This window comes from Papaver somniferum, chromosome 9 (assembly GCF_003573695.1).
Source record: "Papaver somniferum cultivar HN1 chromosome 9, ASM357369v1, whole genome shotgun sequence".
Lineage (NCBI taxonomy): Eukaryota > Viridiplantae > Streptophyta > Magnoliopsida > Ranunculales > Papaveraceae > Papaver > Papaver somniferum.
The window spans coordinates 869,475-921,096 of record NC_039366.1 but is presented as its reverse complement, the minus strand read 5'-3'; the positions used below and the strand labels follow the sequence as shown (position 1 = coordinate 921,096).

The 51,622-nt window shown below is 37.8% G+C and overlaps 3 protein-coding genes and 1 long non-coding RNA gene across 4 annotated transcripts in view; 1 reads left to right on the top strand and 3 right to left on the bottom strand.

Moving 5' to 3' along the window:
* Positions 1–19,279: 19,279 nt before the first annotated feature.
* Positions 19,280–21,407, bottom strand: LOC113309908 (putative wall-associated receptor kinase-like 16). The gene is made up of 3 exons (XM_026558427.1): positions 20,807–21,407; positions 20,519–20,725; positions 19,280–20,385 (listed from the first exon to the last, which is right to left on the bottom strand). The coding sequence occupies exons 1-3, from the start codon at positions 21,405–21,407 to the stop codon at positions 19,280–19,282; spliced, it is 1,914 nt and encodes a 637-aa protein (XP_026414212.1).
* A 6,547-nt stretch (positions 21,408–27,954) lies between these two features.
* Positions 27,955–30,615, bottom strand: LOC113308080. Its single transcript, XR_003339499.1, has 3 exons — positions 30,532–30,615; positions 28,905–28,967; positions 27,955–28,222 (listed from the first exon to the last, which is right to left on the bottom strand). It is a non-coding gene; the product is annotated as an uncharacterized LOC113308080 (long non-coding RNA).
* An 11,601-nt stretch (positions 30,616–42,216) lies between these two features.
* Positions 42,217–44,387, top strand: LOC113309579. The gene is made up of 2 exons (XM_026558018.1): positions 42,217–43,422; positions 43,596–44,387. The coding sequence occupies exons 1-2, from the start codon at positions 43,051–43,053 to the stop codon at positions 43,611–43,613; spliced, it is 390 nt and encodes a 129-aa protein (XP_026413803.1). The 5' UTR covers positions 42,217–43,050; the 3' UTR covers positions 43,614–44,387.
* A 6,688-nt stretch (positions 44,388–51,075) lies between these two features.
* LOC113309906 (O-acyltransferase WSD1-like) overlaps positions 51,076–51,622 on the bottom strand; it is a 1,914-nt gene continuing 1,367 nt past the window's right edge. The window contains exons 3-4 of the mRNA XM_026558425.1: positions 51,472–51,609; positions 51,076–51,261 (exon numbers count right to left, since the gene is read on the bottom strand). Coding sequence (XP_026414210.1) covers positions 51,076–51,261; positions 51,472–51,609 — 324 coding nt within the window. The remainder of the gene's footprint in view (positions 51,262–51,471; positions 51,610–51,622) is intronic.

Sequence of the window (51,622 nt, the reverse complement as noted above, 5' to 3'; positions counted from 1 at the left end):
TCTCCGCGGAAATGTGAAACTTGTTTGTGTACTACACAGACATGGATGACCGTCTGCGGGTTTCTTATCAAACTCCACCGCCGAGTCCGCGTAAATCTCCCCCACGTAGAGATCTTGATGTTTCTCCGCCTGGTGGAGGTTCGTCTAAGTCTTCGCAAGGTGATGCCAAGGTTCATAGGGTTTCGTCCTCTTCTGGTCAGAGGTATTGAGCTTCTAAGAAGGGTGAGTCGCAGAGAGGGAATACGCAGAAATGGGACCGGCCAAAAGAGGATCCTGGTTCCCGGTATGCTATTTCTCGTCCCTTTGTTAATCCGCGTGATGATCCCAAGAGAACGCGGGATGTCCTGCCTCTTCGGTCAGTGGCGCCTCCTTCCGCGTCTCAGCAACATCCTCTACCTCCCCCTCCAGTGTCTCAACCCAAGGAGAGGTCTTCGAAAGAAGTAGTTTCGAAGACTGATGCATCTAAGGTTCATTCGAAGAGAAAAGATTCCGATAGGAACCCTTCGAAGGATTCTGCGCCTGATCACGTGGAAGAGGAAGATAATTCTCAGGAAAAATTCGCAGCGTCGTTGTTGGGGAGAAGAAAATGACCTTCAAACATATTGATCTGGAGGTTTTTAAGGAAAAGCATGGTCTTCAGCTATTCGATGTTCGTTTTTTCGCTGCTGCTGATGATATTACTTATGAGATAATATCGACGTATAAGTTTGATGAATTTCATTTGCTGACCACGGTGGGGGCCTTTGAAGCGGGTCTTATGTTGCCTTTGTACAAGTCTGGGGATTCTTTTTATTATGATGTGCTGGCTGGTCGAGAGGACTCGTCGAAGAACACTCATTGTCTCTCTATTTCCCAACTTCATGGGAATTATCTTGGTGCACTGAGGGAGTGTTATCTTCGGAGCAAAGGAGAGACAATGATGACCCTTTATGTTCCCAATCCTTAGGAAAGGGAGTGGTATACGCCTGAGAATTTTAACAAGTCTTTTGGTGACTATGTTAATAGTAGGAATCGTAAACCATGGAATGTGAGTCTTCGTAATATTGCCGCTCCTCATGGTGAGATCCGCCTTCTGAGTGAAGTAAGTGGTGCTAAGGTGAAGTACGTCCCGGGTACAGAGAATTCTACTAACAAAATGGTGTTTCATACTCGTGAGGATCAAGTGTGATCATGACTATGAATGGCACGAGACTGTTATTGAGGTTGTTGGTCCCTGGGCTTGGGGGTGGGTTCCAGGTACGCAAGGATAGCGTCCTACCGCAGATAGCCAGATACGTGAGGCTCCTCTGCTCTTTATGGGAATTTCCGTCCTTGGCATTTGAATTTTGAGGGCATGAATTTCCAATACGCCCTCGATGTTGTTGATGGAGATGACGAAGAGAGTTCTGATGTGATCTTCAGACGAAGAATGCTGCGGTTTTCAAAGTAAGATTTCCATATGCCTTGTCCTTCTTTAGTTGAGGAAGTTTTATTTTTTTTCAAAGCCAGGGATTTTTATTCTTATATGCCTTGTCTTTTTACTCGACGAAGAAGAGGAGGATAAATCCAAGCAGTCCACCACCGCAACAATCGAGGAGACGAAGGTTCATGAAGAAGTTAACAGTCCTGTGACTGATCTTGGAGAGGATGAAGATATGTCTGATAGGAAAGAGCGCATTGATACATCCCCTCCAGGTCATGATGAAGAATTCGTTGAAGGGAATACTACCGCTGGTGGCAGCGATATTGGTGGTGAAATTAATCCCGCAAGTTGCCATGATGCTGGTGCCGAAGCTAATCCCGCGGATTGCAGTGATGCCGATGATGATAACATTGCCCCTTGTGATCAGGGTGTTGGTGGTGAAATTCCCGCTACGTCTCAGGAGTTTTCCTTTGGCCGGATATATTCTGCGGGGAATAGTTTTGATATAAACGCTTCCCTGGGCCTGGCTTCTGAGTTCAACCTGTTTTCCCCAAACGATGATTGGGATGTTCTTGGTAACTCTAGCGAGTCGTGAATGCTAGTGATATTCTAGAGGGGAGCGGTTCTAGAGATCTTCCAGATTTGGATGTTCTAATTTCTGATTCGCAGATGATGAGGAGTGAGCATTGCAACCACATGTTGTACCCGTTTTTTAAGGCCAAATCCCGCAAGTTGGAAGCTAAGCTTCATCTTCGGGAAGAGGAGCTTACCGCGGCTGAGACTGTTATCTCTGATAGGGATAGGGAGATAGGTGAGTTGAGGAGTCTCCTCAAGGCTAAGGAGCAGCAAGGCAAGGAGGAGGAAAAGCTTCGCTTGGAACTTGCTATGGCTCGTAGTGAGTTGGAAGAGGCCAAGAAGAATTCTTCGGTTGTTACTGGTTTGATTATTTGTTCTCTTCCTTGCTGTTATTGTTTACTGTAATTAGTGTTCTGTCTCAGTCTCCCTCCCCCACCCTATCTTCAGTGGGTGGAGTTCCTGAGTTAGTATGGCTTCGGAAAGAGCGTCAACGTCAGAAATCTCGCATCGCAGAGTTGGTAGAGAAGATAAAGAGCGAGGTTGATAGGTGGAATGCTCGTGCCGTTGAACATAATGCTCTGGCAGAGGAGTGGCGGGGCATACGAGTCCAAATGATTGATATGTAGAACAAATATAACAATGATCGTGGTTTGTTAATGGAACGTTGTTGTGGACGCGTGATAATATTCGTGAATCCCGAGAACAAGTCTCATCTTTAGAAGCTAGAATCAATATCTTGGAAGAAGAATTGCGCCAAGCTCGTTCTTCTCAGTCTTTTGATGTTAGAGATTACATTCATCGTCTTGCTAGGGAGAGAGATGACGCTAGGGCTGAGGCTGGTGCTCTTAGCAAAGCTTTAGCTGCGTCTAGGGCTGATGTGGCACGCCAAGCTGAGTCTGAGAGAAATCTTGAAGTAAATATGTATCAGCTCAATAAGGGTATGGAGGAATTAAACAACGAGGTCAATCATCTTTGTCATTTGGATTCAATGAAACAGGTAGAATTATATGCGAGTCAATACGCTCTTTCAACCCTTCAAGCGGATTATAAGAAGTTGTCAGATGAGTATGACTTTCTTGATGAAGCCTGTGATGCTGTTGTTAACGAATATGAAATAGCTTCGGCGAGAGTCGAAGGTACATGCTTATATTATCGAGTGTGATTCTATAATTTCCCGGACCTAACCATCTGCGTTTTTCTTTTCCTTGCAGAGCTCCACGGACAGCTTCGCTCTGCAAATGAAGAGCTTGCGAAGGCTCAATCTAAATTAGTGCATCAAGAAGGCCATATTAATTATCACAAAGGTTTAGCTACAACAAGGGACGAGGCTTCCCAAGCCGCGTCGAAGGAAGTGGGTCGCCTTTCCTCGTTGTTGTCAAAGGCTGAGATGATGAATACTGTTATCACGTACAAGGCTCGATGTCAACTAGTGGAAGAGACTAACAAGATTTTGGATAACATCGAGTATGATCTTAAGACCGAGAATGGCCTTATCAAGGGCTATCCGCGCCGTGAGAAACCCCCGCCTCCTACATCTGGTTCTTTAGGGCCTTCCTCGGGTGAGAGCGTACCTTCATCGCAGAAGGGGAAGATTTCTAAACCTGCTGGTGGGGTTGAACTATCCAAGTAGATTATTGTAGAAAGTTGATCTTTGTTGATTATAAGGCTTCGTGAGATTCCTTTTGTATTTTCTTGTTCCCGCGTATCATTGCCAAGCCTGTAATCAACTTTTAATGAATTGATTATTGTTTTAATTTTTATCTGTGTTGTCCGATTTCCTTTTAAGTAATGTTACGATTAATTTGGAATATAACTGAATTTAGTTGAGGATAGCCAAGTGTTTGAGTGCGAACCCGAAGATATGTATATCTTCGTGAACGTCTAGAGACCTGTCACCCCGCTGGCTAATCCTGGGCCAGAGGATTCCCAATCGGTGGGGCTCGGGGAAACGTTCTAGGATATGAATTGTTTGGAATGTACATTCATTCCGCCAACCCGCTGTCAGAAGATTGGTTGGGTATCTCTTTCTGCTGGATGCCTTCCCCATGGTCCTACACTTATAAACGCTGATAGGGGAGTCCCGAGAGATTGTAGGTAGAGCTGCACATGGGCCGGTTCGGACCGGGTTTTTGTGGGAACCGGTACCTGTACACGGAGTTGACCGGTTCTTCAATTTGAGGACCTGTACCTGTACCTGGACCTGGACTTGTACCTGTCCCGGTAAGACCGGTCCGGTTCCACTCCGGTACCGGTTTTTTACCTGAATTTTAACACACACAGTAAAGTAACAACCTAAGACTAAGAGTCTAAGACTAAGTTCAACATTACAAAGTTCAAAATAACAAAGGTTTAAAACATCACAGAATAATAAGTGTATCACACTTTAAGTTCAAAGTTCAACATTAAAACATAGTACTAAAAACAACATTTCCATAAGTCTGCGACAAGAAATGAAAAGAAATCCTTGCAAAGGATGGGGGACTTCTCGAACAATTGGCACTGGCTGCACTGAGTCACTGACACGGAGTTTACATCAAGCTTCTTTTAGCAGAGAATCCCATATGGCTGCAACATGGAACAAAAAAGTAAAACAAGAAAGTAAGCAAGCAATACAAGAAAACATGAAAAGTAAGTTCTATTAAATAGAAGAAAACCTAATATATTACCTGCCTCATCTTCAACAGCATCATCAGGTATATAGTCACATAGAAGATCAAGAGCAATGGGCTTTTGAAGAAAGCTTTGTGTACAGAGCAATGCTTCGACTGTCCTTGTAGACATAGAAGCTCTCCATGGAGTCAGCACGCGCTTCCCGGTGCTAAAAGCTGATTCAGAGGCCACTGAAGACACAGGCATGGCTAATATATCTCTTGCCATGTATGAAAGTATCTTATACCTGCTTGCATTAGCCTGCCACCAAGCCAATATGTCAAAATGGTCAGGTTGACCTATTTCACGCATTCCACCTTCAATCACATCTGTCAAATACCTGTCGAGCTCAGTTGTTCTTGCCTCTTCAACACAACTTGGGGTGTCCCAATGTTGTTTCCTCCTTGATTGAATTCTAGCAAACAGACCAACAGATTGCACACTAACTGGATAAGCAACAGTATGAGCATCACTACTTGACCCCTCCTCATGAACTGAATACAAGGACTTATAATCTTCAAAGAGTTCCTCAAATTCTAATTTCACCTTTCTCATAACTCTTTGAACCTCCCATGTATTATTCTCATACAAACAATTAAGAGTAAATTCCAAACCCTTTTGTTTCTCTCTTGGATCTAACAGATGAGCAATAAACATTACAGAATTCATTGATTCATACACACCCCAATACTTATGGTACTTAGCACACATTAGACGAGACATACGAGCAATAAAAGGATCTGATGCTACATTGTTTCTAAATTCTACTAATTGTTCATTTATGAGTAACAATTGCCATAAGAACATATGAGTAGTGACTTGTATAGATGCAGAAAAGTTGACAGTAGCATCGAAGAATACCTTTAGACACTTCACAAGACCTCTAGCATATTTCCAATCTTCTTGATAAGGAGCATGTTGACGAGGAATCTTTTTCTTCTTATTCTGCTTTGCCTTGATCTTGCTTGTTGGATCCAACTCCTCAACCTCATCTTCCATAACCTCAACCTCTTCCTCTTCTTCCATATCCTCAAACACGTCTTCTATGAAAACATTACTAGCTATAGCTTCTTCAATATCAGCATCAGTAGGTAAAACAGATTCTTTTTCTTGCTCAAAGATAAACCTCTGTTGAAAGTCCTTATCAATCTGTGCTAACATTGCAAAAACTTTTTCATATTTTTCAGCAGCATCTAACATCAAGTAAGTGCTATTCCATCTAGTATACACATCTAAAATCAGAGATTTCTTACAATCTACCTTTGCTAGAGAAGCACATTGTTTAAATTTTTCGTGCCTAGAAGGAGAACTAAGAACGTATTTTACAACTGACCTTATTCTTCTAACTGATACATTAAAGAGCCTTACTGCATCTTTTATGACAAGAGCAAGAACATGGGCTGCACACCTCACCTAGAGAAAGAACAAAACAAAAAGTATACTGTCAAATTCAATGCTTAAAAATGCAGCAAAAAAATAAATATTTGACAAGAGCAAGAACATGGACTTACATGTAAATATTTGGCTCTAATTGGTGATCTTGTCCAGTCAATGACAACATTCTTCAAATGATCAATAGCTACTTTGTTGGCGCTGACATTGTCTAGAGTGACACCAAATACATCTTGTAGACCCCAATCCTTCAAACAATCCACCAGCTTCTCACCAATTGCATTACCAGTATGACCTTCAACTTGACAAAACATGAGTATTCTCTTTTGTAGTTTCCAGTTCTGATCAACATAGTGAACGGTTACACAAATATAATTATAATTATTTGGTGATGTCCATGTGTCTGTTGTCAAAGATACCCTCTGCTTAGATGTCAAGAAATAAGTTTTTAGGTTATTCTTCTCTTCTATATAGAGCTTCAAAACATCCCTATAAATTGTCATACGCCCTGGAACCTTGAACCTAGGCTCTGCCACCTGCATCATTGCCACAAAGCCTGACCCTTCTACTGCTCTAAAAGCTATTTCATCCTTAATTATCCACTCAACAAGAGCCCTTCTTAACCTATCATAACTGTAAGTACATGACACAAGTTTACCATCTTCACCTGGCTTTGGGGGTGGCATCAACAGAGTTTGTTGTCCTTTTTCTACCTTCTTGTTAGGATTCTTTGCACATCTATTCAAATGCTTCCGTAATCCAGAAGTGCCATGTACATCATTGTCAGCAGCATATAATCCCTTGCAATGATGACATTGAGCTTGAGTGTCACTTACCCTTGTCATCTCCAACCAAACTCCAGATCTCACTTTGCCATACTTCTTTTTGCTTGCACTAACTTCAGTTGTACTTGTTGGTGTAGTTTCAGCTTCATTTGTGTGAGATGAAGCTTGAGAGGATGATCCAACTTCTGCTCCAATAGTTGTACTTGTATTTGGAGTAGTCATCTAACAAACATTAAACAGTAATAGCAGACATTGGTCAGGTGTTCTAAGTGCATTAAACATTAAACTGTCAATGATTCAATGTCATCTAACAAATATTAAACAATAATAAAACATTAAAAATAAGCAGTAATAAAATAGGCATTGGTCATAAATATTAAGCAATAATAACATTTCTGCAATGACTCAGGGAGCAGACATTGGTCAACAATAATTGTAAGCAATTCAGTTAAGAAACACTGGGATTAGGAAGCATTATGACCCTTAGTTCTCTTGTGTGAGAAATTCTAATGCTCAATGTTTCATTGTGCCGTATGATACTGCATTCACGCATAGCACAGTGGACCCAAAAAGAATAATCTTTGACATTTCTGCAATGATAATAATGTAGCAAAGTGGACCCTAAAAGAATATGGATATTGTACAGTACACCCATGCACATGTGTTTTTGGTATTTTAATACATCACATTACTGTTTACATCAAAAATACGACATGATTTCACCAACTCATCTACAAATTAATGCCACCAGTTGATGTTCTCGACAAAAGTGAAAGAAAAAAAAAAAAAAAAAGTTTATTATGGTCTTACACTAACAGGAGCAATGCCATCAGCATCATTGGAATCATCTGGTGCTTTGCGCTTCCCCATTTAGCACCTCAAAGGCCTACAAGGCTGCAACATATCAGTGATTCAGTGCAGGTAATTAACAAGACAACAAGATAGAGAAACGAGAAAGGTTTTCAATCAAAGCATCTTACAAGAAACTATATGAGAAACATTACAACATTAAGTCTACTGTCAGTGATCAAACGCCAAACAAACATTAGGTTCTACACACTGATTTCTCATGATTCTATATTTTGATTTTGAATGGTAATATTTGCTAATATGTTCAATCCAAACCTAAGTTCTATCCAAACCTAATTACAAAGACTAATTCATACAAACCCCTTCAACTGAATCCAAATCATTCACCACCCAAATCCATATCAACAGAACAACTTTATCAATTGTATTTACCAATACTAGATCTATTTCTACATAAGAACACCAACAGCAACACCCAATTCATCTTCCTCCCAAAACAATCCAATTAATTCTTAAATACAACCTAAAACCCTAGTTTCTAATTCTCCTATGCAGAACCTTAAACTATCAACCCAAATTCAATCCTAACCAATTCATCTTCTTCATCTGTGGATTCCAAAACAGTCACCCTTATTCATACGAACCCTAATTTTTGGGTTTTTGGGAAAAACAGGGGAAAACCCTAACTTTCTACAAACTCAAAAATTAAACCTCATGCAAAACTCTAACTAAAAATTTACAGAAGACTCATCTTTAATCTATCAGCACAAATCAACTTCAAGGAAAGAAATCAATCAATTCAGAAACCTAAATAATCTTACCCTTTTCTACTTCTTTCAGAACTCAAACAACAGCATCAGCGTCACTGCGTCAGTGCGTCACCTTATTCGTTAAGCTTATTAAGAATCTTTGTTTACTTTGTAGAAGAATCAGTAAACAAGAACCCAAGAAGATTCAGAAGAAAAACAAGGAAAGCAAATTTCTAAATTGAGAAAAAAAAAGAGAAAAAAAATTGAGATTCAAGCCAGGAGTCCAGGACTAACCTTGAATCTGTGGGGGGTGAAAATTGATACGTATGAACAAAGAAATTTCACGATCTATGGTGCATGTTGTTCACTTGTTCTTGTTCTCTTCTTCAGACTCTTCAGTGAAGGAGGAGTTCAGATCGGGAAAAACGAAAAAAAATAAAATGATATACCCTATGTTTGAAGATGAGACTAAACCTACAAGGGATGGCTAGGATGTAATATCCTAAAAAATATCAATGGCTCTAATTTACCGGGTATTTCGGTCCGGTACAGATCGGGAATAGGCCAGAACCAATACCTGTACCGGTCTGTTCCGGGTATCAACATTCAGAACCGGTACCTGTACTGGCTACTCCGGGTCTGGGTCGGTACAGGTCCGGGAATTATGGGTTTGGAGCGGGTCACCGGGTCTGGACCGGGTCTTGTGCAGCTCTAATTGTAGGTGACTACTTTCCCCAATAAAACAACAATTAACACAAATGTTTACGTGGTTCGACAGCAGAGTGTCTACGTCCACGGGTGAAAGAGGGTTAAAGTGTCTATTCAGTTTATTGAGTTACATTTAGAAGAATTCTATTGATGGAACCTCTGAGGTAGTAAATAGCAAAAAATGGGAGAATGAAGTATTGACGCGGAGGTCATTTCTCTGTATTTACAGGTGTAGGGTTCTCGTGAGGTGTTGTATTTACACGCGGTCGCCTTGTTATTATGTTGCTCCATGTATTTTGACTATTTTTTGCCAAAAGTTTGCTTGATTGATAGGTTGAGGTTTGCTATTCCTCTCTCAGAGATAGAAACATGTCGATCGCAAGCGTCATTTTCTTCTTCTGGTGCTCTTCACGCAGATGCAGGTCTGCGTTGCTTTCTACGGGTAGTATAGCTTGAGATATTTTACATTCCGTGGGTGTATGAGGATCTCCCCTTTTAGGTTTCGCAGATAGTAAGATCCATTTCCTGCAACATCATGTATGACGAAGGGTCCCCCCCATGTTGGTGCTAATTTTCCTCACTTCTTTTCTCGTTGGTATTGGGGAATGGTCCTCAACACATACTTCCCTTCTACGAAATTTCTAAGCTTAACCCTCTTATTATACTCCCTTGCTATTTTCCTTTGATAGTTTTCCATTTTTTGTAGTGTTGGATCCCTCCTCTCTTCCAGATCATCCAACTTTTCCAACAATATGTCGGCTGTGAGGTTCTTCTCCCATGCTTCTGTTTTCGTAGTTGGCATGATTATTTCTGTTGGAATAATAGCTTCGGCTCCATAGGTGAGTAAGAATGGGGATTCTCCCGTGGCTGATCTTCGAGTTGTCCTATAATCCCACAAAACATTGTGTAGTTGCTCGCACCAACGCTTCTTGTGTTCGTCTAACTGCTTTTTGAGGATGAGTGCCAGGGTTTTGTTTGTGGCTTCTGCCTGACCATTTCTTTGAGGGTAAATTGGTGTTGACTTGTTCTTTCGAATTTTGAAAGTATCGAAGAGTAAGTCGATGTTTTTTCCCTGGAATTGCTTGCCATTGTCATATACAATCTCAGCTGGTATGCCAAAGCTGCAAATGATGTTTTGAAAGATGAATGTGAAGACACCTGCGTCTCGGATCCTTGCCAGGGCTTTAGCCTCTACCCATTTGCTGAAATAGTCCGTGGCCACTATCAAAAATCTTCTCTTTCCTGATCCTTCGATTAGGGGACCCACGATGTTTATGCCCCATTTTGAGAATGGACAAGGGCTGTCTACTGGGTTTAACATTGTTGCGGGTGCGTGGATTTTTTTTGGCGAAACGCTGGCATTCTTCGCATCTTCGTGGCATTCTTGCAGCATCTCGTATCATTGTTGGCCAGTAATATCCTTGAGTTTTTGCCTTATCTGCTAGGGATCTCATTCCGATGTGATTGCCTGCGTCGCCGTGGTGTATGTCTTTCAAAATCAAATAGCCTTCGGATATGGATAGGAAGCGTAATAACGGTCCGAGAAAAGATTTTTTGTAGAAAATCTCTTTTCTCAGATCATATCTTCCTGCCTTTGACTGTATTTTTCTGGCTTGCTTTAGATCCGAGGGTAGTATTCCTTCTTTTAGGAAAAGATGAATCTCAGATCTCCAATCTTCTTCTTTGCTGAAGTCTTCATCTTGATCTGCCTTAGCATGATGTCGTCTTCTTGGAAATCATCCGCGATGAATTCTCCCACGTCATCATCTGCAATATCTTCTTCTGCGTGTTCCTCTGTGTGCAGCGCAGTTCTTGAATATCAATTGAAGGCTCGTAAATCCTGGTTACTTTGATTGCTTTGACGTCCTCGTTTCTGAGCATCGATGATATGTAGGCCAGGGCATCCGCGTGCCTGAGTTCCTTCCTTGCCAGGTGTCGGAATTTGATGTTTGGATTTGTGATGCCAGTGTTTGCACCAATTCCATGTATGCTGACAATGTTCTGTCATAAACATTATATTGCAACCCTATTTGTCGGATGACCAGCTGTGAATCGCTTGTCAGACGCACGTCAGTTATGCCCATTTCTATTATCAACTGAAGGGCATGCACCACTGCTTCATATTCAACTATGTTGTTGGTATGCCCCTTGAATTCTAACCTGAAAGCATGTATGATCCTGTCTCCTGTTGGGTGGTGATTACGATGCCTATCCCCGCCCCTTCTTTATTTTTCGACCCATCTACGAAGACTTCCCATTGCCTAGGATTTTTTGGTTCCAAGATGTCTATAGGGTCTTTACCTTCGTCCATTTCTGGTAGTCCTGCTGCCTTTCGTCCTTCGATGATGACTTCTTCGCAGTTATCCAATAAGTCTGCTAGGAAATCTGCTAATACTTGTGACTTCTGAGAGTGTTGTAGCTCATGGATGATATTGAATTGATCTAGGTGAGTATTCCATTTTGCAATTCTGCCTACTTTCCTGCGTTTTTAAGGACTGCTTCTAGCGGAGCTTTGCATGGGACGCGGATAGTGAGTCAAAAAGTAAGTTTGAGTTTCAGGGTTGCCCATACTAATGCCAAGATGAGCTGCTCGATCTTCGTGTAGTTCCTCTGCTGGTTCAGAGTCTTGCTGATGTAATAGATGGGCTGCTCTATCTTCGTGTTGGTTTTAACCAATACTGCGCTGACTGCATCTTCTGTTGCTGCTATGTATAGTGCCAACACTTCATCGGGTCTGGTTTTTGTAGTATAGGGATCTCAGCTAGGTATTCTTTGATATTTTGAAAATCTTCCTCGCACTCTGCCGTCCATTCGAATTTGCTTCCTTTTTTGAGAATGTTAAAGTGTTACATCTATCCGAGGACCTGGATATGAACCTCCCCAGCGCAGCCAGTGAACCATTGAGTTTCTGAACCTCTTTTAATTCTTTGGGGATGGCATTCTTACGATGGCTTCAATTTTAGCGGGATCGACTCAATGCCCCTCTCGTCACCAAATATCCGAGGAACTTTCCGGAAGTTACACCAAAAGTGCACTTCTCTGGGTTTACCTTCATGTTGTGCTCTCTCATTGCTTGGAAAATATCTTTTAGGTCTTGGTGATGATCTTTGCGTAGCTTGCTTTTGACGAGCATATCATCCACATATACTTCCAGTGTACTTCCAATCCATGGTTTGAAAATTGCATCCACCATTCTTTGGTAGGTTGCCCCTGCGTTTCGAAGTCCAAAGGGCATTCTTACGTAGAATAGAGGTCGTGCGGTGTATAGAATGTTGTATGTTGCTGATCTTCTTCTGCTAGGAATAATTGGTTGTATCCAGAGTATCCATCCATGAATGACATTTCTTCGTATCCTTCACTGCCTCGACAAGTTGGTCAATGCTTGGCAGTGGATAGCTATCTTTTGGGCAAGCCTTATTAGGTTGGTGAAGTCGATGCATATCCTTACTCCGCCATTTTTCTTCGGTACGATGACCATGTTAGAGATCCATGTTGGGTACTTAACTTCTTTGATGAATCCTGCGTCCAGTAGTTTGCGGAGTTCCACTTCAACTGCTCGATGGTATTCTGGAGCTACTTTGCGCACCTTCTGCCTAAAAGGGGGGGGTACCTGGTTTTATTCGAAGTTCGTGATGAACTAATTTGGGTCAATTCCCGGCATGTCCCCCAATTTCCAAGCAAAGATGTCCGCGTATTCCTTTAGAAGTTTGATTAGCGCGGTTCTCTTTCTTCATCCATCAAGGTGCCTATTTGATATCTTCGGGTTTCCCTCAGTCCTATATTGACTTCTTTAGCTGCTTCGACGGTGTAAACGTGGGTTTTGGTTCCCCCAAGAGAGGAACATTCTTTGATTGCTATTTGGTGGTCTCCGTCTTCTTTTGTCGCGGAGGTGCTTGCTTCTGCGCTGCCAGTGGTGCTTACGTTCAGAAGGCTTTTTCCGGAGATTTCTTCCAGATATGTATCTATGGTTATCTTATTTTTTTTGGCTCTTCGGGACTGGTGCTTCTTCCCGCTCATTATTGATCTGATTCTGTAAGGTCTGACATTCCCGCGCAGTTACTTGGTCTCCTTTAATTTCCATGACTCCCAGGGTGTTGGGAATCTGAGATATTGATGGTAGGTTGCAGCTACTCCCTTGAGCTTGTGAACCCATCTTCTTCCGATGATGGCATTGTAGGGAAGGTGCATCTACGACGCTGAATCGAGTGTCCACTTTCATGGGCCCTGCGTCTACTTGTAAGACAATGTCCCCTAGGGGCTTTGTAGCTGCGCCGTTGAATCCGTAGATGGTGTAGTAAGATGACAGCAGTTGCTCGTTGTGTTCCATACGTTTGAACGTGTCATAGAACAGGACGTTGACTGAGCTTCCTCCATCGATGAGAATTTTCTTGACATTGCACCCTGCTATTGGGAGTGTGAGGACTAGAGGATCATTATGGTCTTCCATGTCTTCTTCCACATCGTCTGCATCGAAAGTCATGGGCGCGTCCATCCATTGTTCGTGCTCGTTTACCTCTTTCCCATCGATCTTATAAAGCTCACAATAATCTTCGAATTGTTTTCTCAATCTCTTCCCAATCTGGGCGGTTAGGGATGGTCCTTGAATCTCTGAACATGAAATCGTGTTGAGGGTGCGGTTGCCTTCTGGTAATTGAACCTGCTTGCCTCTCTTGGTTCTATCTTCGTTATCAATCTTCTGTATATATTGCTTCAGGTCTCCTGCGTCGATTAGTTTTTGAATCATTATCTTGAGATTTTTGCACTTTTCTGTTTGATGACCGTTGAAACAGTGGTATTCACAGTATTCCTTGGATTTTTCTGATCTAGGAGGCTGCTTTCCCTTGGACCATGGCCAATCGAAGTTCTCCCTCCCTTTGATCTCTCTCAGGATGCGCGAATAACTGGTATTCAGCTTGGTATAGACTTGATCTTCAAATTTTCGATCTCTTCGTCTATCATCCCTTCGTTCTTTCCTTTCTTCGTTGGGACGCTCTTCTGTGATTCCTCTTTTGGACCCGCTGGCTTGATCCACGGAATTTGTGCGTGTGGGACGTTGAGTATGAGCTCTGGGATTTTCACGCTGAATTTCTTCTAACCTTGCATGCTTTTCTATGATTATCCGGAGATCTCCTTCGGTGGTAGGGATGGTTCCGTGGATCTCGACAAACAAAGGACTCATCCTGTCCATCCCCCATTTGTAGCAGTTGATACTAACCACGGGATCTACGTTGCCAATAGCTTGGCAAATCTTGTGCCATCTATCAGTATATTCTCTGATGGTCTCTTTGTATTTCATCTCCAGCGAGAATAGCTTGTCCATGCCGGTATTGACAACCTTGTTGTACATGTATGTTGCTAGAAATTTTTCTGTGAGTTGGTCGTAGGAGTCGATGGAGTTTGATGGAAGTTATCAAACCATGACAACGCGGACCCTTTTAAACTTGATGGGAAGTATCTGCACAGTATGGAGTCTTCGTTATCCCAACGGGCCATCATTCGATTATAATATCGAAGATGAGCCGCAGGATCAGTTGATCCGTCATAGCAATCGAAGCAGGAACCGAACACTTCTGCGGTATGGAAGCCCTGGCCAAGTGTGGCGTCAGCGGGGTAGTGTTTGCTTCCTTCATCACTTGCTTAGTCTTCCGCCTCCCTGCCTAGTCTTTAGCTCCTTGATTTCTGCCAGCATCTCAGCACGCAGATTTTCCATTGCGATCTGGTGCTCTTCATGAATGGTAGATTTTGCTCGAGGAGGGTGGTACCGTCGTAGTAGTCCGAGTTCTCGGATTGTAATCAGGGTCTGATCTTTGGCTGCTCCTTGCTCCTCTTCGATTCAATGGAAGTGGGTTGTTTGCGATCACCATTCTTCTATCTTGATTAGGTGCTAGCCTTGGAGTTAGCTTCGTCGCGTTGGTTTTCTACCTCTGCGCTATGAATGATTCTTTCCTTGAGTGTTTGGTTCTCTTGTGCTAATATCGCCACAGCATCTGCGTATGCCTTCTGGTTCTTCCTTAATTCTGTCAGCTCGGCCATCATCTGAGCGGAATGATTTGACCCTTGATTTGGTGTTCCTGCCCGCAATTTTCTCATCAGCGGCTATGGTTTGTTCCTCATCCACGATCTGTATTACTGGTTCTGGTGGGTCTAACCGTGCACCTTGGGACCCCGACGGTTGTTGTGAGGGTTGACCTGCTATTAGAAGCGGTTGCTTGGCTGGAAAAGGTATGTTCTGTTCGTTGGTTAAGGGCATCCCATAGAGGGGTTGTTGTATTCCTGACTCTGCTACGACTTCCTGATGTTCCTGTAGTTGAGCATTGGTTACTCTGGGAGCTCCAACTTTGGATCCGCCAGCTCTTGAAGCTCCTGCTTTGGCTGCCGCGGCATTTACTGCGTTTGCTGCGATGATGTTGGCATTGATGGGGGCCGTGCTTTCTGCATTATCCTGCGCCCTATCCGCTGCCTTTAGCTTTTCACCTCTCTGCTTACTCCTAGTTACCACTGGGGTTGTCCTTGGCATCTCTTTTGACGAAGCTTTTGCCTTCCCGACATCTTTGCTTTTCTCCATCTTTTAATATTTTCCTGAAAGAGAGAGAAAAAATCACGAAGACAATGGGCCCCACGTGATATCTATTAGCGTTTTGAGTTCTCAAAGGTGTAAAATCTTGAAATACTAAGGCGCCCATCTATGTAGATGACCGCAGATCTGTTCGAAGTTTTGATTTTCAAAGACGTGAAAACTTAGAAAATGCATGAGAATCAGATCTACTTAGATAAACGCGGATCTGTTCATAATTTTTTCAAAGACGTGAAAACTTAGAAAATGCATGAAGAATCAGATCTACTTAGATAAACGCGGATCTGTTCATAATTTTGGTTTTCAAAGATGAAAACTTAGAAAATGCATGAAGAATCAGATCTACTTAGATAAACGCGGATCTGTTCATAATTTTGGTTTTTGAAAATGACGGAAAAAACCGTAGTGTTCCATGCATCGTTATTTTCAGAAACGAAGCCTGAAACAAGTCACAGGAGAAGATAAATCTTTTACCGGGATGAAGATCCCTGTTTCTAGCGCCAGATTGTGAACACAAAGATCATTATCATCTGAGTGTTCACAAATAATGCGCGCAGACTCATGACAATATAGTAAATAAGCTGCGCCTGAGAGGGATGAATTGGTTATGTCGAATCCTAATACTCTTCCTCGTCTCATCAACTACAATCATTACTCTTAGCTCACATGTCCTCCACGTGTGTCTTTGTGGACACGTGGCGGAAGATGAAATGTGTACCTACAGTCTTATAGAAAATTTCCCTTTATATTACTTTTTTTGCGGAAGGGGTGATAAAAAGTACGCTACAAGAATAATTTTGATTAAGAGTGTTCATACTCACTCATGGAATCACTTTTTACATGGCCGAGATTGGACTCTGATGTTGGGGATCAAGGTTTGATTACTAGTGTGGCTGGTGATAGGGTACTATTTACTTCCTCCGTCTAGGCAGGTTCGTGTGTAATACGGAGGGAATAGTAGTGTGCCGTATGAAAAAGAAAAATGCCTCCTCCACACCAAAGGTGGGACCTTCGTTGGGTTAAACAGAGGACTCTATTTCCACGAAAATGGTGAAGGTATTTTACATATTTGAGGCTATTAGCTCACCTCATATTATAATCACAAAATTGGTTAAAAAGACCAAAATCAACAATTTTTGGGTGAAATGGACAGTTAGATTTTGATACTGTTTAAATGGACAAAAATGTAAAAATAGGCAGGATGTAACCAGTTTCATCGTGTCCATTTTCAAATATTTGTTCTTATTTTTAATTTACATACCTAGTTTTATCCTTGCTATTTTTTAAATTTAAGAAAGGATGAAACCAGTTTCATCCTTACTATTTTTTTTTTTGGCCATTTCACCCAAACTATTTTTTACTCGTCCATTTGAACCGTGATTTAAAAATATTTGGACAAATGACCTATTTTCGGTATTATAATCCATAAGCTAATAATTTCCAAGATTAGGTGGGTTGGTAGCACAGAATAAAATTTCATGAAAAAAGAAATTAAAGCAAAGCAAGCAAGATAAGGGGGCCTACTAGAAACAACAAAGCAATTCAAACTTAGCAAATAAGGATTTCCACGGGAAAAGAAGAATATTCTAAGTGGTAAAGCTTTTGCCCAGGGTATGATTGCAGCTTAGTGCTCGCTTGAGTTGGACATATTGATATTTTCACGAAAATGTTGTTGGAATCTTGCAACAATAAACATTAGATGTATCAAACTAATGTGTAAAGGACTAATCCGAAACAACTCTACCGAATTAACTTGACGAGTGCAGAATCACAAGTTCAAAATTTTTTTCTTAACACATTAGTTCGCGGGTACGCTCGAGATGAGCGAAGACGTGTTCAGGATAAGACTGCCCGATATAGCTCGTGTTAGCACAACACAAACTATCGAAACTTGAACTTAGCAACAGGGATGGAGGTAAAACGTATCGAGAAACCCTAGAGCGAAAGAAGAATTTTCGGTGTATCTTGAAAACAAATTTTCGAGTTATATTTAAAGGAGAAAATACTTGCACATCAAGTTAGGTATTTGTTTTCTTCAAAAACAAGTTAAATACGTAAGAAGAATTTTTTCATAAATAAAACTCTTATAAAAATAATTTTTTAGAATTAATTCCTTAGAGAAAAAACTTGCAAAAATAAATTCTATTAAATACATGATTGGTGCATGATTTACGCGCACATGTATGAATCGAAAAATGTATATTTCTCCCCACCCGGTCCACCCACGGTTTACAATACATACATAAAAATTTGATTATATAGTGGATCTCCTCTTTAGTTTTCCTCATGTAAGATTTTATTTTCCTCCTAAAAGCAAAAGTCCGTACTCACCTTGGTGGTCTGTATAAACGGGTGGAATTGTATCTTGAAAATGAAATCCATCTTGAGAACAAAAGAAGTTCTTTTTCTTTTTTCTTTCTTAGTTTTTTTTTTTTTTTTTTTTTTTTTTTTTTTTGAGCTCAAGTATGGCCATGCTGTGTAGAATCATCAAGAAAACTCCATCTTCATTAATCCCGCTTGCAAATACAACGCAGAGAAACTACAGCTCTGCAATCTCCGCTGCACCCTCAAAGAGCAGTATCATCAGTACAAGTAGTAGTTGTTGTGGTAATCACTTCACCAGAGAAGTAGTATTCCCAAGGGTTTCAATGGAAACTCTCCATAATTTGTCTTCCACTGAGACGATGGCAATGCCGATGACAAGTAACTTCATATCTAGGAGGTTCTCTAGCAGTCGCAGAAACACTGATGATGGGGAAGTAAAAACTTGCAAAAATAAATTCTATTAAATACGCGACTTGGTGTATGGTTTATGAGCACATGTATGGGTCGAAAAATATATAATTGGCCCCACCGCTCCACCCACGTTTTACAATACATACATAAGAGTATGATTATATAGTGGAGCTCCTAGCCATTTGGGATTAGCCCAGTTGTTTAGGAGTCTGTCTCTCAGGTAGGAGGTCAGCAGTTCGAGTCTCCGCTCAAACATTGGAGATCTCGTGTAATTATTACTTACTAAGGAAAAGGGGCCGAGTTTGCTCAGGGGGAGTAAGCTGGTGACTACGCTGCCAGGGGCAGGACGGGCCTATGCCTAGTTTCAAAAAAAAATAAAAATAAATAAATAAATAAAATAGCGTGGTCTTTTTAGTTTTCCGCGATGTGGGACTAAAGGTTCCATTTCATTCACCCAAAAAATGAGTAAGTATCCTAAGACCCTTAGGTCATTAGATCAAACCACACCAACACCATAAATACTTTTTCTTAGAACTCATTTTCTCCAAATTTGAAAGGGTGGAATTTTTGTTCGAAACTTTCGGCCGGCTTATGATTGCAGGCAGCTTATGCGGGCGGTTCTGTATATATATTAATAAATGTGATCAGGTAAAATATGAAGGATCAAAAAAAGAAAAGAAAAATGACCTATTACCATGGTAAAGGAATTGGCTCCTCGCTCTTCTGCCAAAAAAAGTTATCAACTTATTCTGAATTGCCGCTCAATCCAATATCACTTACTCTCTTATCACAAAATATAGTATTTGATATCTAGTTACAAAGGAATTCACATACTACAATGCTACACAGACCAATCAATGAAAACAGACACAATAGAAAGTCACATACTATAATGCTGTCATTCATGATTATCCTTTGTATTGGTAACTCTGTGCAACGATTCCGTGGAAAGTTTTTCATGCAACCCACTCAAACAATGTGATACTTCCTTCATGGTTGGCCTTTTCTTTCCATTCAGTTTCAAACATCTTTTAGCGAGTTCAGCCACAACCAAAACATCATCTTCGTCAGCTTCGTCGAGGACTCTAGAATCTAATATCTCAAACAAACGATTTCCTTTCATTGATTTCACGAGATACAGCGCTAAACTCTTCTCCTCTTGGTGTCTGAGTATAGATATTGCCTTCTCGCCTGTTAAGAGCTCCACAAGAACTATGCCAAAGCTATAAACATCACTCTTATCTGTAAAAATGCTTGACTGAAAATACTCCGGATCTAAGTAACCGAAGGTTCCTTGCACTATTGTGGTTAAGTGTGTTTTATCTACGGGTATTGATCTTGAAAGTCCAAAGTCAGCAACCTTAGCCCTGTACTTCTCGTCCAAAAGAATGTTGGTTGATTTAATATCTCTGTGAAAGATTGGCATGTAGGCGTCGGAATGTAGATACGCAAGTGCGCCTGCAATCTCAGATGCGATTCTTAAACGAACCTTCCATGATAGCAATGATTCTCCATCTTCTTGCGCTACATGGAGATGGTATGAGAGGGTTCCGATAGAGACAAACTCATAAACCAGCAAAGGAACCTCAGTTTCTAAACAACATCCTAACAGCTTCACAATGTTCCTGTGATTAATTTGCGAAAGAATAACGACTTCGTTGATGAACTGATCAACTTGGGTTTCATCAACCATTGTAGATTTCTTTATGGCAACTATTTCACCACCCGGTAGCATGCCTTTATAAACAGTACCATGGCCGCCATAGCCGATGATTCTATTTGGGTTGAAGTTATCTGTCATGTTCCTCAGTTCTTCAATTACAAATATTTTAGCAGCCTTTTCAACTCTACCATCATTTGAAGTGATCTTTTGCTTTAACAACAACCCACCATTTCTCTCGAAGTGCTTCTGCTTCAGTTTCATTTGCTTTCTCCTCTTAAATCTTCTGTATAACAAATAGCCAACCGCAAGCATAAGTATTACGATTATGCTTCCTGCAATACCTGTAGAACATGTACAGGGATGGGTTAAACGTATATATACCTCTCATCATGTTCAATTTCATTAAGCTTGCGTTTTGTTAGAATGTAATATTTAAACAAAAAATCATCAGCGCATATGCACGTACACTATTACCTGATGATGCAATGACAACGATATTATGAAGTCTTCGTTTGTTTTTCTGACCAGCTAACAGTCTTTGTTCATCAGGTGTACAATAATTTCCAAGCTCGAAGATTTCTAATTTCATATCTGGCGGACAACTACATCTATAGCTTCCCGGCGTGTTGACGCAAATAACATCTTTTCGGCACTTCTGTGGTTCGTTACATTCGTCAATATCTGCAAAAAAGGAACACTCAATATAATCAAAATGGAAAGCTACTACTCATCTGATGTAAAAAACAACAACACAAATTGTACCTTGACATCCATCGATAAGGTAAGGATTTCCTGCATAGCCTTTTGAACATTTGCAGTGATAGCCAGGTCCACTCTGAGATTCCAGGCAGTAAGAATTTCTGCTACAGGCGTACGAGCTACGATATGTTTGAGCTTCTTTGCATGTCATGACGTCGTTTATCGCCCAATCCAAGATCACAGGTATAAAAGAATCACTCTTAGACAATAGTAACCTCTCAACCTTAGAAAACTCATGGTCGATCACGAACGCACGGACACATGGATAACTCGTGGAATCATGAGTATCAACCGCGAGACTACTAGTTTGTACGGTGTAAGATGTTAGTCCGTTCGGAATTCTTGTCTTACAACAACCATAACCAGAACAGTGAGATGGAGGAACAGCTGTGTGCTTGTCACAACGGGATGGACACCCCTTAAAACGGTCTCCAAGTCCGGCAGCTGATAGATCAACTTGATCAGCTTGCAAGGAGACAGTCACAGAACCGTAAATGTTGCAACCAAGCACTGTTAACTTATTGGAAGTGTTGGAAACGGGGAATGGTATGTCGCTAACAATATACGAGGTATTGGTAATATTACTACCATAGCCACAATGCATGGGTGCTAATATATTTATACGAACATACTCTAGCGTAATTTGCAAAGCTTCATACCTATCACCGTTTAAGAGAGCAACTGGACCATTATTAGAGTAATTGCAGGAAATCTTAAATCTAACATCGCGGTAACAATCACTACACCAAATCAAGGATTTCCTTACTGAAAAAAAGCATTACAAAAGAATAGAAGCTAATTTTCCTTACTAAAATAAATGGTTATCGATAGGGAGTAATATAATGTGTGAGAATTTTGCATCACTCTTTTAATCCATTAGGAAAATTAAATAGACTAACACTTTAAGTTCATTACAATATTTATCCTAACTATTTATATTTTACTCTTCATATTTACTTTGTAATGCAAATATTATGTTACAACCGTTGCTAACTCTTTCTATTACTATTAAAATGACCAATAGAAAAATGACATGTGTTTTTTGGTTCTAGACGTTTGTAACATTATTTCTGTTAGAAAATTTGTTAGGTCTGATACCTAACAAATGGCACTTTTCCGGCCTGACAGTTTCCGGTCGCCGGAACTGACGACGGCTTCCGGTAGTCGGGACTGACAATATTCAGTACCCATAAAATTACTTTTTAAGCTTCAATTTAAAGAATTGAACACTGGATATATAAAATATATATATTAAGAACCATAATGATTATATACAAGGAGCAGTAGTTACCCAATTACATTACAAATTACAGACTGAAAATTAGATAGGTACTAAAGAAGTTTTCACTTCACAAAAAGTGTGCTCCTCCAAGCAGGATATGTTTTCACTGCACAAAAAGTAGTTATTGAAGCTTTCATTCATAGGAAGACTCCATAAACTGTTTCCACTTCACAAAAAGTAGTTACTCAAGAAGTTTTCATTCATGGGTAGAATCCACAAACTCGATACGAGACACGGGCCAAATTACTGATTCATTTGCAACATACTCTTTCAAATAAAAGCGATCACCTTGAGGACTTTCAGGTACAGCACAGTTACCATCCTCGATGGTTTCAAGACATACCTTTCTCTCTTCTGGTTGCACTAAGAGTCCCTCACAATGTTCTCCATCTATGCCATACACAACATAACCTGTGGCAACAATTTCCCTTTTTCTGTTGTAAAGGCGCACAAATTGATTTCCATTAGGATCTTCAACACCACCAACAGCTGGGTTTGTGCTGGCAGAATGTTGGTTTTGTTGTTGTTTTGCCATAACTTGCAGCACAACCTATAACAACAGAGAAAACAGTTAATTGATTGGATAATGACAGCTACAGATATGCAATCATAACTCAAAAAGAACACAGTTTTTTACAAGGCAGTGAATCCCCTAAATAAGAAAGCACCCCCCCTCTCCTTTAATACTTAAGTACGTGCAAGAGTATAAGAGGAAACTTGCATACAGATTTTTTATTAAGTGTTTCAAAAATAAGCCTAATTTTTGTGCCCTGGCTCTATTGCTCTAGTGAATGCCAAACAAAAACAGAACTTGTAAATGCTCACATTAGTAATTAGTTCAGTATGCTTTGGCAGTAGAGCCTCAACCATATGATCAGTCCTTGGCGCAGTAATTGTGGGGTTTGTGTTTGCATTCATAACCGCGGTCGCAACACTTGCGTATAAGGCTTGCTTCTTCGAGACAAGTGGAGAATAACCCAACAAACCATCTCTGCATTTGTCAGGTCCAAAGACTTCAGCAATCTCATCATTCTCAAAGTCTAAAGCGGATACCAATCCTGCATCAATTAGCTCCTTCCTCCTAGCTCTAGCAGCCTTTACTTGCTCCTATTAACATACATTGAACAACGTGTGTTAATTTCAGAGTAAATAGGTAAACTACGAGCTTCATTCAACATGACCAACTATACTCACATATTTCTCAACAGCCGAAGGATTTACTTTTCCATCTTTCCCAACATGGCCATCCATCCAAGCAAGCCCTCGTGCAGCCTCAGCTACCAAACCTTCCTTTACAGCATGTACATACATTATATGGATAAGTATAAACAATTAACATTAAACTAGTGTCAAAGTGCAATATGATGTACTTACGAGCTTGTGGATTTTATTTGCATATGACTCTCGACCACAGGTGGATGTATGGTCCTCTTCTTTTGATTTTCTGAATATTTGGCATGTTTTTTCCTTAATACCAGGTATGCTCTCATTCTCGACAAAAATTTTCCAACAATCCGAGTCAAAATCAACAGGACGTGCATCTAACTTCTCTTGCATAGTGACCTTGCCTAGGAGAGGACCAGTTCTTAGATCATGTTTATATGTCCTGAACTTTTGTGGAAGAGACCCCATAACAATCATCTTGGCTAAATGATTTGGCACATTGAACTCGAATTCTTGCTGAAATAAACAAGTTTCAAGTCAAAAATCAACAAGATTCATCAAGCCATTCATCATAAAACCATGATAGAAGAAAAAAAACTATAAATTACATACAACAACTTAAACCACACATCTTCTTTGAAGTTATCCGGAACCTGCCTCCAATCCAGATATTTGACTGGACAGTAGGCACGGACAAGTTTGCCAGCCCGAGTAGCTAATTTGTCTGCATTGTCACCTACAGGTCTCCCATAAAAATTAACCGTTACCATCAACTTTGACTTAGAAACAACATTAGTTTCAGTCGCTGAAGAAGAATAAGCAGGATCACTAGTTTGTGGTGAAGAAACAGTTGAATGCACACTATTAGAGGCTTCAATAGTATCCATCTGCATTCAACACAGAGAAAAACTATAAGAACATTAAATCGTAGACTTTATCAGTACTAGAAAATATAAGTAAATGAAGGAGAATAAACAGAACATTGAAACCTAAACACAAGCATATCCGTAACAAAACCCAAAATAAACAGAATCACAAAACCAAATTTCCTCAAACACTACCACTAAACATAATAGACCCATAGGTTCACAAAATTAACTCAATTCATGTAAAGAAGAAACAGAAAAACCAACCAATGTTGCATAAGAAAAGGAAAAAAAACTTCAAATATCACTAAAAACTGTAATAGAAATAGAAATAGAAATAGAGAAAAAACTGTAATAGAAATAGAGAAAAAAAAGTAAAAATGTGGGTATTGACAGAAATCCAAAAACAGTAAATCCAAAGATTCAATATGGAATGTGGGTATTGACTGAGATGTCCTCAGTTGTGAGCTTTGAGTAGCGATATTAGTTGATAAATGATAATTCCCCTAAAATATGTAAAGGATTCTCCAAATCTGTTCAGACCGTCACCATACAAACCAATAACTTCTACTCATGCATCAAGAAAGTCAGCAAGTGTTTGGATACTCACAATCTGCTCAACATTTATAGCTTCCAAGAGCTCAAATAGAGAAAGCAACTAATATTCAACATTCATTTATAAACAAGAAAGCATTGTGTACCGTAGTATAAGCAATTAGAGTGTGAAGATGGAAAAAGCAAGAAAGGGTTGTGTATGGTGAAGTAACTCACCGAAAACTCAGCCTCCCTCCCTAATGAATCTCCAAAAAACTGTAATAGAAATAGAGAAAAAAACAGTAAAAATGTGGGTATTGACAGAAAACAAACATAAATCCTAAAATCTTAGTAACAGAACCCAAATCCATTCAAATAAACTGAAACCCTAACATCTTAATAACAAAACCCAAAACCCAAAACTCAAACAAACTGAAACTGAAATTGAAATTAATATAAAACTGAAATTGAAATTGAGAATATGAAAAATCTTATTATCATGAAATTGATAAAACTAAACTGAAACCCTAATATCAAATCTTCATAGCAGAAATTGATGATGTGAAACATAAACAAAAAGAAGGTTTTCATGATATTACCTTAGAGAGCAGCGATTGTGAGAATTGATTTGAAAAATATACAGGCTTAGGAACCCTAAGTTTCTTGGAAAAAATTGGATCAAGTCTAGAGACCGGATTATATAGAAAAGAGAAAAGAGAAGGGGGGAACTAAAACTAAGATTTGAAATCATTCTAAAATTTCAGAGTGATTTGGCGGAAAATCTTGGTGGGAAACGAAATTTTGGGGATTTTTGGAGCGGGAGAAGAGAGAATGGGGGAAATTTTGGGATTTCTGTGTTTCTCGAACTTTCGGTTTTGGCTAATGAAAAGAGATGTGGTAAAACAAAGAGCCACGTTATCTATTTGATTACCATTAATTTTACTTCCTTTAATCAATGGTCAATAATCCTCTATCTTCCCTCATACGGATCTAATATGGAATGGAGAGATTACCATTCATTTTACTTCCCTTAATCAATGGTCAATAATCCTCTAACTTCCCTCATACGGATCCAATATGGAATGGAGGGCTAAAGATCATTTTACTTCCCTTAATCAATGGTCATTAATCAGTTAGAAACTTCCGATATTTCGTTGGATAATAACATTAAGTGCACAAAATCGGAAGATCTCGAGTCATTAATCAGTTTCTGAGACACGGATCCAGTTTTTGTTAGAAACTTCTGATATTTCGTTGGATAATAACACTAAGTGCACAAAATCAGAAGATCTCGAGTCATTAATCAGTTTCTGAGACAGGAATCCGATTTCTTTAGAAACTTCGTATATTTCGTTGGATAATAACACTAAGTGCACAAAATCAGAAGATCTCGAGTCATTAATCAGTTTCTGAGACAGGAATCCGATTTTCTTAGAATTGAAGATCTCGAGTCATTAGTCTTATTTCTATTCAGGAATCCATTTGTAAAACAAGATGTGAGGAAATTGAAGTAATTGTACAAAATCGGAAGATTTCGAGTCATTATTCAGTTTCTGAGCCAGAATCTGATTATTCAGTTCACCCGAATGAGAATTCCATCTCCAAATCGAGTACTCGTTGAACCTGAGTTTCTGAGACAGATCCGTTTTTGTTGAAGGCGGCAAAGTTGCCACATTTCTTACTTTACCATATTATAAACATGATAAAATCATAAAGTCCTAACTTTTCAAAATTTCATCAAAATATAATAAATTAATTCCATTAATCAAATATTGGGTTACCTTTCCACAAAATTTATTTACTGAACTCTGTTTGAAGCTCGTTAAACAAAAAATCTGTCCTCAAAATGATTTTACAGAACTCTTTTTGGTTACAGTTGGTCAATCCAAAGGTTACCTGTTCGATGCAATTACACAGTGGCTATTCTCGTCTTCTTGGCACCATTCTTGGCCTCTTGGCACCATAAACATTAAGCTGCCGGGACTAGGCTTCTCAAGATCGTCTACCTTTATCGTTAACCCCATTGGTGAAGGAATAACAACCCACTGATCAGAGCTTTTCAAATCTTTGGAGTAAAAAACCTGGCTTGCCTCTTCCACTAGAATTGCTGGTTCGTCATATATTTTACTGGAACTTCTCATACTGTTCAACTTTACCAAAACCAAATTAGACTCTGGACAAATTTTGATTCCACTGCCTACCTTCACCCAGTCACAGTAGAACACAGTCTCATGAAAAGTGGTATAGTCCAATTCTAGGATTTGTTTAATCAGTCCATACCACTTTGATAGGTGAGTTTCAGGAGATGCATCACCTTTGTTCCTCCTAAACGTGGTGTATGCCTCTACGCAGACACCACTATCTTGGGTCTCATGGTCTTCTTCATAAGACCTAGGAGAAAACACAAAATCATTTACACGATATTTTATATACTCTGTCGCTCCTCCAACAGGACCTTGTGCCAATCTCCACAAAACCGAATCTGTTTTTTTCTCTTGCACTAGCTATACAAAATGAAAATAACAAAAGTCAACCAAGGCTTAGATTGAAACTAAGGCTTCCATTGGAGAGAAACTAAGGTGTCCACATCTGTATAATCTAAACAAGATACATAGAAGCCATACCTTTTCAACCAACCATGGAATGAACTTTGTTTGTGTTTCTACCTCATCGACAGTGACCTCCTTACCAGTAGAATCTAAGATGGGTAAGAGGGTGTCACAAAACTCCCTACAAGTAACATAAACCATATCAATATTCAAGCAACATTTTGTTTACTTCTCGTTAGTGAATTTGAAAAAAAAATATATAGTGCAACAAAAACATACCTATAATAGGCGTCAAGACCTGGAGGGTTTAATCGAAAGAGTACCCACCTACGTATTTGTACAAATTGTACGTTGGTTAGGGTCACTTCCTTATCTTTAACTTTAAGCATAAGACCTACGTCACTGAACTCCGAATCTGGTCTTAAAAAGGCTTCCCAAGTAGCTTGTAAGGACTGAACTACATCACTGTTTCTTTAAATTCTGCAGCTCCACGATCTCCGATAGTGTACTAACATTGCCTTCACAAGTAGGATACAATTTCTGTTCAGCCAATTCTTTGTACTTTTCGTGTCTCTTTTGCGCATCTGGTTCAAACTCGAATGGTTCCTCATTATCATCCTGTGTCCCATTCGCATCATGGATAAAAACACCACCACCATTACTTCGATGAACTTCAAATGCAGCATCAATAAAAGGAGTCAAATCTGGAAATACATCTTCTCTAACTTGCTCATTAGACACACTCTCTACTGGACGACTCATTACATTATTAACCGGCTGCTTCTCACCATGAAAGACCCAAGTGATATACGACTTGTCGATACCATACTCGTACAAATGTTGTTGCACTTCCTTAATATCGAGACGACCCCCATTTAGACATCTAGAACATGGGCAAGGACAAAGGGTTTTCCAAGGACCATATGTAGATGCATATTTAATGAAATTTTTTACCCCATCTCTGTATACTTGACCAAACCTATCATTCTCAAACATCCAAGACTTATCCAATTCTCTCCGCATTCTGAAAATCAAGATTAACGACGTTAGCCAGGTCCCCAAATCTTATTTTACTGCACCAAATTCATCTAATAACGAAAAAGGAACGAATAAGAAACACAAAAGAATTTTACAGAACATGACAAAGAACATTAAGAGCAGTAAGTAACTCTATAAAAATTCATGAATTATCGCTAGATGATAGTAAGTTATCCACTGCGATACACGAATACCAATGGCAGCAGTAAGTGACAAAATGTATTTACTGAACTCTGTTTGAATGCATAAACTGGTTACATTTTTTGTTACATTTGGTTCAATTAACAAAACTCAAAACTAGCTAGTAGAAGGTGCAGTTGGCATGGACTTGCAATCATCATTACCAGCAGCTTTATCTTTCCTATAACTTCCTACAAATAAAAAATAACATCTCTGGGATTGAGAACATTCAAAAATTTGTATGAACTTCAGTAACTAGGAAAGTAGAACAACCGATAATTAGTACGAAGTCTAGTAACTAGGGACCCAAAGAATACTTCCAGTAACAATACCAAAGAGAAAAGAAAAACTAAGTTAAAAGGATTCCGGCATTACACAACTACTGTTGTACATATGCTAATGCCTGCCTACCCAAGTGATAAAAATAAATGACGGACATCACATCAAACCTTGTGAGTTTTCTAGCAAGTGAAATCTCAACTGCTCACCTTCCCTTGGGGTTTTAACCCTTAGCGGAACCAATGAAGAATCGTATCTTATGCAAGCACGTCCTGGTCACAGAGGTTTCAAACAATTTCAGGGAATAACTTCATCAGCCTGGCACACATAAATTTGTTTCAAAATTTATCATTCATTTTACAAAACCATGCATCATTCATTCCAAGTACGAACATCATTCATAAATATTCTGGAATCTAGAACATTCAAAAATTAGTACGAAGTTCGGTAACTATGAACTCGAAGATAACTGCCAGTAACAACACCAGAGAGAAATGAAAAAAGAGTTGATGCTTTCCTGCACAAAAGGATTCCACCATTACACATGTATTGTTGTACATATGTTAATGCTTTCATGCACAAGTGATAAATATAAGTGAACAAAAAATGTGATGAACAATCCTTACCATCCAAACGAATATTAAGAAGTGTTTTTATTTTAGGCAAATGTCAAGTCCAAGAGTTAAAAATTGTCGCAAGGTGAACAGAAGTGGATTGGTATAAATAAATTTACTAGTTTAAATGCAGAAAATGAAATACGGGCTGGTATTATATAGCCTTTTCTTATGCTCTGTCTCCAAATATCAGTAACCACTTCGACTTGTATCGACATCGCCTTTGTGGCCAGCGTCAGAACAGCAGAAGTTAGAAAACTAGGATAATCTCCTAACCGGCTGAAACTATTTTTCTACAGGCATATTCAACTAAAATATATGCACACTTATTAGCTAGTCTATCCGTTAACAGACAACTCCAATTATCAGAAAACTTATTAGCTAGTCGATTCATATGATGCTAAGAGAGAACTTTTCCAAGAATCTTCTAACATTTATGGCACATTGTATTGGGTAAATTATAATTACAAGTAATGGTTTAATGGGACACTAACAACATTCTTTGTGTATACCCTAGTCATCTAAATTATCCACCTGAAACGGTTGTGCTTCAATATTTTTTTCGTTCTAGTTAAAACTAGCTTTTACCCCTCAGTAACCATTGCAAGATCAACTCAAATCTTCCAAATAGCTTAAGAATCACGATTTCAGCAACTTTCTCTAACATAAATCCTGATGTATTACTAAACTAAAAATTCATCATTTGCCTGAGCATCTCAATTTGAGTGAAGCCGTCAAAAAGAGAAGATTTCTGTAAGGAATCACATCCAGGGACAGCATAAGGACAACATAAGAAACACTTAGCTCACTTGTTGAGGAATTAGAAGGATCATAACTCCTATCCATCTCAAGTTCCAATTTGCAGGGAAAATTTAAAATAAGAATTCGGTAATAATTCATTCAATAGTTTCAAAAGAGACAGAAAATTAACATGATAGCAATCTAAACAGATTAAAGGTTAATAAAAAGATCTGTTATGATAACCATTAACACTAACAAAAGTTAAGAGAGTGAGATAGTTTGTTTTCAAACATTAATCTATCCAAGCAATCACAGTTTTGAGCGGATCCTAAGAAAAACTACCATAGAACAATAGATGGAATCAAGCCCACATTATAAAAGGACCTAATTTACTCATATTTCAACATGCACTAAACCAATTTCAAAGTAATCAAAAACCCCATATCTCAAACGAAAGCAGAAAATAAATTGAGATACATACCGCAATTTAGGTTAGAGAGTTTTAGTATGTCACCAGAGCTACGATCGAAAGAAGAAGGAGAAGAAATCGAACCTTTCAATTTCCCCTGGTCGTAGAGATAACACAAAATCAATGGTAAAACGGATTAGATCAATAAGGGAATCGAAACCACAGGGAAAAATTGATCGATATTGAGTCTGTTTCTTTCAATTGATTTCAAAAGGAAGCTTAGAGAGTATTTTTTTTCTTTTTTGAGCACAGGTTTGATTCAACTGATTTCCAATCAAAGTTCTCATTAGGTTTTCTTCGACCATTTGTTCTTTCTTGTACAGGCACCACAGGTATGGCTTTGGTTCTATCGAGTATGGAACCATTGGCTCGTTGGACTAAAATTTTGGTTAAAAAATGGAACTAAACTTTGGTTCCCACACCCATTGGTTCTTGGGACTTAAGTTATTCTAGGGTTCTAGAATTATCAATCGGTTCCGGGGAAGATATTTAAGAAACTTAGAAATTCATTTTATTTTTCTAGTTATTCAAAATAAATCAATGTGTTAGATATGTGAAAGTGTGTTATAAATAAAAATGGTAAACAGTTACAAACATGGGGTTGATTTTAGGATACATGTAGTTGTGGGTAGAAATATTGATATTAGTTATTTAGTAGAAATGTGTTAGTTTTGTATAACTAATGAACTCACACTTTGAAATAGTTATTTACTTTTTATAAGTTAATTCCTAATTATAGTAACTATTTGTTAATTTGCTAACTCTTTACAAGGGTTACTAGAATTATAATGGATCATTAGTGTTACCATAAAAAAATTAGTTAGAAAGCACGTTGTTAGTAAAACCTAGATTTGGTGTAGTGAATTACTATGACCCATCCCAAACCCATCCCAAACGGGTACGGAATCATTACGTTACCACATCTATCTTCGCAACCTTCTCTAGCTATCTTATTACTACTGGTACCATTAACAATACTTACCGATGTTGTTGCTTCTGTTCCTACTTGTATATCTCTTGTTGCTGCTAATTCTTCTGCTTCTAATGCATAGATCACCATCAGTAGCCGAAATAAAAGGTTCCCTAGACGTCGAATGACAGATAATGATGAAGGCATTTGATGAGCTAATAATTAATGACTTTCTAATCTACACTGTGAGTATACAATGCTACATTTAGTGATCGGTAAGACACTTTAATCTCAATCTATATATCATCAGATTTCGATTTCGTTCAGAATACTATGCAAGGAAGAAATGAAGCATATAGATTCACCGACGACCACATAAGGAAAAAGGACACTGGTAATTCAATGCAAAGACCTGTGGTTAATTTACTTTAATCAAACGTACACTTTACTTTGATCCAAATGGTAAAAGGTATTTCAGATGAGAGGCTCTTGGTTCAGCTCTTTTCTTTGGGCAAGAAAATGCAGGTGGAGAGTAACTCATTAGTTTTTTGTTGAGTGGTCCATGAAAATAATATTTCTTGCCGTGTCTTATCAAAAGCCTCTTTTACCATGACTTTGTGGTACACAATGATGTACCGCACTTGCTTCAACTAGTAGGAATTTGCAAGTCTCGCAAAGCCTAACAAAAGAGGTTGAAAAAGAAGAAAAAAAATCAAACTTCCATAGAACCACTTTTGGGATTGTTTTCCTGGACACTAGAAAGTAATTTTTGACCGGAAGTTGTAAAAAAAGGAAAAAGTTTTTGATAAAGTAAAACTAAATTAATCTTTTTCACTTGACCTCCGGCTAAGAGTTAAAACGTTCTTAATTTTTGTTAATTCTTGTTTTTTTTTTCTTAATCATGAACGAATGCGATTAAAGCAACAAATTTATTAAAGCAACAGTTGACTGTATTAGGATCCATACAATATTGGTTAATTATGAAACATTTTCCTTTTGTCCCAAATTAATTGAGCTATTTGGTTTTAAATTTTGTTCCAATCAAGAGGATATCTCTAAAACTATTCTTTTAATTCATTATTGCACTATAAGAAATATGTATAATTTGATAGTTATATTTATATTCGTTATGTAGATGTTTAAAATGTTTTTCAACGGTATAAAGTTTACGAAAAACCGTGGTATAGTTTAAGAAATAAATCGTTTCTAAATGTTACTAATTATTTTCTATAAGAGTACAACCGTAAGAAACACTTAAATATATTCCTCTTTCCTCTTGCCTTAAGAATTGTGCAAACTATCATCACTTCCACTTTGTCCCAGGCATCGGCAGAAGCGGTGGCTCAGCCTTATTCTGGAAAGAAAATATTGATTTGGATATCACATTCTCGAACTCCAATATAATCAGAAGTGCAATAGAACAACACCTCTCTACTCCCAAATGAGAATTAATTTGCATATATGGTCCACCTCAAACCATCAAAAGGAATGTTTTTTGGATCAACATCCCCTCCCTGGTAGCTGGTTCTGATCATCCTTGGTGTCTGGTAGGCGACTTACATACAACAATATTATAGAAAAACATGGTGGTTCCAACAACCACAACAACTTATGGACAGAATTCATACTTTCATGCACGACAGAGATGTAATGAACTTGGGATTCTCCGGTTCGGCATTCACTTGGTGTAGACAAACTCGCAATGCTGAACCAATATTCGAGAGACTGGATAGAGCTCTCTCAAGCACATCTTGGAGAATAATTTTTGAAGATGTTGTTCTTCATCTTCCCAGAATCAACAGCGATCATGCACCGATACTCATCAATACTCACAGGAAAGGTCCTAAAAGAAAAAAATAATTCAAAATTGAATTCCATTGGACCGATCATCCACAATTTTTAGAAGAAGTTGAAAAATGTTGGAGTTCTACCACTGGAAGCACACAAACAAAGTTTGATTCTCTTAGCAATCACCTTACTAAGTAGAGCGAACAAACATTTGGTAACATACATTATGAGTTGGAGGCTGAAAGACAGAAGTTGATTGATCTGCAATCAAGGGCTCACTTATCAGATACAAGAGAGGATGAAAGCATTATTATCAAAAACATTAATACCCTTGTGAAAGTGGATGTTTTGGGAGCAACGCAATAAATCCTACTGGATTCCTAGTATCGATAAAAACACACACCTCTTTCATCTTTCTGTCATCCACAGAAGAAGCAAAAACATAATTGTCACCCTTAAAAATGAAAACTGAGATTGGCTTTCTGATTATGAATTGATAAAAGATATGCTAATTTCCCACATTCAAAGCGCATTCACTGCGGACAATACTGTAACCCCTAATCTTTTTGTATCGGATAACTCTAACTCTCTCTCTGAGTCAGAATGAAGGTCCCTCGCAGAAATCCCATCAGCTGATGAAATCTTTGCAATCATTAAACAAATGAAGCCCATCAAATATCCGGGACCAGACAGCTATCCAACACTGTTCTATAAGAAGAGTTGGCACATAATTGGAGCAGAGGTCACCAAACTTGTTCAGCATTGTTTCAGTTCTTCCAAACTGCCACCAGGGATGAACCACACTTATCTTGCTTTAATTCCGAAAAACAAGAATCCATCCAATCCAGGTGAATACATAACCATCTCCTTATGCAATGCTATTTACAAAATCGTAACCAAAATCATCACAAAGAGGTTGAGTCCATATTTAGATGAGCTCATTGAGAAGAATCAGTCGGCTTTCATTCCTGGAAGGCAAATAATAAAGAATATTTTCTCTGCAAACGAGTTAATACATTCAATGTCTCACTCTAATTCCATTTTTGGCTCATTCGCCTTAAAGCTAGACATGCATAAGCCATTCGACCATGTGGATTGGGGTTTCTTGAGTATGGTGTTATAAAGCTTTGGCATCTCAGGTGTAGTTGTAAGATTTCTTACAACTACACTCCAATTTACCTAATGATTCCTCTATGTGATCATTATGCGAGATTATCTTATTGATTGAATATATTTCGATTATTTACAAGACTGATAAAAACTTACAATAACACTTTTGTAACTAAACTCACTTTCTTTCTCTTACAATCTCTCTTACAAGACTTATGTTCCAACCTTTTACAAGACAACTACTCTCTCCTTTATATAGGGATTTACATAATGGACGACAGCTAAGAATTCATTTATTTTCGGGATCTCTCTGCGACATGTTCGCTCATATACAATCGCTCATCTTCGCATATCTTACATCTTCGCATAACTCCTCACACTTTACTCATGATTTTGCTGACATCATCTGATGTGACGTCTCACCTTGTCGTGTGCGATATTCCTCGGGTATGTTATATTCTTCACTTCGCGTAATTGTTAATATGTGCGATATTTAACTCCTACATTTGCCTCTTCTCATGTCGCTTGATTTTTCAAAGTAAGCGATATGAGAAACTCTCCATTTTCAAATCGTGCATGTTTATCCTTTTACATTTTATTTTATCGACAGTTATACGGATTTCAAGCTCTTCTCTACACGTGTTAATTATCATCTTTTTTTACCGGCTTGAACCGTCTCCAACCGGTAACTCCTTTTTACTTATTTAATGGTTTGACTCATAAGATTTTCTTCACTCATCATTCATCCTCTCTCTCTTAATCTTAATCTGCTATTTCCCAGTTTCGTTGTTGTTGTACTGATTTCTTCTGCTATTGTTCTTCTACCATGAATCCCGAATCAAGGTTCGTTTCTTTTATAATTATTGATTTTAATCATTCCTTGTTATTATTATTATATGGTCTGATTCCTGTACTTTCACAGAAAAATTAGTGCTCTTCGAATTACACAAAGACCCAATTCTTCTTCAAGTGAAAATAAAGAAACGCAAAAGAAGAAACCCAGTATCGATAATGAACCTCAAAATAAGGAATCTCACAAGAGGAAGTCTTCGCATAGTAAATCAGTAAGAAATAGTCGACTGTCTTTAAACAATATTGTTGCCTCTATTTCTTATCTTCTTTATTTTCGCAGGCTTTTGATGCTGAAATGGTTGATGGCAAAAAACAGAAAGTTAAAAAGTCTCGCAAACCCGTACCTCTCTCTTCAAATCTTTCTATTTTCAATTTTACTGTTGTAGATGTTGTTCCTGTATCTACAGTTCAACCTTCGCACACTGATCCTCCTACTATTCCAACAAGTCAAACTCCTGAAAAAGATGTTTCTGTTTCTGTTGAAAAAGAAAAAAAAATCATACATTTTCCCAAGGTTTTGAAAAGAATGTTCCTCCTACTCCTTCACCAACAAATCGTCTTATGGATGAGAATGCCTATATTTCGTATGACGAGCTCTTTAAAAATACCCCCCTGTTTCCTCTACGAATCCATCGCATATAATTTTTCCTTCAGCCCATGCTGCCTCTGCGAATCCATCGCATATAATTTTTCCTTCACTCATTAGTTCTAGTTCCCATCCGAACCTTCCTCAAGATAAATCCACCATTCCAACAACTTCTACTATTCCCCCTTCTCTTTCTTTATTAGATTCTCTTCCTTTGAATAAAAAGGGTTTAGATAGTGTAAAATTGGCTACACAAACTCTTTCTGATGTTATCAACTCTGCCCAATCTTTAACCGATGATCCTTCCAAACTTCGTTCCTGTTCTGCCTTAAGTCAGCTTCTTCGGGGATTTCCTGTTGACAAGGCTTCGCCAGATGAGATCCTTTCTCAAATTGACCGAGTTTCCACATAGATGTTTTGGTAATTATCCTTCACACTTTAACTTTTATCTTCCTTAATGATATTTCCAAGTACTAATCTTTGTCTTTTTCTCTTTAGGAATCTCATCGTCGTATGATGTTAGCTGAAAAGCATTTTGAGTCTAGCTGTTCTCAATTGGAACTCTCGCAGAAAAATATTTCTTTGGAAAAGGAAATACAGAGATTAAGAGGGGAACTTCAGATTTCAAATTATGAGACTGAAAATCTTCGCAGCGATAATCAAAAACTTCATGCATACGCTCATTTTTATTTTTGGGTCTCTTATCGTATTTTCTACTTCTTCGCATATGCTCATTTTTATAAATTTCTTCATGCATTTGTTAAAATTTAAACCAGAAGCGAACGAATGAGAGATATGAATTTCAATTCCTTGCCGAAGATGCCCAAGCGAATAACGCGAAGTTACAGTCTCAACTAAATAAATTAAATCACCAATATTCATATGCACATAATCAGATTGACCATCTTTCTCATGAAAATGACCGTCTTACTCAAAAAATCAAATGATCAAATTTCTTATTTTTCTAAGTTATCACACGATGCTGACTTACTTCATCAAACCTTATCAGAAGAGAACCACACCCTCTCTAGGGAAAAACTGTCTTTTTCAAAGAAAGAAGTAATGTTTTCACAACAGTATTCACTTCTTCATGAAATAAATTAAAACCAAGCGCGAACTCTTCGTGTACAAAAGGAACAGTACGAAACTTCGCTTAAAGATCTGAGCTCCCAAAATGAGAAATTAATTCAGAGTAATGTAAATGTTTCTGTAAAGAAGAATCAATTTCAAGAACAATATAGCCAGCTGAAGAATTCTTATGACGTTATTAAGAAAAAGAACAAATCTCTTTCTTCCGAAGAAAAGAAAATTCCCTCTTGCCTCAGTGGTTCAGTTGGTGATGGATTTGATAAGCCATGGAAAGTATGAAGGACAATACCCTTGCTTTGTCCAAATTCTTCCAAGGTAGTCAGCTAGGGTTGACTGCCTCATGATAATTTCTCAGTATCACTAATTTTTTACACAGTGTTAACTTTTTATTTTCTACTTGTAGATTCTGAAGCATCGCATCAATCTGCTATCGCTCAGCTGAATTCTGATTATCCAAAGTTCGCAAAGAATATGCTAATCTGGAATTATCTCGTGGTAATCTTGAGCTTTCTCTTTCTGCGTCTCGAAATAGGGCACGAAGAAGTTTTGCGTTCCAGAAGAATTTTCTAGAGATAAATGCTAGAAATCTTGAAAGGGTTGTTATTCGCAAAGGCCACTCTAGTGCTCAAACTGTTATCGATGGAATTCTTTCTAGCAACTCTCTTTCAGCAGTAAGGCTCCCCGTATGCAATGTGGGTGAAGATGAAGAATATCCTGAACCATATAGCGATTTTGACTTTTTAAGCGATGATGAGAAAGATCAAGGTGATGAGGAAATTCAGCAAGAAGGAGAGAAATCTACAAATGATGTCGGTATTGAGATTGAAAATCCTGAGCCCAGCGCTAAAATCTGATGTTACCATTTGTCTTTCTTTTGATATTTTTTGGTCTTTCACACCCCTTTAGATTTGTTTGTTGTAAGGAATATAATATATTGTTAATTTATTTCCCATACTTTCCTCGTGTTATATTCCTTCTAAGAAACAATTTTGGGAATTTATCAGTAATTTATTTAATTTGCTTAGGAGGTCTTATGCAACCTTCCTATGTAAAGGTCTTATTTTGCCTCATTTTTCGTGCGACGAGATCGCAGGAAGTCTTTGTATTTTAGTACATTTACCCATTGATCTCGTCTTATCTTGTTTTCTTGTATTATTTCCTCTTCAGGTTTTTGCATAAATTTCACAAGTCTTCATACTCCCACGAGTAAAAGCCTTGCGAAATTTACGTCTTTTGACACAAGAAGGTCAAAGGAACGACAAACTAGACGATAATAATCCTGGAGGAAGAGTACAAAAGGAAAGATATCTTTTCCGCGGAGAACCTAAGAAAACCGACAGGAATCTTAGAGCTATCCAACAAATATACACGTGGCGAGAAAAGTGGGACAGATACATAGTTTTCTTCCCATCATGCCCTCGGCAAGTTGCAAAGAAAATGAGCAAAATGTGTGGGTAAAATACCCGATGGCCACGCGTCAGCATCTCAGGGGATGAATACGTGACAAGATGATAAGATAGGAGCATCGAATCATCCTATAAAAAGGAGAAATTGTCTCAGTCGAGGCAACTGCACGAGCGTCACATGAATGACGCGTGTAAGTAAAGGTCTAATCTGCTCAGACGGTCAAGTATAAAAAGAAAGACCGCATTTAATGAAGGATAAGAACAATACATGGGGAGACCAGCATCGTGATGGAAGACTCGGACGATCTACACTACGATCCAGAGGTGATAGAGCACGAGGCTCTCCATATAAGAGCATCAGGAGGGGAGAAAGAGCGAGACCACTCGGAGGGAGAACCAGACGAGCCATCACGAGGAATAGTGTAGAGCCAGTCCGAGGCATCCAGGATGGTGTAAGACATCTCATCAAACTCGGACGATCAAACCACCACGAGTTTATTTTGCCTATAAACACCATTCAATGTAGAAGGAGATGGACAACTTATGTAATCTTAGATGGTCTTTCTATAGAGAATTCCTGAGAGAGATCTAGATAGAGAGAAAGTGAGAAATCTAGAAGAGATTTGTAACTCTTTCAAGGGTAAGACCTTATAATCAATAAGAAAACATATTCTTTCCCGTGGATGTAGGTCTTCATTTCCGAACTACGTTATATACTTGTGTCAATCTTTACATTTCATCCTATTTACATCTTGTTCATAATTGAATCTTGTATGTTTTAGTAGTTTTTAGTCTTTCATTTCATTTGGATGTAGTCATCAGAAAACATGCAACTACATTTTGGCGCTAGAAACAGGGAGGTATGAAGATCTAATCTACCTCCCTAATAACAACTCTATACTGTTTTCATAATCTCCATGAGAGAAGTGTTTTTTCACACTACAAAGTAGATTTCTGTTGAGATGAATGAGTAGAGCTCGGACTCAAACATGATCTTCACGATCTGAGAAGTCTAGGAGAACCTCAAGATTAACAGATCTGCGTTTTTCACTGATTTTCTTTAAGATTTCTTGTTATTTCAAAGATTTTTTTATACCTTCCTCAAGGAGCTCAGGAGAATTGTAGATCAGAGTAAAAATGAAGTTTCAAAGAACTTCGGTGCTCAAACTAAAAAAATAAAAAAATATCCCATAATGTGATCAATGGCACACACGTTAGGCCTATATATAGAATTCTAGGCTCATGCGGGGATATGTTCATAATTAATATAAAATCGAGTATAAATTACTAAATTTACCTTTATATAATATTATATAATTCTAAAAATACCCTCAATGTATAAGCTGGTGCAGGCGTCCAATAGATTTCTAAATACGCGCCACACCTGATTCAGTAGTTGATGAATTCTCAAGATTAGACCTATGTCTAACCTACCCATGAACAGGTTGGGTGTCCACCCACCCATATTGCGGGCGGCTTGGGTTAGAATGGCAGATTGGATCACCATGTTCACCGCCACGGGGTTTAAGAAAACCTTAGGATCCTTTAAATTCAAACCATAAGATAGGTTAAGCAACGTGTAAAACTCCTGGATTTGGTATCATCCTCGTTTGATCCATCTTAATGGAGGGGGATAGATATTCATTCGTGTCTGATCCATTATCAACTGGTCTAATATCTGCAGGTAGGCGGGGGTTGGATTGGACGTGTGAATTTATATCAATAATTCTACTACTCCCTCCGTTCCATTTTACTTGATGTTGTCGAGTTTTTCACGCAGATTAAGGAACGTCAAAGAGAGTTAATTTTCTTCGACTCTACCCATATTAGTACCTTTTTTTTTTAAAAAAAATGACCTAGTTTTTAGTTTCTAGATTCTAAGAAAAGTTACCAATCCTGTTGTAATTTACTTGGGATGTACCAAATTTTTATAGATTAGAGTATATATCCTCCATGGAAAAATATTTAGAAATTAGATTAATGTTTCTTTGTTGATTACGACGAGAATTTATGCTCCGGTGTGATTCCCAAACAAGGATAAATCAGAGAGAATTTGAATAAAATACTAAAACTAGCATCTATTTTGGAACAGAAAATAAATCCTAAAACATCAAGTAAAGTGAACGAACGGAGTACTAATGTTAAAGCATGAATAATAAAAATGCTAGTGATTAATAACCTCCTATATTGTTCTTAGAAAATAATTTTACATGTTTAAATAAACATTGTCCTCCTCCCTAATACCGACGTGCATTTAAAGTAAAACCTCGACGTATGGATAAGCCCCATAAGCGGGTTGGGTGTCAAAAAAAGAACGATTTTTTAGGGACCATGGTTTTTTTGGGGACCATGGTCTTATTAGGCCAACCTTCCTATATTTATAAGGGGTTTCCCAAAGTTAGATAAATACTCATTTACCTTTACTTTAGTCTAAATTAAAACTAACTTAATAACTATATAAATCTAATCATATACATCTAATCTAAATGAATTTATTAACCAAAATAAAAATCAAATCAAAATCAAAAGAGCAATCGAAAATTTTTAGTTTTGAAAAAAAGTTTATTCTCTTCTTCTTGTCTCTTTCCTTGACGTTTTCTCGTTCGGTTGAAAAGCCCATCAATCTTTTTAATTCGTTTTTGGATTGGAAAATTGAGTAGAAATAATCAAAATATGGTTTAAATGAATGTTAAAGTGGCATGTTCGGTTAGGTATAGTTTTAAAAAAACTAGTTTTGTAACCGAACATTCTGAAACCAAGAACACGAAGAACACTTCGGTTATCACGAATTTAATTTTTCATAACCGAACTCTGAGTTCGGTTGGTTCGCAAAAATTTCTAAAACTAGTTAGTAACCGAACTCTACCCATAATATAAAAAAAAAATGTAACCGAACTGTGTTATTTTTCCTACTATGTTGAGTTATGATATAATCGAACTTTACTTAACTTGTTCGGTTGGTTCGCAAAAATTTCTAAAACTATCTAGTAACCGAACTCTACTTATATTCCAAAAAGAATTTTTTTTTCCAATGTAACCGAACTGTGTTATTTTGCCTACTATGTTGAGTTTCAATTTAACCGAACTTGTTCCACTATGTTCGGTTTGTTCGCAAAAAATCTTGACAAACCGAACTCTTCACTAATTGCATACATGTGGAGTTCGGTTAGATATGTTGTTGGGTTAAAGTTTGCGAACCAACCGAACATTACTCTGTAAGTTCTATAAACAAAGTTCGGTAACCTGCGTGTATGGAAAAGTTAACCGAACAACTAAAAACCTCCATTAAAGAACGAGTTCGGTAACCTTCGTATATGGAAAAGGTAACCGAACTACACTTTCAGATGAGTTCGGTAACCTGTTCTTCACATAAGGTAACCGAACAAGACCAAATCTACCCTAAAAATTTACAGTTTTTTGAAAATTTGGAGCAATTCAACCAACATTATCTAAGTTTGAAACATACCTGGGTACCTAAATACTCTTCCTTCGGTTGTGGTTGGTAAAATCCTTTGTTTTTCATGTTTTCCTTCTTCATCTTCTCCAACTTTACTCTCTCAATAATTCTGCTTAATCATTTTACTAATCACTACACTAACTATTATTAACACTAACTAACACTAACTAATCATTACCAAAAAATTAATCAAGAGGGTAATTTAGGTATTAATATAAATATCTAGAGAAGGGGTGACCTAGATTTACTTCTAATGTCTTTACCCAAAATAAAAACATGGTCCACAAAATAACCATGGTCCCCAAAAAACCGTTCCAAAAAAATTATGGAAGCATTATGTCGGATTGGAGGATTGGACGACCCATGCTCACCATGCCACAAGATATATATGGGCTGGAGCACACGCTACTACGTTAGGCCCATATCTTGGCTCTTACCAGGATAATCTTGCCAACACTCCGACTGAGTCCTCCTCCTCCTTTCGTATCCTCTCATACGAGTGACCTCGGAAAAGTCCAGTTTCCCCAAAACCTCTCTGTAAGTGCGATTTCTAAAACCCTAACTTCAATTTTTGTTCCCCAATTCTTCAATTTCTGTAACAATGTTTCGTTCTCTATGCAATACATTGATCCGAAAGGGAGGAGATTCAAAACCCCTCTTTCTATGCTCACATCTTACATCACAAAACCCTTGTTTTGTTCCTGTTTGTATCAAGGTTAGATTTTTTTCTTCATCCTCCATAAATCACAATGATTCTTCTTGTTCTTCATCATTCATTCATTTGTAGTTTCTTACTTGATGAATTCATGTGGGTTAACTGAGAAACAAGCTCACTCTGCTTCTAAGAAACTGAATTTCAAAACCACATCAAAATTACGGGTTTACTAAATCCAACATCTCTAGAATAATCATGAAGAAGCCTGAATTCCTTTCATTTAATACTCATAAAACCTTTAAACCCAAACTTTATTATTTCCTTTCTAAAGAAATTTCTAGACTTGAACTTATCAAACCCAGAAATGCTAAATAGAAGTTTAGAGAACCATATTATTCCTGTTTTCGATTTCATCAAGAACATAGTTGGTACTGATAGATACGTTTTCGCCATTTTTCGACGCTCAAGGTTTCCTCTAGAACTAATTGAGAAAGTGATGCACAACATAGAGGTTTTGAGAGATGAAGGTGTCCCTCAATCAAATATTGTCAAGTTACTGATCAACAGACCGACGACACTAATGATTAGCACTGTTAAATTCAATGACATTTTACAAGAGATTATGGGTATGGGTTTTGATCCTCACAAAACTGCATTGCTATTCATGTAATCACATCGATGAATAAATCGACTTGGGAGACAAAACTGAATGCTTACAGGAAATGGGGTTGGTCAGAAGATCAAATTCAAAATGCATTTATGTTACATCGTCAGTGTATGAGGAACTCAGAGAAGAAGATATCGACGACAATGGATTACCTTGTGAATCAAATAGGTTATAGTTCATTGCTTATTGCCCGACGCCCAGTGATTTTGAATTATAGCTTGGAGAAGAGGATCATACCGAGGGTTTCTGTTCACCAAATATTAGCAGCCAAAGGTCTGATGAAGGATAAAATTTCCTTGCATACAATTTTGCAAATGGGTAAGGAGTCTTTCTTAGACAAGTTCGTCAGGAAGTATGAACAACAAGCTCCTGAGCTATTGAAGGTAAACCAAAGTTAACAATCTACCACTTCTTTGTCAAATTAAGCAAATGTGATGAGCATGCTGGTAGATAATCGGAAATTTACGAATTGTAGTTTATGTTAGTCTTTCTTTCCCGATGTTGGACCTTTTAACTTATTAGCCTGATACCACATTGCTGTTTATGTCTCTTTCAGGTCAAAGAACTCTCATGAGAAACTGTTGGCTAATATAGATCTAACAGCACAAACATACAAAGGTTTCTCTGGAAAAGGTATTTGCTATGAGCATCATTTCATAACCCACTCGGAATACTCACCAACTTAAATGTATGCGATTGCATAATGCAAGATTTTTCGCATATCCAGTGTCATCACTGTGTGGGAACTGTGGGAACTTACCCGTGATATTATCCCTGTCTCTACTAGGATAGCTAGAAATAGTAGTCTTTGTATCTCCTAGTATCAGTCCAATGATTTGCTATGACATGCTGCAGTAGCTTTTGGAGTATCCCCAATACAACAATCAAAGACTAAATTTTTTCTTCATTTAAAGAAGACTCACAAGTGGCTTCAATGCAACAGAAATTAGTCTGGCATCATGGCATAGTATGTGGATTTGTCTGGAAGGCTTGTTATGAGAAATACTTTAAAAATATATCAACCGCAGAGGAAGGAAGTCTGCTAGGAGATGTTGCTGTTGTACTATGGCTACAAATTTTCGAAGACAGAAAGCAAGCGGGAAGATTTTAAGTTAATGAAACTGTTATTGTAGAAAATGAGATAGGATCAGACCGACCTATCAAATACTGACTTGTAGATTATATTAGAGATAACATAACTATATTTAGGTTTTTCATTTGTTTTTTTTCAAGTCATAATGGCATTTTAGCAAACTAGGTTTGCAGCAAGCTACTACTCGAGGTCTGTAATTAGTAAAGAATGGTAACACATCATGCCTGAAATCAATATTTTGGCTGTGAGTATATATCATAAGCAGATGCTAGAACTTACAGTATATCTATTTTATGCGTAAGGTTGTGTCATGATATTGCTCTGCTTTGGTTGACATAGATGTAGATGTAGCAGTTCAAAGTTTTCATGGGGTAGATGAAAAACTGTACTATGTCTCTGTGGATCTATGGTGGTTATATTTTTATCAGGAAACAGACCGTGAAATTTCTTTTTAAATCTATCCATTGCGTAAAAGTGTGTCAATTTCTTGTAGTCCAAGGGGCCAATTCCATTCTTTACCATTGTTTTATTTTGCTAGATGGAACAACAAAAACAGAAAGCAAAAAATCACAACTAGACAGAATTGCTTTCACTCCACAGAAAGTCGCAATACAGAGAGGAGGCGAATTCTCAAAGGAATAGCTTCAGTTCTTCTGTTTATAGTTCTCACCAGTTGCTGTGAATCACTTTCAGTTATGACCTTATCAGGGTACAATATTTGCACCATTTCAAACCCCAGAATGATAGCATTTGTCTCGGCTTGAAGAGCATTTTCCAGATTGTGTGGAGAAGTTTCCCCTGCTAGAAAAGTTGCAGTTGAGTCTGTTGCCACTGCTGCACAAGCACCTGAACTGTCCTTGCCAGCTGCGTCAACATTAGGGGTGAGCAACGGACGGTTGCGGATTAGGGGTCACCCGCGTCCAATACGTCAAAGTTGCGGATTTGAAAAATCCAACCGTGTCCGGGACCAATCACCCGCGAATTTGACATCCGAGGATCAACGGATGATACGGGCCGGATGCGGATTAACCGCGGATTTAGTCCAAGAAAAAAAAAAGTTTATACTAAGAAAAATGCTGGTAATACTTTCACTGCTGCTAAGTGAGCACTCCCTTTTTATAGCTTCTTGAAAGTTTCAAGTTAAGAGCTTTCTCTGTATTGCTACTTTGATTTATTAAACCTTCTCAACTGGAAGATAATATTTGGTAAGCCTAACTGCTTTATAGTGGGGATCAGATGCTTGGAAACTAGCTCCCTAGTTGTAGTGCTGTTTAGTTTTTTCTCTCGTAACTTCAATCTATAAATTTTTTTCTTAGTATTTATTTGTTAATCTCCTGGAACTGCGAGAGCATGATATGGACGCTAGATGATTTTGTTGAGAAATGAAATGATGAAACGGCATCGTTCCTTATCTTTCTGTTTTATGCTTCATCATCTTTCCTTCTCTTGTTGTTCTATGCTTTTATCTTTTTGGGTTTGTACTAAAATTCTTCCCTGATTATGAAGAATGTCGTGATACTCCCAATATTATCCTTAATACTTTTATTAATTTTCCTTATTTTCCTACGGTGTGGATGAATCCGCGGATTTCAAAGTCCAACCGCAACCAAACCGTTAAAAGTGCGGATCTGAGAATCCCACCCGTGTCCGATCCATAAATCTTGCGAATTGGGTTTCATCCGCAATTTCGCGGACGGATATGAGTGAAATCTGCGATTCCGGACTTTTTACTCACCCCTAATCAACATTATTCTCTATGAACTGATCATCTTCAGGAAAGGGCCATCTTTCCACAGTACTAACTGCATTAGAGAACTGGTGGGCCTCAAGAGTTTGGTCTTCCTTTGGTTGAGTAAAGTAAAGTTGAACCAGGAAATGTGCTTCCTTGACGAAACCTATTTTGAGGCATATTAATAATATCAAAATAGGGTCACTAAATAAATAACAACATCACTCCTTATCCATCCTTTTTGATAATGACATAACTACCCTTACATAATTGGTGTTAATGATTATGATTAGATTTGACTAGCTAGAAATTTTAAGGATTGATTAAAAATTAAATTATTAGTGGTGAATTAGTAGATAAATCAAATTCATGTGAGAGAGTTGGGTTTTTGAGAGGAAGAAGAAGAAGAAGTGAAAAAACACTTGGGTTTTGAATTTTGAGATTTTAGTGATTAGAAGTGACCAAAATGTGTGATTCAAATCATAGGTGTCTATACGAGGTTTAATTTCTTTTCATAAGTTGAATATGTCAAAAAAATTGAATTTTTAAAACCCAGATCTAATGACCAGATGAGCAATTCGGCTGATAACTTTTCAGCCGAACCTCATTTCTTTGAAAATACCTAGGTTCGGTTGACAAGTTATCAGCATCGCTCATTTCTTTGGATTTCGCACTCCAACATCGCTCACTTCGATTCGTGTTTGCTTTGCTTGATCAGTTTCTTGATTGAATTGGAATCCAAGATGTTTGAGTTTAAAGTTTATTTTGATTTTTGATTTTAGGTTTTTGAGGATAAGGGCACTCTAATAATTTAAATTATTTAAGGATATATAGATAATTGCACTACCTTTAAACACCCCTTATAAACCCACCCTAAATGGTATAATGAATGAGTATGCCTCAAAAAAATGAGTATGCCTCAAAACAGGTTCCTCCTTGACAATGTGATTGTTATAAATCATCTTGGCCAAAAAAATCACCTCGTTCCTGGTAGATGGCCCAGAAGATGCACTACAAGAAAAACTGGATTGAGCGACCACGCAGATTTAGTTGCCAAAGCCCATATTAAGACGCTCTAACCCTTAGAGCGATTAAAAGTGGCACTTTCTCTGGAATTGCAAAAGGTGGGATTTGTAAAAGTCTTGAGCAGCTAGGAACTCGCTCTAGGTATCAACCAATTATCATAAAGCGACTTTTTTGGTCATTGCTCCAAAACTAGACCAACCACCCTACAACAAGTGAAATAGCCAACGCTTTAAAGCTAGACCAACCACTTGGAGCCAGTAAAATAACCAATGCTTTAAGGCTAGACCAACCACTTTGAGCAAGTAAAATATTCATTGCTTCATCGCTAGATCATCCAACCTGGAGCAAGTTAAACACCCATTGCTTTTAAGATCGACCGATGATCCTAGAGCAAGTAAAATACTAGTTCATAGATACATAGAACAACTGGCCTGCAATTGGTTGCTCAAGTTTTTAAGCTACCAAATTTTTGTGCTCGCTCCACCGATTCTGCATTAACTGTTCTGGTGTCTGATTTAGATAATCCATCTTTAATGTTTGGTTTTAGATGATCCCACAATGTCGTTAAATGAAATTAATAATGAACAAATTATGAACCAAATTAAAAAGAGAAATAATTTTATTATACCACATAATTCAATCTACATCTTTTCTTAAAAGAGTAACATTCCTTACAAAAAAAAAAGAACAAAAATACATTCTAATCTCTCTCCAAAATTTTAGAAACAAAAGCTGAAGAACACTACTTCAAATTTGAAACACCCATTGAAGTTCTTTGACTCTCAATGGACAGGATGCAAAATACTTATAGATTCATGCTGTTGTGACCTTCTATCACCAATCTGTTTTTTAGCTCTGATTTTGAGACCAAATAGAGCACTCATTCAAGATCTAGTCCATCCCGTCAAACAAATAATAAACTGGGTCCTGCATATACAAACAAATACAAAGAAGACAATATCTAATTAGAATAAGGAAGCTAATATGTAGGCTAACTGGACATACAACACCAAGAACTGAATCAAAAGACCAAATAATAAAAACTGTTAATTTGGTACTTTTTCTAAACATACTCTTCAAGATTAGATCCATTTGCAGTAAATCTCACCTGATTTATTCATTCCAACAAATAAATCTAGGAAAAGAATCAGATTCATTTGGAGAAAAGACAGAGATTTAAGAACTTGAATATGCATGAATATGGTTGTGCAAATTGATCTTAAACCATATTCATACTGCTGGTACAAATTCTTTTCAGAAGAAAACAACTCTATCAAATCTGAAACTCTCAAATTAACAGAATAAAATAAAATCAATTCAGCATAACCGATTAAATAATTCAAAGAAACATTGGCAACAAATCTATTAGCTTACACATTTAACAAAATAATGAAAAACGAAATCAAAATCACCATAATAAAAATAGATTTAATTTAAAAATTCTAAAGAATCATAAAAATTTACTAATCACCATAAGCAAATCTATATTTTCTTTTAATTCGCGATCTATATCAAAACAAAAACAACAAAATCTATAAAAAAAATTGGCCATGATTCGAGAATGTCTTGGTTTTTCGCGGTTAATTAACATGGAAATGAAAAATCCATGACCTGAAACGACCAAAAATTAAATTTAGAAACCCCACATCATTTATCCATGAAATGGACCTAATGATAAATAATCATATCAGACCAATTTTAACTAAATCAAAAGAAACTAGAAAACTAAAAACGGATTTCATGATTAATAGTTCTCAGACATCATAAATTGATTAGGGAGAAGACCAAAAATTACAAACTCTAGTCCCCAATTGTGTCCTCATCGAACCTTTTGAATCACTAAGAGATTAAAATCTAACAGATGATCCAAAGAGATCTATGGAATGAGGGAGGAAAGGAAGGAGGCGCTGAAGTGGGAAGTGATGAAGTGTAGGGTCAGTGTATCAACAAATAGAATGGCACTAGACGTAAAAAAGGAAACATCTGTGGTTAATAAGCAGAACTATTAGAGTTTTACCTCAACTATCCACTAAGACACACCCAAACGAATGTTTGCTTTAGCCCCTGTTTGATTGGTTAACAAAGTCATGCTGGTAACCACGTGTAATGGTGAAACAATCTAATGGTTTCTCTTGGCGTTATACCTAGTACTTCTTTTTTGTGATTTACACTTGAGTTATTTTTAGTTTTTTGATATAAAAACGTTGAAAAGGTAGATAGTATACCACGCGTCCACGGGACATAAATCCACCTTGCCACCAAGGTCAGGTTTCGTAATGCCTAAATATTCCGATGATGAATTTGTATGACTTTTCAACTTAAGTTAATATCCGTCGGATTATACATTTTAGTTTTTTATTGGTAGGACTAATGTCATACGGATCACCATTGTTTTCAAAGTAAATTTGTATTTTTATTCATACATGATACACTCTTTGTAAATGATTTTTAATAATTCGGGATAATTTCATAATTATTAGTAAATACTTTAATTTCAGAATTTCATAATTAATATATACATAATGATATCTGTTCGAATAATTTCATAATCTTATCTTTTTTGTGATTTTTTATTTTTTGTCGGACTAATTGTCAACACTGGACCAATAGGAAACTAGGATAACAATCATGTCCCTATGACATTAATCTAACCAATAGGAAACTAAAATGTATAATCCACGGATATTAATCCAAAAGGAAACCTCGTACGGATTGCCAACTTTATCTGACGACCACAAGTTCATTTTTAATTAGAAAACTTTCTGGGCAGCAAAATTTAATTGTTTTCAATTAAAGGGGGCTTTCTAGGGGCAAAATTCCACCACTTTTTGTAAAGAAGTTATTCCAGCTAAGAGCCACTAGTATTTCGGTCCCAATAAAAACTTAGTAGTTGACTGCTTTTATATCCTTCACGTGTTAGCTTGAAAAAATTGTTTGCTGAACTGGGACCAAATGGTACAACGGCAAGGTAACACCTAACATCCAACAACATTTCAATGTGATGATATCCTTATTTTAGAAAATTTACCATTCATTTTCTCTGGATCGGTTTTACTACCATTCATTTTTTTTTTGGAACATCATCGAGAGGTACAAATCATTTGCTAGCTTGGGATGCATGTATCCTTAATTAAGATAAATCTCACTCACCGACAAACTAATTCTTTTTATTAGTTACATGAGCGTATTTAGAATGGCCAAAAGAAAAAACTTAGTAAATAAATCACCACTTGTATGATATGACTTCTCTTTGATAGAGTGGTAGCTGAGACTATTGGTAGCTGAGATAGGATTATACCAACCAAATATTTTTTGAATTGTTGCCCTATGATGGCTCAAAGCAAGTAGCGACTCGAGTATTTTTGTAGTTGTTGTGGATAACTTGAAAAAGTGATGTAGCAATCATACACCTTTATTGATCGCTTGAAAACAGTGGAAATAAATTTACAGCGAGTAAACTATCTGTTGGTTGCAAACTTGGTTGCTTAACCATTAAAGCGACCAAAACTTCGGACTCTTGCTAAGATTTTGGTCGCTTAAGCCATGTTTTCTTGTAGTGATGCAACTTCCCATCATGAAATCTTCGAAAAGATTCCCTTGAGAGAGCCATAGGTGATGGATGAAGCAGCAGTCAACATCGTCTTTAATTGAAGCAGCACCGTCTTGATGAATCCGAAACCCAAGTTGGAGCCAACAACACAGTCATGGCAACAGGAAAATAGAGAAAAATGTGCTCAATGGTTTCTTTCTTAGAGTTGCGTATCCTGCTTTTTTGATCAGTGCCCTGAATGAATCTTCCAATTGCATGTTTCTTTTACGAAGGATCCTCCGGATGAACATATGAATTCTAGGAGCCACATTGGGAAATCTTAATTAATAGAACAGACAAACAGAAGGTGTCACAAACAGACAGTAACAGAATTAACCAACCACTCACTCTCTCACTAAATATCTTTAACAGAGACGCACTAATATACTAACAGATAGTGTAACAGCAAACGAAAAGCATGTTGTCACATTTATTTACTCCTTACAAGAGGATTTGCAACTGGGTGGATAATTTTAATCAACAACGTTACATTGGTCTAGACTCTAGAGATACACAAACACAACAAACACACACAGACACATATATATGGTGGATGAGCGATTTATTATTATTTCCGTTCGGTTGATGAGGTACTTTAATTAGCTGGATTTGTTGGTGATTTGGTTGTCGTCCCCGCCTGGATGATTTCTGAATGCTGCTTGAAAAATGTTTTCAAAGGCTTCATCCATACACGAAACGAAAAGTTTCGAATCAATAAAACCTTTTTCCATTGTTACCACAAGCTTCAATTGTTCCATGCAGCTCACTGATGTGAATGTTATGCTCTGCATATATACAAGAAACACATATATTCAAATGCACGGATAGATAGCATGGCTAGATTACTTAATATGAATTTAATTTTTCCTACGAAGATATATTATGCATCTTCCTTGAAATCAATAATTGTATTATCATTGTTTCAACACATTTAAGCATGTCAATGCCTTGAAAATAACAAGTAATTTCGGATGATTCAAATGAATCTTATTTACCTGAGGTATACCCGAGACGAAGTAGTAAAAACTACTAACAGGATGATTTGTGATAGCCATTTGCTCTTTCGGACCTATCACACTTGTCATCATAGTGCTTGTATTCCTAAAGCTTGAATACAACATTTCGTCTATCCCCTGCGTGATATGT

Bases quoted from the DNA above. Each gene is read 5' to 3' on its own strand.
- LOC113309579 (XM_026558018.1), top strand. From the start codon at position 43,051: ATGAATAAATCGACTTGGGAGACAAAACTGAATGCTTACAGGAAATGG.
- LOC113309908 (XM_026558427.1), bottom strand. From the start codon at position 21,407: ATGCATTGTGGCTATGGTAGTAATATTACCAATACCTCGTATATTGTT. The intron at 20,726-20,806 runs GTACAATTTGTG...CCTTTTTTGCAG, and splicing joins CCTTATCGATGGATGTCAAG to ATATTGACGAATGTAACGAA. The intron at 20,386-20,518 runs GTAATAGTGTAC...CATGTTCTACAG, and splicing joins CGTTGTCATTGCATCATCAG to GTATTGCAGGAAGCATAATC.